The sequence below is a fragment of the Zea mays genome, chromosome 4 (genome assembly GCF_902167145.1).
Source record: "Zea mays cultivar B73 chromosome 4, Zm-B73-REFERENCE-NAM-5.0, whole genome shotgun sequence".
In the NCBI taxonomy this organism is placed as follows: domain Eukaryota; kingdom Viridiplantae; phylum Streptophyta; class Magnoliopsida; order Poales; family Poaceae; genus Zea; species Zea mays.
The window spans coordinates 144,801,484-144,873,572 of record NC_050099.1 but is presented as its reverse complement, the minus strand read 5'-3'; the positions used below and the strand labels follow the sequence as shown (position 1 = coordinate 144,873,572).

The following is a 72,089-nucleotide window of genomic DNA, read 5'->3' as shown; positions in this document are numbered from 1 at the left end:
AGACTCACCTCCACCATACCGATAGTATACACGCGTGTCAGATTCATTTACAACAAAGCCAGCTGCTGTAAGAGTATTATCAAACTTTTCATGTCATTGCTTAGGTGCTTATTTTAGGCCATACAATGATTTTATCAACCTGCACACCTTGTTCTCTTGACCATCCGCAATGAACCCTTCTGGCTGATCCATATAGATCTCCTCATCCAACTCTCCATTTAGGAAAGCTGTCTTAACATCCATCTGATGAATGATAAGACCATAAGAGGCTGCCACGGCTATTAATGTGCGAATTGTAGTCAATCGAGCCACTGGTGAGTAGGTGTCAAAGAAATCTTCACCCTCTTTTTGGGTATATCCTTTGGCCATAAGCATTGCCTTGTACCTCTCAATTGTACCATCAGGCCTAAGCTTTTTCTTGAAGATCCATTTGCAACCTATAGGTTGACAACCATAAGGATGGTCAACGACCTCCCAAGTTCCATTAGACATAATAGATTCCATCTCACTCCTTACTGCTTCCTTCCATAAGTCAGAATCAGGAGAGGAATATGCCTCACTAATGGTAGTTGGTGTGTCTTCCACAAGGTACACTATAAAGTCATTACCAAAGGATTTTGCAACCCTCTGTCTCTTGCTCTTTCGAGTGACTATAGTGTCATCCTCCTCAGGGATGTGCACGTGAGAATCCTCAGCATGATCTATAGGAATCGACAGTTTGTGCTCATGGGGAATTATAGTCTCATGACTTGTATCACTAGGTGTATTCTTCATGGGAAACTCATTCTCAAAAAATGTTGCGTCTCTTGATTCCATGATAGTATCAACATACATATCAGGAACATCAGATTTTATAATTAAGAACCTATACCCAGTGCTGTGAAAAGAGTACCCAAGGAATACACAATCAACAGTTTTAGGCCCAAGTTTACACTTTTTGTTGATTGGCACATTCACTTTAGCCAAGCAACCCCAAGTGCGCAAATATGAGAGATTTAATCTTCTCTTTTCCCATTCCTCAAATGGAGTGATCTCTTTGTTCTTTGTTGGAACTCTATTCAGGACATGACATGCTGTCAAAATCGCCTCACCCCACCATGCCTTGGATAATCCTGCTGTACTCAACATGGCATTAACCAAATCTGTTAGAGTGCGGTTTTTCCTTTCAGCAATCCCATTGGATTGTGGTGAGAATGGCGGTGTCCTCTCATGAATAATACCATGTTCCACGCAGAACTCATCGAACACATTAGAGAAATATTCTCCACCTCGATCAGACCTTAAATGTTTTATTTTCCTCTCAAGTTGGTTCTCAACTTCAGCTTTATAGGCCTTAAAATAATTGAACGCTTCATCTTTTGTTTTTAAGAGATACACATAGCAAAATCTAGTGGAGTCATCTATAAAAGTGAGAAAGTATCTTTTACCACCTTTGGTCAAAATTCCATTCATCTCGCACAGATCAGAATGAACAAGTTCTAGAGGTGCCAAACTTCTCGCCTCAGCAGCCTTATGAGGTTTGCGGGGTTGTTTTGATTCAACACACACATGGCACTTAGACTTTTTGACCAAGTTAAATTTAGGAATTAAATTTATATTTGCTAACCGCATAAGACAGCCAAAACTTGCATGACAAAAACATGAATGCCATAAATCTGTCTCATCAGAAAAATGAACAGAATTCACTAGTTTATTACACATATCATGCAGTGATAAGCGGAACAAGCCTCCGCAGTCATATCCTTTACCAACAAAAGTACCATGTTTCGACACAACACATTTATTAGACTCAAGAACAACTTTATATCCATCTCGACATAGCATAGAAGCGCTAACGAGATTCTTCTTGATAGAGGGCACATGCTGCACGCTCTTCAATGGCACCGTCTTTCCCGAAGTAAACTTCAGAATGACCGTACCAACACCAAGAACATGAGCACGCGACCCATTTCCCATTAACAAGGCGCCAGACCTCCCGACCTGATAGGAATTGAACATAGAGGCATCAGCACACACATGAATGTTTGCACCACTGTCCATCCACCACTCAGGTGAATTACAGACTGAAAGAACAAATGGTAAAGAATTACCATACCCAGATGTTCCACCTTCAGTTTCAGTGGTTACAACATTAGCTGATTTCTTGTCTTGAGTGAACTTGCGATCAGGGCACTCTCTTGCCCAATGTTGATCACTGCCACAGACAAAACATCCTCCCTTTCTCTTGTTATTGTTGTTCTTCTTTTTAAACTGTGCTGTTTGAATGGGTTTATTCGCATTCTCTTGTTTGTTCTGGTTTTTCTTCTTGTTAAACTTGCGGAAGTTTCTCTTCTGCACCACATTAGCAGTAGAGGTCTCAACACCTTTTCCATTGTCCTTTGTTCTAGCTCTTTCCTCAATATCAAGAGTACCAATGAGCTCTTCCACATTGAACTCTTGTCTCTTATGTTTGAGAGAGGTAGCAAAGTCCTTCCAAGAAGGTGGCAACTTGGCGATTATACCGCCAGCCACAAACTTGTCAGGCAAAGGACAAGGAAAAAGTTCCAGTTCTTTAGCTAGTGCCTGAAACTCATGAGCCTGTTCCACTACAGATCGGTTCTCAACCATCTTGTAGTCATACAGCTGCTCCATGAGATACAGCTCGCTACCAGCGTCAGTAACTCCAAACTTTCCAACAAGTGCATCCCACAGCTCTTTCCCTGTAGGAAGGATGATATAGCTTTTCTGGAATTTTGTGTCAAGTGCGCTAATCACTGCTCCTCGAAAGAGGTTGTCATCTGCCTTAAACTTAGCCTCATCCTCAGGAGGTAAGTTGGCAGGCTTGCCCTCAGCGGCATAATAACATGACATTGCTGTTAGCCACAACTCCATCTTAGCTTTCCATATCAAGAAGTTTTTACCATCAAAAGGATCAGGCTTTAGCACAACAGCAAAACCTCTGACAGAAAAATGCCTAACATTAGGTTTTTGGATTGTTAGAATTATAGGCATTTTCCGTATTATTTTAATTCCATAAATTAACATTATGATGATGACATATAATAAATAATTAACCATAGAAATCGTGATCTTAAATTGATCCATACCAATATGAATCAAGAGAACATAGAACATGTGAATTATATAAATCATATAAATACGATAAACATGTAAACTGACTGAACAATTGAGAATAAACAGATAGAAACATAAACAACATGACTGTAAAATTAAAACAGACAGATCTATCATATTATAATAAGACAGAACAGATAAGATAAAATCATTCGTACATATGGAACAACATAGATGAATATATGAAACAAATATAATCTCCAGAACACAAAACAGTAAGTAAATAAACTGATCATACCCTCCCATGCGCTCTGATGATCCAGATCCTTGGCCAGCTTCCTTTGTCATGTTGGAGATGTTTTGGGCAGTCGCGTAGACGCTCCCCAAAAACTTAATTGCCGATCCCTCGTGCAAGGTCTCGAACGGCACCGGCTTCGGAGGCACCTGCCCTCTCGCTTCTCTGTGCGCGCAGAGTCACGAGATGGAAATACCCTCACTCGGCGGCTATACTGTGAGTCTGAAAGTGTTTTCTCTCGTGTACCGAGTGACAGGGGTGCTCCTCTATTTAACCTCTCGCAGAGGGAAGCTGAAGGAGAAAGGTCGCCGAGTCACGCCAAGAGTCGGTCAGCTCTCGCCGAGTCATGCCATGAGTCGGCCAGCACTCGCCGAGACAGGCAACTGAAAGGTTAACGCGGTTAACGCGGTTAGTGAGTGCTAAAAATTAACACAACCACGCCCGCTCGCCTGCCTGCCTGTCTGCCACGCCACGCCACGCCACGCCCGGCCGGCGGCGCGCGCGCGTGGCACGCCCTTGTCCATTTCTTGACTTCTCAAGTTAAGTGGAATAAATCCCACCATATAAGTCAAGCCAAAAGACCCTTGGACTTCCAATGTGGTACTATTTGTATTCTCCAACATTACACACCATAGAGTTTATTCAATAAATGCACAGACACACCCATAACGCTGAACCTAGTCAGCACTTTCAGCCCAAAATATCAACTTGTCCAATTACTCAAATAGGAATAGAGCAGATAAGGTTCACTGAAGCAGATATTTTTCAGTCCAAACTTTAGATATTTCGGTGATGGCCAAGGTTCTGAATATCCCTGCAATTCCCTCATCTCTATCTCAATCTTTTACATCAGTGGAGCACGACAAGGGAAAAGATCAGTGGCAGATATTTCTGTTCATCCGGATCTACTGTACTCAACTGACCCCCCCTGTTCAGCCACCTGTTTCTCTCTATATTTGTTAAGAACAGCTTAGTCTCTGTTAACAGAACTTGTTCACTAATCAAAGATCTTCAAAGTTACTATAGGGTTCTTAGACTCAAACTTCATAAATCCAAAGTTATGGTGCCCAAAAATCAACTATATTACACTTGTGGCTTTATTTCTGGTCTGAACTTCGAATTCCAGTCAACAATCCCCATCTGATTTCTCCTTTTGACAGAGGCAGTTTGAGCACCATTATCTCCTAAATTTATGTGACAGCAAGCGAGGCCCTCATAATAAAACTTGCTCATGAATACTAGCTCTCCAACTTTGCTTACACCAATTTGGTTCCTAATCACATAGGATAGTTTCTGTAAGGCCCCAAAGTTGACTCAACAGACAGAAATTCAGAGTTAGCCACTCTGGTCGACAGTCAGAATTCACTAGTCTGACAGCACAACTTGGAACAGCCTTTTCTCCTAGGTTTATGTGGAACCAAGTCCTCATCACTATATAAAACTTGTTCAGTGTACTCTGGTATTCAGATTTACTACAGAAAATTTAGCCCACAACCAAATGGATTAGCCACAAATGAGCTCCGAACTAAGCAATCCTGCTGCAATTCAGTTCTCAGAACTGAATAAAAATTCAGTTATGGCCAGCCTGACAGTCCAAATTTGAGTAACCTTTAATCAAATATTTGTGTAGAATCAAGTCCAACCCTCTTGATAAAACTTATTCTCTGTACTATGGACTCCAACTTTTCTATATAATGCTTAGTCCAAAACCACTTGGATTGATCACAAATGAGCTCTAAATAGGGCACCATTTACTGAATTTCAGTTTTAGTTAACTGAACCAGATTCAGTCACCAGTAATCCAACAGTCCATTTACAGTCAACTTTTTCTCCACTTTTTGTGTAGGATCATATCCATCACCCTTAAATACATTTGTACACCAACTTATGGTCTTCAATTCCTCTATAGAAACTATAGTTCAAAACCTTATGGATTATGCACAAGGAAGCTCCGAAGTATGTCACAATCGCTGAAATTCAGACTTAGGCACTATTCTAAATCTAAAAATTTAGAATTCAGCCCACACCACTTTGAACCACCTTTAATCCTAGTAGCATATGGTTTTAGGGGAAAGTTGCTTATTAAACTTTATACTCCAATAGTTCCTCTACAGGTTTGATATAGTAACCATTAACCAAAACCTCTTGGATTCCAAACTACAATAGCCCAAAGTTTGCTCCAATTGCTGAAATTCATAATCTGAATTTCACTAAGTCTGAAACCTACAATTTCTGACAGCTTTACTTTGGATCAGGTTTTCTCTAAGTTCCAAACAGTTTTAGGGCTAGGTTACTTAACTAAACTTATACTCCTCATGTAGCTCTATAACTTGTTTATAATGATAATCTTCAAAATGCTTATAAATCAAAAGTTACAATGGTCCAAAGTTGGCTAGTTGATATTATTTTCAGAAATTCCAATCTAAACTCAAAACTGAATTTTTATACTTAAGTCTAAATTCTTCCACACAACTTGGGAATCTCCAAATAAGAAAGTTACTCACTTTTCCAAGCTCTACACCTTTGGTACTTTGATTTTTGCCCAATTTTCTCTAGATTTTGAATTCCTCGTTTGGGGCAAATTTAGGGTTTCAATTGTGGTTCCTTCTCATCTAGTGATTTACCAACTCAATCCATCCTTCTAAAAGCCAAGTGACTCCTTAGTCTCAAATCCAACTTTAGTACATGAAACTCATGTCCAAAGTGTCCTTGGTTTAGGAGTTGCTTTGTTTATCCACAAATCATAAGGAAGGTTTTCAAATCTCACTTAAGGTTTTTAAGGTTAATTCAGTTCATCAATTAATTCTTCCACTTAACTTACCTCCGGAAGCAAAGTTTCTCTAGGTTCTAAGTCTTGCCTTCAGCACTCTAAGACTTCAAACCAACTTGTCACTTGCTGGAGAGATGATCTACTCCTGTTTAACTTGAGCCAAGTCCTTAAACTAAACTCTAAACCCAACACACAACATCACACTTTTGAAAAAGTTTAACCTAGTGAATGCATTCTAGGTATATCAAACAAGATAATGCAAGTGCTTATGATGACATGCCAGCGTTTTAGTTATCGTAACACCAGGGGTGTTACAGCCTTCCCCCTAAAAAGAAATCTCGTCCCGAGATTTAAAACTCTAGGCTTAGTAACGGAAAAGGAAATGTGTCACTGGCTTATTTCCCCATTACTCCTACAAAGCAGGGGTGTGCCCCTATTGGTTCATACCTAAATACTCCTCTAATTCCCAAGTGGCTTTATCTTTCGGGTGTTGGTTCCTCTGTATCTAGTAAAACTTGATAGCTTTTCTTCGAGTGACCCGATCCTTTAGATCCAACACCTTTATGGGATATTCCAAGTAGGTTAAATCTGGTTCAATATTGACACCTGAAATCCCAATAACATGCGCGGGGACTCGAAGACATTTCTTTAACGGAGACACGTGGAACATGTTGTGCACTATTGACAAATTCTTTGGCAATTTTACCTTATAAACTACAGGTCCACCAAATGAACTGAGTTCAAGGCTTCACGAATAGGAAAAGGTAGTATAGAAAAGCAAAGATAGGTAGCATGAATAGGGTCGATCAAACACATACTATAATAGCTACATAGGGGGTTTAACTTAAAATTGTATGTCATGATGCATGCTCGTCCTATTCGTCCTCACAATTCTTGCCAACATATAGTGGCTTTCATGTTCTATGGCGGCGGCATACCTACTCACTCCGTCATTGAATACTAGTCAGACTTTCCTAGGGTTTAGTTAGTGTACCTGCAGAAAATTGCATTATAGTTGTGGGTTAGTGGTTAGTATCCTAAACTAAGCCACCTTTTAGTTCCTAACTTAGGGCTTAACAGAGGATATCGCTAGCATTATAGTTTTTCAAAACTGTTTTTCAAAACCAAACAATGTGTTTAGTTGAAAATAGGTTTTTTGAAATCAAAACTTTTGTTTTGAAAATAAGTATGTGACCGTATATACTTAATCCTGCTCCGATACCAGCTTTGGCAGAACCTCCCAAGTTATTGGGCCCACATGCACCTGTCCTCGTCTCAAAGACCTCAGACGGCATGCATGTGCACCAGATAACTTAACAGGATCCGTCCGATTGCCCCAAGGACATCGGATAAACCACTTACAACCAGAACCGCGGGATTAAGTAACACAAATCACACATACAACAATTTTGCAGCGGAAATCCTATTACCAAATTTTACAGGTTACAAAAATTTTACATTATTTTATCGGAGTGATTACAAAAGTATAAGTTTGAAATATATGCTAGCTCAAGTGACCATCGTCAATAAGAAGATAAAGACGGGGTATACTTATATGAGACGGCCGAGCCCACCGGCACTTAACACCATCACAGCAGCACAAAGTTATATCCTGAAAAACAACAGGGAATAAAATCCTGAGTATGGAATTACTCAGCAAGACTTACCCGACTAAGAAAAAAGACTCTCAAGGATATGCTGGTTAAATAGGAATCAAGGAAAAGGCTTTAGCAAGAATCAACTTAGATACTTTTGCAGAAATAGCTTACTAAAGTGAGTTCTTACTTTCAATATTTTAACGCTAGATTAAATATTAATAGACTTTGGTTGCATCTAGTCTAATTTCACCATCTCATCAATACAACATCATTTTTATTCATAATGTTTACATCCTGACTTAGGTTGCAGGGCAGCGATCAAGTCTCCACTCTCCGGGGATATAACGGCGATCTGAATCGATTTACTCAGCTGAGGATCTCTAACCACACGACATATGTTTCTCATAAACCTTGCATGTCTACCATCCCCACGGATCCTCCACTGCATGAACAGGTCCGCGCCACCCGAGAGCACACCACCCTTTTTAGGCGGTCCTTTGCCAGGAGGGTACGTGCCACTCTCGCCATCTCTCCACTCCCAGTGCGCGATTGTCTTTTCATGTATGGAATAGCCGGGTTCAAGTTTACCCTGTCCCATTTCCAGGGCATGTGGCTAGTTAAGATAGTCCTTGATCAACAGGCCTACATACGCATCCAATCCTTAACTAACCTGGGTAGAACATCACATGTTCCTAGCCCAAGTCCCGATTTAAGTACTTCCATCCTTAGGATTGTTTATGTTCCTAGGATTAAAAGAGCATCAAAGGGAACTTTGCAGTAAGGTCCCACCACGCTCTCAATGAAAATATTCTTGCAGGTAGAAGCCATCTTTCCTCAGGATAACCCCTGAGCTTGGCCTTATTGCGAAAGACAATTTCTATCCACAAGATCTAAGCAGAGCTAAGCATTTTTGTAAATCATATTTTGATACTTCATCAGAAGTATCTATAAAGGTATGGATATCAAGGAAGGCAATGCATCAAAGGGTTCCAAGCAACTCCTATAAACCTAATGCACATTTCACTAGACTTAAAGTGTGCAAAAATTATTTAAAAACACAAGGAAAGGGGTTGCATGCACCGGGGTTTTACTTATTGCAGTGAAGAGGTACTCGATCCCTCTATTAAATACCCAGTTAGAGGGCTCCTCCACTTGATCAGCAGACACTGGAGTAGACTCATCCTTCAAACACCACTTTTTCTAGGTGTTCTACAAGTCAATTACAAATATATGAATGCTTATGTAGTGCTTTGAAATGCAAACTCTCACAAGGAGAGGTGGAAAACATAAATACTCCTAAATAAGTACATTACAAGTATACACATACTTCTACACAACCTAGCACTTAGTAAAAGTGACCAATTTGAATTCACTTAGGTAAACCAGGGAACTAATCCAACTTATATCTCATCCAAAGCTTAAAATTTCTTAAGCAAGTCCCTCACTTCACTAACCTACTAGGTGTCCTTATTTCGTGGGTGAAATCCTTTTGTTTTTTTTGGGCAACATGCAGTTTGCTAACCAAATCATATCCAATTAGTTCCAATCTTTGCCCAAGGGTTCAACTTCTGATAGCAAGCTTCTCCAAACAAATTTCATGATTTTTGATGCTCAATTCTTATTTCTAAAACTCTAATAGTCCTTCCCAGAGCACCTTTAATTCACTTAATATTTTATAATTGCCCTAAAAATCCTAAATCTAACTTTACCAGAGAGCTCATGAATTTAGATATCCAACAAAATTTGTCTTGCTATTTTTGGATTTTTTTTACAATTTATGGCATCATTCCAAGTTGTTGGGTAAATGAATAAAGGGAAACAATTAATTATAGGTTGAAATCAGCCCACGTGGCCCAACATCGGGCAGATCTGGCTCGTGGCTGGGGAGCCCGCGCGCCCGCGCTTTTGCACAAAAGACCTCACGCTCTAGTAAAACCAATCCAAGCTTTCCTCACTGTTCACTAGAGTCACTGACTACCACACTTAAATCCCTCGGTTTTGTTCTATTCACAAGGTCTCGGCCACGACTCCACTCTGACGGCTCGCACAGGTTGAACACCTAGCCGTGCTCACCCGATTCCATCGTCGGTGAGTTTCTCATTGAGGACCAGCACCCTAACTCCGACCCTGAGGTATAGTCAAATATACTTCAAGAATCGAACCACTACTGCACTTGACCTATGCCGCCCACGGCCATGACAGCGAGCTAAGTCCGGCGAGCCCATACTTGAGCCACTTCTACAGTAAAGTTTAACCAAACACCACGGGTAGCATCAGTGACATACCTAGATTCCTATGCTCGTGGAAAACCGGCCGAAGTCGAAGCAAGTTGGTCGGGCGACGGCGGAGCTGTTCACGGTGTCATTCTACGGCGGTGCGCTCTTGTTCCGGCCAAAACATGACTGTATCGTTAGGGATAACAGCTCGGTGAGCTTCACTGATCTAAGGGGGACATGGAACAAGCACAACACATACCAATACTTGCCTGAGCTAGGCTGGCCACGACGAGGTGACAAATTGGTAGGCGTGGTCACAACTCATAGGAGTTTGGCGCGTGCAGCCCTGGACAGAGCACAATGATGGCTGGAGAAAGGAGAAGCTACACGAACCTGAAGGCACAGGGACCACCTGCTGCAAGGAACTTAGGGAAAGAAGTTCACTAAACCATGTCTTTTATGGCAGCTAAAGTGGGGCAGGTGTCCCTGGACTTGCACAAATTCAGTTCAAATGTATTCCCAGGGTGCCAGCAGTACATGGACATCCCCTACGTGTCTTTCATGCCCAAGTTCCTCACAGATGCACAGACACACCCATAACACTGAACCTAGTCAGCACTTTCAGCCCAAAATATCAACTTGTCCAATTACTCAAATAGGAATAGAGCAGATAAGGTTCACTGAAGCAGATATTTTTCAGTCCAAACTTTAGATATTTCGGTGATGGCCAAGGTTCTGAATATCCCTGCAATTCCCTCATCTCTATCTCAATCTTTTACATCAGTGGAGCACGACAAGGGAAAAGATCAGTGGCAGATATTTCTGTTCATCCGGATCTACTGTACTCAACTGACCCCCCCCCTGTTCAGCCACCTGTTTCTCTCTATATTTGTTAAGAACAACTTAGTCTCTGTTAACAGAACTTGTTCACTAATCAAAGATCTTCAAAGTTACTATAGGGTTCTTAGACTCAAACTTCATAAATCCAAAGTTATGGTGCCCAAAAATCAACTATATTACACTGGTGGCTTTTTTTCTGGTCTGAACTTCGAATTCCAGTCAACAGTCCCCATCTGATTTCTCCTTTTGACAGAGGCAGTTTGAGCACCATTATCTCCTAAATTTATGTGACAGCAAGCGAGGCCCTCATAATAAAACTTGCTCATGAATACTAGCTCTCCAACTTTGCTTACACCAATTTGGTTCCTAATCACATATGATAGTTTCTGTAAGGCCCCAAAGTTGACTCAACAGACAGAAATTCAGAGTTAGCCACTCTGGTCGACAGTCAGAATTCACTAGTCTGACAGCACAACTTGGAACAGCCTTTTCTCCTAGGTTTATGTGGAACCAAGTCCTCATCACTATATAAAACTTGTTCAGTGTACTCTGGTATTCAGATTTACTACAGAAAATTTAGCCCACAACCAAATGGATTAGCCACAAATGAGCTCCGAACTAAGCAATCCTGCTGCAATTCAGTTCTCAGAACTGAATAAAAATTCAGTTATGGCCAGCCTGACAGTCCAAATTTGAGTAACCTTAAATCAAATATTTGTGTAGAATCAAGTCCAACCCTCTTGATAAAACTTATTCTCTGTACTATGGACTCCAACTTTGCTATATAATTCTTAGTCCAAAACCACTTGGATTGATCACAAATGAGCTCCAAATAGGGCACCATTTACTGAATTTCAGTTTTAGTTAACTGAACCAGATTCAGTCACCAGTAATCCAACAGTCCATTTTCAGTCAACTTTTTCTCCACTTTTTGTGTAGGATCATATCCATCACCCTTAATACATTTGTACACCAACTTATGGTCTTCAATTCCTCTATAGAAACTATAGTTCAAAACCTTATGGATTATGCACAAGGAAGCTCCGAAGTATGTCACAATCGCTGAAATTCAGACTTGGGCACTATTCTAAATCTAAAAATTTAGAATTCAGCCCACACCACTTTGAACCACCTTTAATCCTAGTAGCATATGGGTTTAGGGGCAAGTTGCTTATTAAACTTTATACTCCAATAGTTCCTCTACAGGTTTGATATAGTAACCATTAACCAAAACCTCTTGGATTCCAAACTACAATAGCCCAAAGTTTGCTCCAATTGCTGAAATTCATAATCTGAATTTCACTAAGTCTGAAACCTACAATTTCTGACAGCTTTACTTTGGACCAGGTTTTCTCTAAGTTCCAAACAGTTTTAGGGCTAGGTGACTTAACCAAACTTATACTCCCCATGTAGCTCTATAACTTGGTTAATGATCATCTTCAAAATGCTTATAAATCAAAAGTTACAATGGTCCAAAGTTGGCTAGTTGATATTATTTTCAGAAATTCTAATCTAAACTCAAAACTGAATTTTTATACTTAAGTCTAAATTCTTCCACACAACTTGGGAATCTCCAAATAAGAAAGTTACTCACTTTTCCAAGCTCTACACCTTTGGTACTTTGATTTTTGCCCAATTCTCTCTAGATTTTGAATTCCTCGTTTGGGGCAAATTTAGGGTTTCAATTGTGGTTCCTTCTCATCTAGTGATTTACCAACTCAATCCATCCTCCTAAAAGCCAAGTGACTCCTTAGTCTCAAATCCAACTTTAGTACATGAAACTCATGTCCAAAGTGTCCTTTGTTTAGGAGTTGCTTTGTTTATCCACAAATCATAAGGAAGGTTTTCAAATCTCACTTAAGGTTTTTAAGGTTAATTCAGTTCATCAATTAATTCTTCCACTTAACTTACCTCCGGAAGCAAAGTTTCTCTAGGTTCTAAGTCTTGCCTTCAGCACTCTAAGACTTCAAACCAACTTGTCACTTGCTGGAGAGATGATCTACTCCTGTTTAACTTGAGCTAAGTCCTTAAACTAAACTCTAAACCCAACACACAACATCACACTTTTGAAAAAGTTTAACCTAGTGAATGCATTCTAGGTATATCAAACAAGATAATGCAAGTGCTTATGATGACATGCCAGCGTTTTAGTTATCGTAACACCAGGGGTGTTACATTATGCATTTTGTTGTTTATTTATGGTGCTCAAGTTGTACAAACACTCCCCGGACCTCAAAAGTCCATGTGTGAGTGATGCACATATTTAGGGGGAGATGTGCTACAACTTGACCCTTTGAGACTAACCGTGTGCTTGAGTTTGCTTGATTTAGTCTCAAAGGTGGATTGAAAGGGAAAGGTGGACTTGGACCATGCAAGAGTTCCACTGCACTCCGATGAGAGGGTAACTTACTCCAAGTTCATCTCAATATCCTTATTGCCTTTGTAGTCTTATTTGAAGATTTTGGTGAGGCAATGGGGTTTAGTGGCCAAGATTGATCCCGTTTTGGTGCTTGATGCCAAAGGGGGAGAAAATAAGGCCAAAGCAAGAAATAGATCAGCTACCACTTGAGAATTTTGAAAATAGTAGAGTTAGAGCCTTTGTTCTGTCAAAATACTCTTGTTATCTCTTATTGTCAAAAGTTGGTCTCTTATGGGGAGAATGTTTGATTATGGGAAAAAGGGGGAGTTTTTGAATCTTTGATCAATTTATCTTGGAATACCTCTCTTTATGTCTCTACAAGTGAATTTGACTTAGAGATAGGAATTTGAGTTTGATTTGCAAAAACAAACCAAGTGGTGGCAAAGAATGATCCAAATATGCCAAATTTGAATCAAAATCATTTCTTGTTTGAAATTGCGTTCATGTTGCACTTCCTTTTAGTTGCATTATGTTGTGTTGGCATAAATCACCAAAAAGGGGGAGATTGAAAGGGAAATGTGCCCTTGGGCCATTTCTAAGTATTTTGGTGATTTAGTGTCCAACACAAGTGGTTAAAGTGTGCCAAATGGTGGACAAAGTGCAAATCAATACAAAGGTATGATTCTAGACTTAGTACATTGATTTTTGTGTACTAACATATTTGTCTAAGTGCTAGAATCAGAGAAAATACAATTGGATAAGTCTTGGCTCGAGCAGCCAAGACTCTGCTCGGTCTGGGTGCACCGGACTATCCGGTGGTGCACCGGACAGTGTCCGGTGCGCCGGGCTGGCTCTGGTGAAATGGCTGCTCTCGGGACTTCGACGGCGGTGTACGGCTATAAATCACCGGACTGTCCGGTGAGCCATTCACAGGCGAAGTCGTCGCTCTCGAGAAGCGATCAACGGCGTACGACTATAATTCACCGGACTGTCCGGTGGTGCATCGGACTGTCCGGTGAGCCAACGGTCGGCCGGGCCAACGGTCGGCCACGTAATCCACGCATGACGCGTGGCCGGGCCAACGGTCTGAAGGGGTGTCACACCAGGTTTTAGAAGGCAAACCGAATGCGAACCATGTACGTGCCAGGATCAGTAATTCACGTACACAACAGTTACATAACATGGACATCATCACACAGTGCTCAAAATAGTATTAAAAGGGAAATAATACTCGATTACATCATACGTCTGAGACGTCCATATAGTCCTTACAATAAATCAAAGTGCGAAAACGAAACGTAGATAACCGCGGCCTTCATAGGCAGCCGACTGGGGGGTTGCCGCTAACCCACGCCTAGAACTCGTCGTAGTCTTGGAACTCCTGGAAGTCTCCTTCCACGGCTTCATCTTCTCCTGAGCAGTGGTTGCAATGCTGACAACCTGGGGATGGGGGGGTTTGGTGTGTAGAGCAAGGGTGAGTACACATCAACATACTCAGCAAGTATCCTGTTTGGCTGTAGTGGACTAGCTTTATGTGGGGATAAGTCAAGCAGTTGCTTTTAGTTGGTCAGATTATTATTCACTAATAGAAAGCCAGGTTTTAGCATTAACCCAAGTTATTAGCCCGATGTACCCTTTCCAAACGGAAAGAATACCACTTACCAGAACCATAGTCACAACCAGAACCATCGATCTCATAGCCACCTGGAAACCATAATGTCTCTGATCAAGTACCACTAATCACTGGAGCTCCCTTGGCCGCTCATAACCGCGAGCACGACTGATATATCAGTTTTCAAACACTCTGCAGAGGTTGTGCACTTTACCCACAAGCAGTGATTCCCTTTCTGCCCGGAGATCATGACTCTCCATTGATCACTACCAAGGTGACCCAGCAGGGCATCACTACGTAGCCTTTACAAAGATTCCCTAGGGCTGTAGCCACCCGTTAGGTTTCCTAAATGCACCGCACTCCTCCCCAAGGGGCGAACCCAAACTTGGCAGAGCGAGCCGCATACACCGAGCCCCATTGACGGCACGACGGCTAAGTGATCTACACCCCGGATCCTCTAATTATTCAGCTAAGGGCATCCCATTCCACCCTCATGGTTGCACTGTTTTCCCGGGCGGTCATCCAAAGAACATGTAACACCCCTGGTGTTACGTAAACTAAAACTCTAACATGTCATCATAAGCATCTGCATTAATGTGCTTGATACACCTAGAATGCATTTATTAGGTTAAAACTTTGTAAAAAGTGTGATGTTGTGTGTTGAGTAGTGGACTTAGTTAAGGACTGGGTTTGAGCAAAATAAGGAAAGATCATCTCTTGAGCAAGTAATATGATGACTTGGAGTCTTAAGTATTAAAGGAAAGCTTTAAGAACCCGAAATTATTTGTTTTGGAGTGTTAGTCTAGTGGAAGTAACACTTGAGGAGATGGATCACCTCAAAACCTTCAGTAAGGTTTGAAAGCTTCGATTGAAATAGTGTGTAAGCAAAGTAAACCCTAAACCAAGCACACTTTGGACATGAGCTCTATATACCACAGTTGGATTTAAGGTTAAAGAGTAGCTTGGCTTTAGGAGGATGGAGAAGTTTGTTTTCAGTATGAGCATTAGAAATGGTGAAGCACTTAGGGTGGTTGAGTATCTCTAAACCCTAAACCTGAGCCCCAAAAGTGGATTTGGAGATTTAGCCATACTTTTGGAAAAAGTGCATATATCAAAGTGATTGGGTTTGGAGAGCCTAACATTTTTCCCATTTGGAGATTTCCTTATGTTGTGGAGCAAATTGTTGAAAAGAGCAAAAGGTTATAGGTGCTCAAATATTGGAACCCTAAGTAAAAATTTCAAGCAAGTTGTATTATTGTTTCGCAAATAAGACCCTGGAATAAGGTGCTTAGCCCTAAATAGGGATTAAAGGGGTAAAAACTTAACCCAAGTTGAGGAAACCTAAAAGCTTTAGGGAAAAGTCATAAAATGACCCCAAGAATAAACTTGAATCACATTTATACCCCTAAGCTACCAGAAACCCTAAATGAAGCCCTAGGAAAACCCTAAGTCCAAACCCTAGGGACTTATGTGCAAAATTGATGCACATTTGGACTAAAGTGCAAAAACCAAGTTAATAAAGTATTTTAAGTCATTTGATTCACTAAGGTGTGAATTTGGAAGCCAACCTTGAGATTTGAATTCATTTGCAAAAAGGCCCCTAGTGGTGATTTCATGCTAAGTCTGAATTTCAGATTGATGAGCTCAACTTTGGAGCCTTGCAACTTTTAAAATACAGGGTTTTTGCCCTAGGTAAGCACATCAATATTGTAGATCTATGGAAGGAGCACAACTTTACTATAGAACTCATGCCTTGGTACCATGAAGAATTCTGAGATATTTATGTCCAAAGTTGGACTGTCAGACTGATACAGTCTGAACTTTAAGTTGACAGTGACTTTGGTCCAAGTTTGAGAGCCATTTCGACTAGGCTCCAGTGGGAATCTACCTAGGATTGCTATAACAAAGTTGTAGAGCTTCTATACAGGAACAACTTTGCTACATAATTTGGTATGTGTTGCCATACAGGTTTGGGAGAAAATTAAGCTCAAAAACGGTCTGTCAGGATGACTGAACTCCATTCGCCATGGTACAGTAAGCCCCAAACGGAAGAAGATCACGATTCACCCCCCTGCTCGTCGCCGGTGACTTTTCGCCGGGGTTGTTGACGGATCGCCACGATTCGTGCACCGTGGGCAGCAGATAAGCTCGCGCTGGTAAATATCTGGCGCCCGGATTGAGTTGAGCCTCGTGGCGGCTAAGCCCGTCGTACTTCCTCCCCAGCTCATCGGTCGAACGGATAGCCTCGCCACCGTCGAGCTGTCGCCGTTGCACGCCACGTGCCTCAGCGCGGGACTTCATCGCGGTGACTCACCGGATGCATGTCCGGCGATCACCGGAGCCATTGCCACGATGAAAGCCACGTTTCCCCCGCACAGAGCTCGCCTCCCCTCTCCGGCCGCCAGCACCCCTCGGCCGAATTCATCACCGTCGCCCGATGCATCTATAAATTGAGTGCGCCACAATCTCCGTAGGGCAGTAATCTATCCAGCCACCACGAATCAGCCGCAACCATTCGCTAGAATCCATGAATTTTGGATTCGCCCCAAATCAGTCTCCGTCGCCGTGAAGAACAGCTCGCTGCGGCCAGCTCGATTCCGGTTAGCTCGCGTCCCTCTGTTTCTTGTTCTAGCATCCATAAGCACCCCGCAAACCCCTCGACCCGTTCAATGAAACTGGACCACCACCCATCGCCAGGAACATCTTCATCCATCCGCAACCTTCACGGTCACCGTGGTCAGCACAACCCTATTGATCATTAGTGAAATTAAGTTGGGGGAAAGGTTTGGGATGAGTCCAATTCCATGTCCGTCGCTCGGGAACCCTAGTCGTTGCCCTATCTCGCCGGTCCAGGAGCTCGCCGGACTTCGGCCGCGCTCGACGCCGTCGTGGACTCAGCACACTGAAGGATTAGAACCTGGAGGGGTTTTCTGTAGTATGTCAGAGACTCAGTGAAATAGTGATAGAACCCAGTTATGGTTAGCCAAGAAACCGAGGTCCTTTTCGCAAGACCGCCACAGCAGCGCGGACGCGCGCATGAGCGCACTTCTGCCCTAACTGGGCCGACGCAGGCCTGTTTGAGCCCAGTACTGTTTAGAGTTTTCCCTTTTCTTTTACAGTAGAACTTTGAAAACCTATAGAAAATTGTAGAAAAATCTTAAAATTGTGAAACCAATTTTCCTAGGCTTGTTATTTTCCCTAGAATTTAATAAAAATAGTTTTGTGATTTTTAGTGGAAATAAGAAATTTTAGGGCATTTAAAGTAGTTAAAAATATTGGTTATGGATTTTTAGAAAATAATTGGAAAGTCCAAAAATGCCCAAACTTTTTATGGGAACTTCAAGAAATATTTAGAAGCCTTGGGTAGGGTTTGAGTTGATTTGGACCATGTTTGATAACTAGAACCCAAAACCAACCCCCCCTGCCCTTTGAACTCCTTTACCGACTCCGAAAACCCTAAGTTCTCGGAGTTCCGTGAAGGAAAGTTGTACTCAAGACTTAGTTAATAAATATTTATTATCTTTGCACTCTCATGAGCATTACATGGCATTCATTCTTATATATATACCTATATGGTTATATTTAGAAAACGGAGAAGAGGGTGAAGTGACTGAAGAAAAGACATCACCACCTTTGGAATCTCAGGCAGAGACTTGGCTCTACTTCGACATCTGCGAGTCCGAGCCTGACTCACCTACTAACAAAGGCAAGCCCCGGTGCATGCAACCCCTTCCTTGTGTTTTTAAATACTTTTCGCACACTTTAAGTCTAGTAAAATGTGCATTAAGTTTATAGGAGTTGCTTGAAACCCTTTGATGCATTGCCTTCCTTGATATCCATACCCGTTATAGATACTTCTTTGGAAGTATCAAAATTTGATTTACAAAAATGCTTAGCCCTGCTTAGATCTTGTGGATGGAAGTTGTCTTTTGCGTTAAGGCCTTGCTCAGGGGTTATCCTGAGGAAAGATGACTTCTACCTGCAAGAATATATTTTCATTGGGAGCATGGTGGGATCTTACTGCAAAGTTCCCTGTGATGCTCTTTTCATCCTAAGGAATAGAAACAATCCTAAGGATGGAAATACTTAAATCGAGACTTGGGCTAGGAACAGGTGATGTTCTACCCAGGTTGATTAAGGATTGAATGCGTATGTAGGCTTGATAGAGCAAGGACTATCTTAGCTAGCCGCATACCCTGGAAATGGGACAGGGTAAGCTTTGCCTCGGGCAGACTAAGGCCAGAATAAGATAACACGAAATGGGCGTGGAGCGGTGGCGGGAGTAGCGTGTACCCTCCGTGGCAAGAGGCTGGACGGTGGTGTATCTGTGCTCTCGGTTTGCGTGAACCTGATCTGGTCTTAAGAACCCTGGGGTCGAGTTGACATATGCAAGGATTAAGTGCTACATATGTCGTGTGGTTAGAGATCCTCAGCTGAGTAAATCGATTCGGATCGCCGTTATATCCCCGGAGAGTGGAGACTTGATCACTGCCCTACAACCTAAGTCAGGATGTGAACTTCGTGAATAAAAATGATGTTGTATTAATGAGATGATGAAATTAGACTAGAGGCAAACAGAGTCTACTAATATTTAATCTGGCGTTAAAATGTTGAAAGTAAGGACTCACTTTAGTAAGCTATTTCTGCAAAAGTATCTAAGTTGATCCTTGCTAAAGCCTCTCCTTGATTCCTATTTATCCAGCATACCCTTGAGAGTCTTTTCCTTAGTCGGGTAAGTCTTGCTGAGTAATTCCATACTCAGGGTTTATCCCTTTGTTGTTTTTAGGTGAGGAAGCGACAAATTTTTGTTGCTTTTGCTCCAAGGTGGTATCAAATGAAGAAAAACAAGAGTGAAGATGCGGGAGGACGTGGTCCTCCATATAGGACTTTTTGTTTAAAGCTATCGGGAGGAGTTTTTGCCTCCCTTGATATGTGTACTACTCAGCACTTGTTTATAGCTCTGGTCTGTAATAAGTAACTTGATCTTACTTTCTAAATAAATGTAAGTTTATGTAATAGCTTCCGCATTTCTTTATCTCCAATGTTCTGTAATGTCTGCAAGACGGGTGAAACGTTCCTGGTAAGGTAAGGAAAGATACCGAACTTGTCAAGTGACTTAGGAACATCTACAGGGTGTCTGATGTCTGTTAGACAAGGACAACTGTAGGTGGGCCTAATTACTTGGGAGGTTCCGTCACATCTGGTATCGGAGCGTAGCCTTTCTTTGCAGATATTATGAGGCATCTTCAAAAGGATTTTCTAAAATTCTTACCTAGAAACTTTCTTCCTTTCTTACCTAAGTATTCTGAAGAGTTTATCTTAAAAGACCAGATAGGAAGAGTGCAACGTATAGAAGGATGAATCAACTAAGGTTGATTCTGTATTTACACATGCATCATGTCATACAAACTTTAAATTAAACCCCCTATGTAGCTACCTTGTTCATACATTTTTAGTAAGTAGAGTGTTCCGTTGCTCTTCTCTGAAGATGAATCAACAAGAAGCCCCTACCGGAGTTGGAGAGTTTCTACAAGATTTTGGTGTTCCAGTGGTCCTGTGGCGACTACTTCAAGAAGTCGGATATATCGAAACACCCAAGTACCAGTGGTCGTGCACTGTTCTTAGAGGACAACCATGGTATGAGGTGGTAGTGCGTATTCCAGAACGTGCTAGAAAGCCATCTTGGCCACATTGGATGTTCCATGTTGAAGGAATGACTCCTTGGGAAGGTGCTCAGGTAGCTGCCTTAGAGGCGCTAACAACCATTTGTTACCAGAAATGGGAAGAAATACAAGCCACATCTATGAGGTTGTTCCCTGTAGTTGCCTTAAGTGACCCATTGGTGTATCATCACCAGGCCCGATTATTGGAAAGCATTCCTATTGGGCAGGATTCTGTAGAATCGGCATCTGCTCGAGTATTGATGGCCGTGCTAGAGTTGCAGCTTGCTCGAGGGCACAGTCGTCAAAAGTGGCAGCAGTTGTACACTGGGAGTTATGCAGCATTTAAGATGATGGAAATGGCCAAGAATAGGGCTTGTACCCAACACAAGAACGACTTGAGGAAACAAAGGTTCAAGCGAAATAGATTATTGGACTAGAGCATCAGGTGACAGGACTTCAGACACAACACCAAGCTGATCAGAATCGCATTAAGGAGCTTGAGCATCAGCTAGCTAATGCTCATTCTAAATCAAAAGTTCTGAGTCAGCAACAAGAAGAAATTCGCTTGGGTGCTATTGCTGTTAGCGAAGACCTTAAGGAAACCCTAAGCTTCATAAGCCATCAGGATCAGGCGATCCAGGAATTGAATCGTGCTCATCCAATGGAATTTCAAGTAGCACAACGGCTTGTCAACCATCTGCTGCAAACAGTGCATAGGCTCAATGTTGCCTTTTATCCTACTCCTGCATCAGCGGACTGAGGGTTCCTTGGAAGGATGGCAACAAGCATCTGGCAGGTGGTGTAGCTAGAGAAGATGTAGTAGGTAACTGGGAGTTTAGCGAAATAGATCAATGTAAGAAAGGTAGGTGTAAGATAGACCAGCTTGGTAATAAAAACAGGTTAGACTTTGTTGGAAAGAGTTTTCCTGTTTCACCTGGATCATGTAACATGTGAGCTTTTCTATGACTATGGTGTAAGAAACGACTGCCTGTTTTAGAGGCAACTTTTAATATCTATAGTAGTTTGTCAAACTTCAAGAGTTATGATGGCTATTCCTTTGGATATTCCATGCGAATGCGCGTGTGCGGATAAATGACTTAGCACACGCTGAGACCATAATTTTTAATTATGTTTCGTGATGAAATGGTATCACCTGATTTCCCATGTGATTTTGGACAAATGGATAGACTTTATCCAAATTAGATGCAACATCTTGGATAAAACACAGAAAGATATCAAGTTTTATGGAGTACAGTGGAACTACCCCACAGAAGATGAAACCATGTAGATGGTCAGAGGGATATTTAGAAGACAAAGTCCTTGCCCTAAGTTTTGAGTTTTTGGAAAACCTTAGGGTTTGTGAATTTTAAACCAATAGTGGCACACCCCTGTTTGGTAGGAGAAATTGGGAAATAAGTTTGTGACACATTTCCTTTTCCGTTACTGAGCCTAGACTTTTAAATCTCAGGATGAGATTTCTTTTAGGGGGGAAGGCTGTAACACCCCTGGTGTTACGTAAACTAAAACTCTAACATGTCATCATAAGCATCTGCATTAATGTGCTTGATACACCTAGAATGCATTTATTAGGTTAAAACTTTGTAAAAAGTGTGATGTTGTGTGTTGAGTAGTGGACTTAGTTAAGGACTGGGTTTGAGCAAAATAAGGAAAGATCATCTCTTGAGCAAGTAATATGATGACTTGGAGTCTTAAGTATTAAAGGAAAGCTTTAAGAACCCGGAATTATTTGTTTTGGAGTGTTAGTCTAGTGGAAGTAACACTTGAGGAGATGGATCACCTCAAAGCCTTCAGTAAGGTTTGAAAGCTTCGATTGAAATAGTGTGTAAGCGAAGTAAACCCTAAACCAAGCACACTTTGGACATGAGCTCTATATACCACAGTTGGATTTAAGGTTAAAGAGTAGCTTGGCTTTAGGAGGATGGATAAGTTTGTTTTCAGTATGAGCATTAGAAGTGGTGAAGCACTTAGGGTGGTTGAGTATCTCTAAACCCTAAACCTGAGCCCCAAAAGTGGATTTGGAGATTTAGCCATACTTTTGGAAAAAGTGCATATATCAAAGTGATTGGGTTTGGAGAGCCTAACATTTTCCCATTTGGAGATTTCCTTATGTTGTGGAGCAAATTGGAGAAAAGAGCAAAAGGTTATAGGTGCTCAAATATTGGAACCCTAAGTAAAAATTTCAAGCAAGTTGTATTAGTGTTTCGCAAATAAGACCCTGGAATAAGGTGCTTAGCCCTAAATAGGGATTAAAGGGGTAAAAACTTAACCCAAGTTGAGGAAACCTAAAAGCTTTAGGGAAAAGTCATAAAATGACCCCAAGAATAAACTTGAATCACATTTATACCCCTAAGCTACCAGAAACCCTAAATGAAGCCCTAGGAAAACCCTAAGTCCAAACCCTAGGGACTTATGTGCAAAATTGATGCACATTTGGACTAAAGTGCAAAAACCAAGTTAATAAAGTATTTTAAGTCACTTGATTCACTAAGGTGTGAATTTGGAAGCCAAACCTTGAGATTTGAATTCATTTGCAAAAAGGCCCCTAGTGGTGATTTCATGCTAAGTCTGAATTTCAGATTGATGAGCTCAACTTTGGAGCCTTGCAACTTTTAAAATACAGGGTTTTTGCACTAGGTAAGCACATCAATATTGTAGATCTATGGAAGGAGCACAACTTTACTATAGAACTCATGCCTTGGTACCATGAAGAATTCTGAGATATTTATGTCCAAAGTTGGACTGTCAGACTGATACAGTCTGAACTTTAAGTTGACAGTGACTTTGGTCCAAGTTTGAGAGCCATTTCGACTAAGCTCCAGTGGGAATCTACCTAGGATTGCTATAACAAAGTTGTAGAGCTTCTATACAGGAACAACTTTGCTGCATAATTTGGTATGTGTTGCCATACAGGTTTGGGAGAAAATTAAGCTCAAAAACGGTCTGTCAGGATGACTGAACTCCATTCGCCATGGTACAGTAAGCCCCAAACTGAAGAAGATCACGATTCACCCCCCTGCTCGTCGCCGGTGACTTTTCGCCGGGGTTGTTGACGGATCGCCACGATTCGTGCACCGTAGGCAGCAGATAAGCTCGCGCTGGTAAATATCTGGCGCCCGGATTGAGTTGAGCCTCGTGGCGGCTAAGCCCGTCGTACTTCCTCCCCAGCTCATCGGTCGAACGGATAGCCTCGCCGCCGTCGAGCTGTCGCCGTTGCACGCCGCGTGCCTCAGCGTGGGACTTCATCGCGGTGACTCACCGGATGCATGTCCGGCGATCACCGGAGCCATTGCCACGATGAAAGCCACGTTTCCCCCGCATAGAGCTCGCCTCCCCTCTCCGGCCGCCAGCACCCCTCGGCCGAATTCATCACCGTCGCCCGATGCATCTATAAATTGAGTGCGCCACAATCTCCGTAGGGCAGTAATCTATCCAGCCACCACGAATCAGCCGCAACCATTCGCTAGAATCCATGAATTTTGGATTCGCCCCAAATCAGTCTCCGCCGCCGTGAAGAACAGCTCGCTGCGGCCAGCTCGATTCCGGTTAGCTCGCGTCCCTCTGTTTCTTGTTCTAGCATCCATAAGCACCCCGCAAAACCCTCGACCCGTTCAATGCAACTGGACCACCACCCATCGCCAGGAACATCTTCATCCATCCACAACCTTCGCGGTCACCATGGTCAGCACAACCCTATTGATCATTAGTGAAATTAAGTTGGGGGAAAGGTTTGGGATGAGTCCAATTCCGTGTCCGTCGCTCGGGAACCCTAGTCGTTGCCCTATCCCGCCGGTCCAGGAGCTCGCCGGACTTCGGCCGCGCTCGACGCCGTCGTGGACTCAACACAGTGAAGGATTAGAACCTGGAGGGGTTTTCTGTAGTATGTCAGAGACTCAGTGAAATAGTGATAGAACCCAGTTATGGTTAGCCAAGAAACCGAGGTCCTTTTCACAAGACCGCCAGAGCAGCGCGGACGCGCGCATGAGCGCACTTTTGCCCTAACTGGGCCGACGCAGGCCTGTTTGAGCCCAGTACTGTTTAGAGTTTTCCCTTTTCTTTTACAGTATAACTTTGAAAACCTATAGAAAATTGTAGAAAAATCTTAAAATTGTGAAACCAATTTTCCTAGGCTTGTTATTTTCCCTAGAATTTAATAAAAATAGTTTTGTGATTTTTAGTGGAAATAAGAAATTTTAGGGCATTTAAAGTAGTTAAAAATATTGGTTATGGATTTTTAGAAAATAATTGGAAAGTCCAAAAATGCCCAAACTTTTTATGGGAACTTAAAGAAATATTTAGAAGCCTTGGGTAGGGTTTGAGTTGATTTGGACCATGTTTGATAACTAGAACCCAAAACCAACCCCCCTGCCCTTTGAACTCCTTTACCGACTCCGAAAACCCTAAGTTCTCGGAGTTCCGTGAAGGGAAGTTGTACTCAAGACTTAGTTAATAAATATTTATTATCTTTGCACTCTCATGAGCATTACATGGCATTCATTCTTATATATATACCTATATGGTTATATTTAGAAAACGGAGAAGAGGGTGAAGTGACTGAAGAAAAGACATCACCACCTTTGGAATCTCAGGCAGAGACTTGGCTCTACTTCGACATCTGCGAGTCCGAGCCTGACTCACCTACTAACAAAGGCAAGCCCCGGTGCATGCAACCCCTTCCTTGTGTTTTTAAATACTTTTCGCACACTTTAAGTCTAGTAAAATGTGCATTAAGTTTATAGGAGTTGCTTGAAACCCTTTGATGCATTGCCTTCCTTGATATCCATACCCGTTATAGATACTTCTTTGGAAGTATCAAAATTTGATTTACAAAAATGCTTAGCCCTGCTTAGATCTTGTGGATGGAAGTTGTCTTTTGCGTTAAGGCCTTGCTCAGGGGTTATCCTGAGGAAAGATGACTTCTACCTGCAAGAATATATTTTCATTGGGAGCATGGTGGGATCTTACTGCAAAGTTCCCTGTGATGCTCTTTTCATCCTAAGGAATAGAAACAATCCTAAGGATGGAAATACTTAAATCGAGACTTGGGCTAGGAACAGGTGATGTTCTACCCAGGTTGATTAAGGATTGAATGCGTATGTAGGCTTGATAGAGCAAGGACTATCTTAGCTAGCCGCATACCCTGGAAATGGGACAGGGTAAGCTTTGCCTCGGGCAGACTAAGGCCAGAATAAGATAACACGAAATGGGCGTGGAGCGGTGGCGGGAGTAGCGTGTACCCTCCGTGGCAAGAGGCTGGACGGTGGTGTATCTGTGCTCTCGGTTTGCGTGAACCTGATCTGGTCTTAAGAACCCTGGGGTCGAGTTGACATATGCAAGGATTAAGTGCTACATATGTCGTGTGGTTAGAGATCCTCAGCTGAGTAAATCGATTCGGATCGCCGTTATATCCCCGGAGAGTGGAGACTTGATCACTGCCCTACAACCTAAGTCAGGATGTGAACTTCGTGAATAAAAATGATGTTGTATTAATGAGATGATGAAATTAGACTAGAGGCAAACAGAGTCTACTAATATTTAATCTGGCGTTAAAATGTTGAAAGTAAGGACTCACTTTAGTAAGCTATTTCTGCAAAAGTATCTAAGTTGATCCTTGCTAAAGCCTCTCCTTGATTCCTATTTATCCAGCATACCCTTGAGAGTCTTTTCCTTAGTCGGGTAAGTCTTGCTGAGTAATTCCATACTCAGGGTTTATCCCTTTGTTGTTTTTAGGTGAGGAAGCGACAAATTTTTGTTGCTTTTGCTCCAAGGTGGTATCAAATGAAGAAAAACAAGAGTGAAGATGCGGGAGGACGTGGTCCTCCATATAGGACTTTTTGTTTAAAGCTATCGGGAGGAGTTTTTGCCTCCCTTGATATGTGTACTACTCAGCACTCGTTTATAGCTCTGGTCTGTAATAAGTAACTTGATCTTACTTTCTAAATAAATGTAAGTTTATGTAATAGCTTCCGCATTTCTTTATCTCCAATGTTCTGTAATGTCTGCAAGACGGGTGAAACGTTCCTGGTAAGGTAAGGAAAGATACCGAACTTGTCAAGTGACTTAGGAACATCTACAGGGTGTCTGATGTCTGTTAGACAAGGACAACTGTAGGTGGGCCTAATTACTTGGGAGGTTCCGTCACAGAACAGGTCCTTACGGAGAGGCACTCGAGAAACCGCTCGAGCCCCCTTAAAGGCCAGAAGTACAACATCATAATAAGAGAAGGGAAAAACAGCGTATCATAGATAATCTCATCATGTTCATTGATTAGAGTTTGAGCAATAGCATAGAGCTAAACAATAATAATCCAACCCAAATAGGTAAACAAGGACATGGATAACAAAAGCTAGTCAATCCTTAGGTATACATGTGTAAAGCGGGAGGTGAATTAAAGAATGAATAGGACAAAGATAGGTCAAGGGACACTTGCCTCCACCAACCGACTGCTGCTCAGGGGCTTCTCCAGCGAGTTCCTCGGGCTCTTCAACCGGATCGTTCTCTATGCGATTGCAAGCATACATACATCCATCCATTCAAATTAGGAAACAAACAGTACACCATACAAGAGAACAAATAAAGTATATATGCATAGAATATCACATACGATAATGAATTTATCTTGGTTAGAAAGAAACGAGGGAAGGTCTCGCAGGGGTTAAGGCTTATGCTCGAGGTGCACTACGGGTAAACGAATAACTAGACGTCACGTGCTCTAGTTCCAATTGGTTCTAACAAAAGAATTAGCTACATGCACTAATGTAAACGTGACCACTTTTAGTAGATTAACATTGAATGAGTTAGACGATTAGCTATACAAATTAACTAACGTAACCAATTTCCAAATTGAGACTCGTATCTTATTAATATGAACAACGGGATTAGCGCGCATAGGGTAGGGGGGGTAGACGGGGACACGACGGGTCGTGCCAAGGCACGCGCACTACGCGAGCACGCGCGCGAGGCCGCACACACACGCTACGAACTAGCCGTGCGCACGTCGGGGCCGTGCGCTAGCCGAGCTCAAAGCCGCGTGCCATAGGCACGTTGGGCCGAGCTCGAGGCCACGCCGGGGCCGTCACGACGCGAGCAAGGCACGGCGGGGCGAGCGGGCAAGCACACCGGGGCAAGCGAGCACGGGCGAGCGAGGACGCGACCGGGCGAGGACACGGCCGGGCGAGGCCGGGCGCGGGGGCGGGCGGCCGAGCCGGGGCATGGGACGGGCGGCCGAGCCGGGGCACGGGGCGGCGCGGCCGGGGACGGCGGACGGGGCCGGCGAGCACCGGGGCGGGCGCGGCCGGGGCTGGCGAGCCGAGGCCGGGGGCGGCGCGGGCAGGGCTGGCGAGCCAAGGCCGGGGACGGCGCGGCCGGGGGCGAGGGCGGCGCGGCCGGGCGCGGGCGAGGCCGGGGTCGTGGGCTCGCCGGAGCGGCCGAGGCGAGGGCGGGGCGGGGCGGCCGAGGGCGGCCGAGCCGGGGGCGGTCGGGCGCGGGGCGGCCGAGCCGAGGGCTGGGGCCGAGCTTGCCGGGGCCGGGCGAGCGCGCCCATGGCGCGGGGGAGGGTGTCGACGGGAGGGAAGGAGGAGGGAGGGGGAGGAGAGGAGGGAGGAGGGGGGGAGAAGCCTCACCGGAGGGGGAGGACGGCGCGGCGGTGGCGCCGGGGAGGGGCGGTGGCGGCGCTAGGGCAGGGAGAGGGCGGCGGCGGTTAGGGTTAGGGAGAGGGAGAGAGAGAGGGGATGACGGGCGGGGCCTGCGGGGAGGGGATTTTTGGAAAAAAGAAAAAAAGGGGAGGGGGCGGTTGGGCCGGCTGGGCCCAAAGAGGGGAGGGGGGTGTGGGGGATAGATATCCCCCGGGTCCACTAAAAGAGTAAAAGACCCCACGAAAGGCCCAAGGGCCCAATAAATCGTGAGGTCATTCTTTCGTGGGCCTGGGGAGAAGCAACCAGCAAAGTAGATCAACATGAGGCCGGTTTGGTGCAAACCCGAACGGCCCACAACGTCGAGCGAATGACCAAAACAGAAATCCGACTTTCCCGCGCCGGAGCCCCCATACAACGGAGCCATGCAAGGATAAGTCGGCGAGGGTTACGCAGGGATAAACTCAAGAGGTTCACTATCTTTTAGCTACTTGTTGTTATCATATCCACATGTATTGCCCCATGGTCGAGTATATAAGGCCTAGGGGGCACCCCTTCAGAACGATCGACCTATTACTTAGCCACCCACGCCAACTCTCTGTACTCTCAATCCAGAGAAGTTCTCTTGTAACCACATTCACCAAGCATACTCACCAGGACGTAGGGTGTTACGCATCTCTAAGCGGCCCGAACCTGTAAACCTTGTCCACTGTTCCTCGTGCAATCGGCACGAACCATTTTGCTACAGTCGTCGACACCGTCCTACTCCTAAAAACACCTCGAGGGGCAACCCTGGGTGTGCGGTCGGACCCAAAACACCGACAGGGGGCGCGGCTTGGGCCGCCAGGACGGCCCACGGCGGGGGAGGGGCGGCTGGGCCGCTTGGGCCAAGGGGAAGGGGCGGCTGGGCCAAAAGGGGAGAAGGGGGGGAGAGAGAAAGAAAAGGCTTTTCTTTTTCTAATTTCCACATTTTCTTATATGCCTAATTCTCCACTTCACTCAACCGCAAACAAAAGAGTGCATAATCCGGCATGATGCAACAAACAAAAATAGTTCTAGGTTTTGGTTACACAAGATGTCGAGCTAATTCTCGCTATAACTTTTAGAAAAGATCAAGGCTTAGCGAGAAGAAAAGGGAAAAAGGAAAGAGTAACACCTGAATTTGGTGAGAGAAAAGAAGAAAAAATTCTACCCCCAAATTCAGGGCGTTACAAACCTATCCCCCTTAAAAGAATCTCGCCCTCGAGATTCAGGGTTGGCTAGCAAAGAGCTCAGGGTATTTAGCCATTAGATCATCTTCACGCTCCCAGGTTGCTTCTTCCTCTGAATGGTGATTCCATCTAACTTTGCACATTCTGATGGTCTTCCTTCGGGTGACTCTGTCTGCAACCTCAAGGATTTGCACTGGCTTCTCAACGTAGGTCAAGTCCTCTTGGACTTCAAGACCTTCCACTGGCAACTGCTCTTCTGGCACACGCAAGCACTTCTTCAACTGAGACACATGAAAAACATCATGCTCTGCGGACAGATTCTCTGGTAGGCTGAGCTGATAGGACACTTCTCCACGCCTTGAGAGAATTTGGTACGGACCAATGTAGCGGGGTGCTAGCTTGCCTTTGACTCCGAACCTTCTGACTCCTCTGATCGGTGACACTTTCAGATAGACAAAGTCTCCAACTTCGAAACTCAGCTCTCTTCTTCTTGTGTCTGCCTAGCTTCGCTGCCTCGATTGCGCTATCTTTAGATTCTCTCGGACCATCTTGATGTTCTCTTCAGCTTCAAGTAGAATGTCTGGCCCAAACACTTGCTTCTCTCCAGGCTGATCCCATTGCAACGGAGTTCTACAACTCCTCCCATAGAGCGCCTGAAATGGTGACATCTTCAAACTGGCCTGGTAACTGTTGTTATAGGAAAACTCTGCATAAGGCAATCTCTTGTCCCATCCGGACTGAACTTGCAATGCACAGGCCCTCAACATGTCTTCAAGAATTTGATTGGTTCTTTCGGTCTGGCCATCTGTCTACGGATGATAAGCTGAACTGAAATTCAGATGTGTGCCCAAGGCTTCATGCAACTGCTGCCAGAAATGAGAGGTGAACTGTGTTCCTCTGTCTGACACTATCTTCTTTGGCACACCATGAAGACAAACGATCCGAGACATATACAACTCTGCCAATACTGCACTGCTATAGTTGGTCTTGACAGGTATGAAGTGGGCTGACTTGGTCAAGCGGTCCACTACTACCCAAATGGAATCGTAGCTGGCTCTAGTGCGAGGCAATCCGACTATGAAATCCATACCGATTTCATCCCATTTCCACTGAGGGATCTGCAATGGTTGCAACAATTCAGCTGGTCTCTGGTGCTCTGCCTTAATTCTTCGACAACTATCGCACATAGCCACATGCTCTGCGATTTCCCTCTTCATTCCGTACCACCAGAATTTCTTCTTCAGATCTTGATACATCTTCTCACTGCCAGGGTGAATCGAATAGGCTGTCTCATGAGCTTCCTTGAGAATCAACTCCCGAATGGATTGGACATTGGGAACACACAAGTGGTCTTTGAACCATATCACACCCTTTGCATCTTCTCGAAAATCTTTGCCTCTGCCGTCTAGAATCAGTCGCCGGATCTCACTGATCTTCTCATCATTCTTCTGCGCTTCTTTGATTTGACGCTCCAAGGTAGGTTCCAACTCGACTGTGACTCCTCGCGAATTGTTCAGAAACCCGAGACTCAACCTGTCAAACTCCTTGGCCAACTCATAAGGCATCAGATGAGCGACCATCAGATTGACTTGACTCTTCCTGCTCAAAGCATCTGCCACTACGTTTGCTTTGCCTGGATGGTAATGGATCTCCAACTCATAGTCTTTGATCAACTCTAACCATCTTCGCTGCCTCATATTCAACTCTGACTGAGTGAATATGTACTTCAGACTCTTGTGGTATGTGTAAACATCACATTTCTATGCATACAGGTAGTGCCTCCATGTCTTCAGTGCGTGAACCACTGTTGCCAACTCTAGATCATGGATTGGGTAATTCTTCTCATGAACCTTCAATTGTCGGGACGAGTAAGCCACAACTCTTCCCTCTTGCATCAACACACATCCCAAACCTGTGTAACAAGCATCACAATACACCGAGAAGGGCTTGTACACATCAGGCAAGACTAAAACAGGCGTTGTAGTCAACTTCTCTTTCAGCGCTTCAAAGGCCTCTTGACATTTCTGGGTCCACTTGAACTCAACTTTGTTGCCTAGCAACGCTGTCATTGGTTTCGCAATCTTCGAAAACCCTTCAATGAATCGCCGATAATATCCGGCCATTCCAATGAAACTCTTGATTCCTCGAGTATCTGTTGGCGCTTTCCAGTTCAGAATGTCTGCCACTTTCTTCGGATCCACAGCCAATCCTTCTTTGTTGATTATGTGACCCAAGAACAGGACTTCACTAATCCAGAACTCACACTTGCTCAACTTTGCATACAACTGGTGCTCTCGCAATCTCTGCAATACCATCCTCAAATGATCTGCATGCTCTTCTTCGCTATGAGAGTAAATCAGAATGTCATCGATGAATACCACCACAAACTTGTCGAGATAGTCCATGAATACACTGTTCATCAAGTTCATGAAAAAGGCCGGTGCATTGGTCAAACCAAAAGACATCACAGTGAACTCATACAAACCATACTTGGAAATGAATACCGTCTTCGGAATGTCCGAAGGTCGGATCCTGAGCTGATGATAACCTGACCTCAGATCAATCTTGGAGAACACACTGGCTCCTCTCAACTGGTCGAACAGATCTTCTATTCTGGGCAAGGGGTACTTGTTCTTGATCGTGACTTCATTCAGAGCTCGATAATCGATACACATCCTTTTGGTGCCATCTTTCTTCTCCACAAATAGGACAGGGGCGGCCCAAGGCGAGGTGCTTGGCCGAATGTAACCTTTCTCTGACAGCTCATCAATTTGCTTCTTAAGCTCAACCAACTCTGGTCCAGATATTCTGTAATCCCTCTTAAAGATAGGGGCGGTTCCAGGAAGAAGCTCTATGGCAAATTCAACTTTTCGCTCTGGTGGCATACCCGGTAAGTCCTTTGGAAACACATCTGGGAATTCGGTCACAACCTTGATACTCTCGATTGGGTCTGCTTCACTGCTATCGACAGCCATCTGATAACAACTTCCTTTCTTCGGCTCAGGCGGGACTAACTCGGTCGCCACTTCCTCTCCTAGTGGGGACACCAACTTGATTGTCCTCTTATCACAACTGATAACTGCCTGATACTTATCTAGCCAATTCATCCCTAGGATGACATCTATTCCCTGAGTACCCATTACTATAAGGTTGGCGGGAAACGCTATCCCCCTTATTTCCACACATACATTCAAACAAATGCTATCGGCTCGAATTCTACCACCGGCTGAGTCAATTTGAATGGGGGTTGACATGGTAGTAATTGGAAGATTATGTGCTTCTACCCATGATGCAGTAATGAAAGAATGCGTTGCTCCAGTATCAAATAACACTTCTTCAATATGGGAGTCGACTGGGAACATACCTACTATCATGTCGGGGGTCTCCTGAACTGCTTCAGCCTCCAAGTGGTTCAGTCTCCCATGGTTGTAACGTGGCTGAGAGCGGTTGCCTGCTCCAGGCTGAGACACGTTCTGCTTTGCTGGGGCATTGGGGCCTGACTGCTGCTGGGCTGCCTTCTTCGGACATTGCATCACCCAATGGCCTTGCTCTCCACAATGGAAACATGCTCTTTTTCCAACCTGAGCTGGTGCTGCCTGACTGTTCTGCTGGTTTGCTGGGGCAGGAAGACGAGGTGCCTGCTGATTCTGCCTCTGAAACTGACCTCCTCCTGACTGATTGCTTTGACGGTTCTGATACTGGTGCTGAGGATACTGCCTTTGGAACTGCTGATGTTGCTGAGGTGGACGCTGGTTCTGCCTGAACTGCTGAGGTTGATTGCCTGAGAAACGAGGACGATTCCTGCTTCAAGGCTGGGGTCCACTGATCTTGCGCTTACGATCCTCCATCTCCTTATGCTTCCTCTCTGTCATGATTGCTCTGTCAATCAGGTGCTGGAATGTCGGGAAGGTATGATTCATCAGCTGATACTGAAGAGGGTCAACCAAGCCTCTCAGGAAACAGTACTGTCGCTTGGCGTCGATGTTGACATCTTCAGGAGCATAGAAAGACAACTGTAGAAACTTGTCCCGGAACTCGCTAACAGACGATGACCCTTGCTTGAGGGCCAGGAACTCCTCCTTCTTCACTGTCATCAGACCTGCAGGAACATGGTACTGACAAAAGCTTCCTCTGAACTCTTCCCAGGTGATGGTGTCGGGGTGGGCATGGGTGGCGAGGTAAGACTCCCACCATGACTGAGCTCCTCCTCTCAACAGACGGGGACCATACAAGACTTTCTCCCTATCATCACACTGAGCGGTATGCAACTCCCGCTCCACAGTGCGCAGCCAGTATTCAGCATCCATGGGGTTAGAAGAATGAGCAAACGTTGGTGGATGACCTCTCATGAATTCAGCACGCTTGTCTCTGGGCATCTGAGGCTGAGGTGGGGCCTGCTGCTGCTGCTGCTGCTGCTGCTGAATGGCGGCCAAAGTCTGACCGATGGCTTGGACTGCCTGAGTCTGCATCAGAAACATCTGCTCGATGGACATCGGGGGCGGGGGCGGCAGGTGCTGTTGCTGGGGCACCTCCTCCTGCTGAGTGGCTCGCTCCTACTAAGCACGCCTTCCTCCTCTGCGCCTGTTCTCTGACATCTGCAGAATGCAACCACACATCAGAACTGATCTTGCAAATCTTGCAGCATAAGAAAAGAGTATAGAATTCTTCAACAGCACTGAACAGATGAGCATCTTCACTGATCTCCAACACAGACCACACAGCTTCTCAGATAAAGAGGAAAGTGGAATAAAAGGTTTCCCAACTATATAGCTAACTCCATTAACATATAACAGGTAAACCAAAATGCAGGGGATACCCACACTCTGGTGACAGTCATTACAAAGATCCAAACCAAACATAGTTCATCATGACAAACATTAATGCACAGGATATAGCAAACTACCCTGTCTAACTAAGACTAACTAAGAGCGAGACTAACGCTAAGACTGTAGCTTCTATGTATGTATTAATTACAAGATCCAACTCTAATGATCTATGGTTCTAGATTTATCTTGGTCTTGCAGTCAGGGTTGCCATAAGGCTGGTGTCCACGCCGAGGTGAGCGGTACAGGTGCTGAGTCCCGACGGGAGCGGGGGAACCGTCATCCAGGTGACGACGCTCCACGCGCTCAGCCCACAGCAGGGCGACCTCAACACGAGCCCTACTCAGCTCGTCTAATGCATGGTCCAGCTCCATGTTTAGCACGGCGGCTAGGTTGACTGTGCTGCTCAACCTAGGATTGCCCTCACCGACAGGTGAAACAATCACGCCTCCTGTGCTGCCAGATGGACGACGGGGGTAATACTTCAGGTCGAGACCGTCAGCTACCCCACCGAGAACCGAGCAGTAGTGCGAAAGCGCACGCCGTGCAACATCTTGCATGGCCGCCTCAGCTGAGTCCCGCTCAGAGATAGAATAGTGCTCTGAGCAGGCCTCCGCACCCTGGAGACTATTCTCCGGACGGCGCACCAAGCAGGTCGCCTCCCAGCGGTCCGGGTAGACCCCGCGACTATGCTGGTAGACCACACAGCGATACTCGATGGACCAAGTACGCCGGTTAAGTGCCCGACGTAGTAGGGTGTCGAGCGCATCGTGGAAGTGACACCCGCGAGCAGCGTCGCGAGTGATGGGTCGAGCAACCCATCCTTCCGGCTCCTGGTCAGCAGAGAAGTCGGTGTCGTGGCTCGAGCTGTCGCCGCCACCTCCGTCGTCTGGGTCTCCTCCAGCAGCTACTCCGGAGGCTGGGGCGCCCAGTGGTGGTGCAGGGGGCGCCTCCAGGGGAAGCACAGGGGAGCAGCTCCTCACGGACTCTATCTCCTGCTGGAGCAAGAAAGAAGAGACCTGCTGCTCCTGCTCCTGTCGTCGACGTTCCTGCTCCTCATGCAGGCGGTGGTGCAGTCTCTCCAAGTGGCTGGACTGTCCTGCCACGGGACGACGAAGCGGACGCTCAGCAAGGCGGGAGGGTAAGAAGGGGATGACAGACTTTCGTGCAGTGTGTCTAAGTCGAGCCATCTACAAAAGACACCGCAAGCAAAAGAGAGAGAACAAAATTAATATGACCGGCAAGTAATGAATCATAAATAAATGAAGGATTAGAATAAAACATAATTTTCAGCAAGGTATAATATATAGTAGAACATAGGTTTGGTCGGTATGACCAACTTTTGAAGGGATATCAAAGTCAAGGCAGGGACAGAGGTCTATAGTCCTTAGAACGACCATTCTATTCTAGGTTAGCGGTCCTACAGTCAGCACGACTTTGATACCACTTATGTCACACCCGGTTTTAGAAGGCAAACTGAATGCGAACCATGTACGTGCCAGGATTAGTAATTCACGTACACAGCAGTTACATAACATGGACATCATCACACAGTGCTCAAAATAGTATTAAAAGGGAAATAATAGTCGATTACATCATACGTCTGAGACGTCCATATAGTCCTTACAATAAATCAAAGTGCGAAAACGAAACGTAGATAACTGCGGCCTTCACAGGCAGCCGACTGGGGGGTTGCCGCTAACCCACGCCTAGAACTCGTCGTAGTCTTGGAACTCCTGGAAGTCTCCTTCCACGGCTTCATCTTCTCCTGAGCAGTGGTTGCAATGCTGACAACCTGGGGATGGGGGGGGGTTTGGTGTGTAGGGCAAGGGTGAGTACACATCAACATACTCAGCAAGTATCTTGTTTGGCTGTAGTGGACTAGCTTTATGTGGGGATAAGTCAAGCAGTTGCTTTTAGTTGGTCAGATTATTATTCACTAATAGAAAGCCAGGTTTTAGCATTAACCCAAGTTATTAGCCCGATGTACCCTTTCCAAACGGAAAGAATACCACTTACCAGAACCATAGTCACAACCAGAACCATCGATCTCATAGCCACCTGGAAACCATAATGTCTCTGATCAAGTACCACTAATCACTGGAGCTCCCTTGGCCGCTCATAACCGCGAGCACGGCTGATATATCAGTTTTCAAACACTCTGCAGAGGTTGTGCACTTTACCCACAAGCCGTGATTCCCTTTCTGCCCGGAGATCATGACTCTCCATTGATCACTACCAAGGTGACCCAGCAGGGCATCACTACGTAGCCTTTACAAAGATTCCCCAGGGCTGTAGCCACCCATTAGGTTTCCTAAATGCACCGCACTCCTCCCCAAGGGGCGAACCCAAACTTGGCAGAGCGAGCCACATACACCGAGCCCCATTGATGGCACGATGGCTAAGTGATCTACACCCCGGATCCTCTAATTATTCAGCTAAGGGCATCCCATTCCACCCTCATGGTTGCACTGTTTTCCCGGGCGGTCATCCAAAGAATAGGTCCTTACGGAGAGGCACTCGAGAAACCGCTCGAGCCCCCTTAAAGGCCACAAGTACAACATCATAATAAGAGACGGGAAAAACAGCGTATCATAGATAATCTCATCATGTTCATTGATTAGAGTTTGAGCAATAGCATAGAGCTAAACAATAATAATCCAACCCAAATAGGTAAACAAGGACATGGATAACAAAAGCTAGTCAATCCTTAGGTATACATGTGTAAAGCGGGAGGTGAATTAAAGAATGAATAGGACAAAGATAGGTCAAGGGACACTTGCCTCCACCAACCGACTGCTGCTCAGGGGCTTCTCCAGCGAGTTCCTCGGGCTCTTCAACCGGATCGTTCTCTATGCGATTGCAAGCATACATACATCCATCCATTCAAATTAGGAAACAAACAGTACACCATACAAGAGAACAAATAAAGTATATATGCATAGAATATCACATACGATAATGAATTTACCTTGGTTAGAAAGAAACGAGGGAAGGTCTCGCAGGGATTAAGGCTTATGCTCGAGGTGCACTACGGGTAAACGAATAACTAGACGTCACGTGCTCTAGTTCCAATTGGTTCTAACAAAAGAATTAGCTACATGCACTAATGTAAACGTGACCACTTTTAGTAGATTAACATTGAATGAGTTAGACGATTAGCTATACAAATTAACTAACGTAACCAATTTCCAAATTGAGACTCGTATCTTATTAATATGAACAACGGGATTAGCGCGCATAGGGTATGGGGGGGGGGGTAGACAGGGCGTCTGGGGTAGACGGGGACACGATGGGTCGTGCCAAGGCATGCGCACTACGCGAGCACGCGCGCGAGGCCGCACACACACGCCACGAACTAGTCGTGCGCACGTCGGGGCCGTGCGCTAGCCGAGCTCAAAGTCGCGCGCCATAGGCACGCTGGGCCGAGCTCGAGGCCACGCCGGGGCCGTCACGACGCGAGCAAGGCACGGCGGGGCGAGCGGGCAAGCACGCCGGGAGGCGGGCGGGCCGGGCACAGAGGCGGCGCGGCCGGGGGCGGGGGCGGCGCGGCCAGGGACGGCGGACGGGGCCGGCGAGCACCGGGGCGGGCGCGGATGGGGCTGGCGAGCCGAGGCCGGGGCGGGGCGGCCGGGCACGGGACTGCCGAGGGCGGTCGGGCGCGGGGCGGCCGGGGTCGGGGCCGAGCTCGCCGGGGGCGGCCGAGCTCGCCGGGGCCGGGCGAGCTCGCCCATGGCGCGGGGGAGGGCGCCGACGGGAGGGAAGGAGGAGGGAGGGGGAGAAGCCTCACCGGAGGGGGAGGACGGCGCGGCGGCGGCGCCGGGGAGGGGCGGCGGTGGCGCTAGGGCAGGGAGAGAGCGGCGGCGGTTAGGGTTAGGGAGAGGGAGAGAGAGAGGGGATGACGAGCGGGGCCCGCGGGGAGGGGATTTTTGGAAAATAGAAAAAAGGGGAGGGGGCGGTTGGGCCGGCTGGGCCCAAAGGGGGGAGGGGGGGCGCGGCTTGGGCCGCCAGGATGGCCCACGGCGGGGGAGGGGCGGCTGGGCCGCCGCGGGGCCCACGCGGGAAGGGGAGGGGGGCGGCTGGGCCGCTTGGGCCAAGGGGAAGGGGCGGCTGGGCCAAAAGGGGAGAAGGGGGGAGAGAGAAAAAGAAAAGGCTTTTCTTTTTCTAATTTCCACATTTTCTTATATGCCTAATTCTCCACTTCACTCAACCGTAAACAAAAGAGTGCATAATCCGGCATGATGCAACAAACAAAAATAGTTCTAGGTTTTGGTTACACAAGATGTCGAGCTAATTCTCGCTATAACTTTTAGAAAAGATCAAGGGAAAAAGGAAAGAGTAACGCCTGAATTTGGTGAGAGAAAAGAATAAAAAATTCTACCCCCAAATTCAGGGCGTTACAAGGGGGCACCGGACTGTCCGGTGTGCACCGGACAGTGTCTGGTGCGCCAACGGCTTCAAATCGCCAGCGGTCAGCTGCGCCAAAATAGGAAAGAAATCCACACCGGACAGTGTCCGGTGGTGCACCGGACTGTCCGGTGCGCCAGGCGACTGAAGGCAAGAATTGCCTTCCTGGAATGCTCTCAACGGCTCCTAGCTGCCATGGGGCTATAAAAGGGACCCCTAGGCGCATGGAGGAGTACACCAAGCATTCTTTAAGCATTCCTAAGCACCAAGACTCCAATTCCGCGCATTCGATTCTTTGTGATAGCAACTAGAGCTCCATTTGAGTAGATAACTTGTCGAGTTGTGTTGAGAGCTCAAGTTGTGACTTGTGTGCGTGTTGTTGCTCTGATTTTGTGTCTTGTGTGCGTTGCTCATCCCATCCTTACTTCTGTGCTTCTTTGTGATAATCAAATTGTAAGGGCGAGAGGCTCCAAAGTGTGGAGATTCCTCGCAAGTGGGATATAGTAAAGTAAAAGCAAAACACCGTGGTATTCAAGTGGGTCTTTGGACCGCTTGAAAGGGGTTGAGTGTAACCCTCGTCCGTTGGGACGCCACAACGTGGAGTAGGCAAGTGTTGGACTTGGCCGAACCACGAGATAAACCACTGTGCCATCTCTGTGTTGATCTCTTTGTGGTTATTGTGTTTTGCAAGAACTCCTCTCTAGCCACTTGGCTTTATTGTGCTAACGCCTAATCAAGTTTTGTGGGATTAAGGTTCAAGTTTTTACAGGATCACCTATTCACCCCCCCTCTAGGTGCTCTCAAGGACCTAGATCATCTTCAGTCTCGAAGCCTACGTACTCCAAGGTTCCTTAGAGTTCCTCGTACATGCTGGTGTAGGTGCTTGTCATATAAGGGTAGCATGGAGTATCGAAGCTAAACCAGAAGGGGATGGGATTTAATATCGATGGTTCCCCTAGTCTATTGGGGAGCCTGTGAAGCTGGCATCTCCCGATCTGCAGGGGGAGGAGCTAGTGAGGCTGGCGTCCTGACCCACAAGGGGAGGAGCTGGTGAGGTTGACTTCCCCCCAACCCGCAAGGGGAGTTGGTGAGGCCGGCGTCTCCTGACTTGCAGGAGGGGGAGCAAGCGAAGTCGGCATCACCCGACCCGTGAGAGGGGGAGCCTGTAACACCCCTAGTGTTACTGGCACTAAAACTTGAGCATGACATCATATGCATTGACATTTCATTTTGTTTGTCACACCTAGAATGCATTCACTAGGTACAATTTCAAAACAAGTTGTGATGTGGTGACTTGAAGTGTGCTTAACTCTAGGGTAGGGTACTTAAACCTAGGATCAGGGCATATGGGTAGTAGTGAGCCAAAATGAGTAAAATCTCAAAAGTCATTGGAAATGTTCACAAGATATCAAATTTGGTGAACTTAAGTGGCACAAAAACCCTAAAAGAAACCCTAGAAAACCCTAATTTGTACCCTAGGGGGGTAAATGCAAATTCTATGCACTTTTGGACCAAAGTGCAGATATCAAAGTGATAGAACCTTAAAAACCAAGTAACTTTCACATTGGAGGATTTTTAAGTAGTATGGAGAAATTGGGACTTATTTGCAAAAGACCCAAGAACCCCTAAGTGGCTAAGTCTAAATTTCAGTGGAATGGGGTCACCTTTGGAGCCTTGTATCTCTAAAATCATGGGGATTTTGCCCTAGGTCAATACATCAAATTTGTAGAGCTATGATAGGAGTACAACTTTGATTAAGTGATTAAGCATTGGTGCTATACAAAAATAGGAGATAATTGGACTTGAAGTTGGGTTGTCAGTCAGCCCTAGGATTGAATTATGACCACCAGTGAAGCCAAAGGAACTTTGAGATCGAATTTTGAGTAGGATCCAGTGATTAATTGGGCATGGTTGCTATAAAAAATTTAAATTTGGATTATAGGACAACAACTTTGTTATAGACGGATTAAGTAGTTGCCATATGAAAATTAAAGATCAAGGCCCTGCAAATTGCTCTGTCAAGCGCCCTGAATGGAGCTCCCATGGTACAGTACTGAAGAAGATCCTAGGTGCACTGAACCTCACCGCCGGTGGCCTCCGCGCTCGGATTCGCGCTGGCCGCCACGATTCGTGCCCTCTGATGTGTGGATCATGATCGGCAGTGAAAAGATCTTCACTGTGGATGAGTTTGGGGCACTGAATTGCTCAGTCGTCGTACCCACTTGCACCGACGACGTGTCTACGCGACCGCCGTCATCGTGCCGCCGCTTCCCTTGGTTATGCCATGCCATCAGTCGTTTCACCATGTTGTTGCTAGCCGTAAGAACGCAGTTGTGACCGCCGTAGCTCATTAGCCAATGACCGCCATGGTAGCTCGCGCTAGTGACTCCCTCTCTCTCCGGGCGCCCGCGTGTCTTCCCCAAATTGAGCGCTGATGATCACTATAATTTGAGCGTTCAGCTAGCTCCGCTAGGTTGTTACGCGCCCAGTGAACCAGCCCTCGCCTCCGATTAGCCATCGTAGCGCCCCAATTCCCTCCTTCCACCAAATCGGTTCTCCGCGTCACCGTGAACGTCTCGCTGTGGCCATCCCTCTACAGGTTAGTTCAAGCTTCTCTGCTTGATGTTCTAGTAATCATGAAGCCTCCTATTGCTTGTAGACCCGTTTGATTGAGCTAGACCACCCTGAATCACCAAGAACACCTCGATTTCCCCTCAGGTTTCGCCGTCGTCGTGGGCAGAAAGGCTCCGGGCTGGAATTGTGCAATTGAGGGTCAGATTAGAGTCGCCTGGGGTAGGATTTGGTGTTAGCCAAGTTAGGGCACCGGCCATTGCGTGTTCTAGCCAGTACAAGTTCGCCGGAGGCATGCTCGTCGCTGTTCACCGTCGTGGACTTGGCGCAGTAAAGAAACAGAAATACAAGGGCCTAAGTGAGAATGTCAGCGAGATAATGAATAGTGGCTAGGGATTCTTTACTAGTTTTTCAAATCATCGGGGTCCTCTGTGCAAGACCGCCAGCGTGGGCGCGTGCGGGCACGTTTTGCCTGGACGTGGGCCGGTTTGGGCTGGTTTGAGCCCATTACTATTCATTCCTTTCCTTTTTCTTTTTTTGCCAGGCTTTAGAAATTTATAGAAATTTCTAGAAAATGATAAAAATATGGGACCAATTTTACTAGGCTTCTAAATTCCTCTAATATTTAATAAAAATAGTTCCAAAGATTTTTAGTCCTAGCCATGGATTATTTAGCATTTAAAGAGGCCTAAACTTAGTCCTTTGGAATTTTAGAATTAAATTGATAACTCCAAAAATCATAAAACTTTTTGGGTAAGATTAATAGGATAACCAAAACCCTTGGGTAAAATTTGACATGTTTTGGGCATTGTTTGATCCCAAACCCAAAACCCTAGCTTCCTAAGGAAGAATTTGTCTAACCCTAATAGGGTACTAACTCAAGAAACCCTAGTGATTCCGATGTACCGTGAAGGAAAGTTATATTCAAGATATAACTTAATGTGTTTTAGCATAACTGAATATTCATAGCATCACATGGGCATTTATGTATGTATATTGTTATGTTTAGAAAATGAAGAAGAAGTAGTTGTTGAAGAGGAAGTTGCACCACCAGCTGAAATTCCACCTGTCGGGGACAATTTCTACTTTGACATTTGTGGAACAGATCCCGAATCCCCTACGACACAAGGCAAGCCCCGGTGCATTTACCCTTTCCTTGTGTTTTTAAACTCTTTATCACTTGAGTTGATGCATTAGGTGATAGGAGTTGGGTGATAAATAATTGTTGCATTTCCTTCCTTAGAACTGTTCACCATTCCTTGATACCTGTTTTACTTAAAAGTTTTCTAGTGCTTAGTCTTGCCTTAAAAACAAAATGGTTTGTTTTTAAAGCAAAGATGATGCTTCAGATGGGATGGGAAGTTTTCAAAAGAAAAGTATTGGATGGAGAATCCATTATGGCTGTGATGGGTTCAACATCGGAAAAGATGTACCTCTGCTGGGTACCAAACTTTGGGTTGTAAATGATAAAGACGAGACCGGGCGGGTGACTTGCACGAGAAGGAAGTCTCGGTGTAGTGTCTCCGTCAGAATCAATTAAGGACCGTACCGATGTAGGCTTGCTGATTGAGGACCTTTTAACTGGTCACATGCCTCATCATGGGTAAGCTTTGCCTTGGGCAAACCAATACCAGAAAGGCCAAAACGCAATGGGAGTGGAGAGATGGCGAGAGTAGCGTGTACCCTCCATGGCAAGAGGCTGGACGGTGGTGTAGCTGTGCTCTCGGTTGGCATGAACCCGGTCTGGTCTTGAAAAACACGGTGGTGAGTTGACATATGCAAGGGTTAAGTGCTACATATGTCGTGTGGTTGGAGATCCCCAGCTGGGTATTAATCGATTCGGATCACCGTTACTTCTCGAACATGAAGACTTGGTCACTGCCCTACACATAGCAATCTAGTAAAGAAAAAGGGTGATAAAAGACGGCTAGTGCAGGCCAAGTGCTTGAACTAGGATAGAAAGAACTCTAGATGCAGGTAACTTTACTTAACCTAACAATAAAACTGGATTTTTAAGGATCCACTATTAGTAAGCATTTCTGCAAACAGAGTCTTTGATGCTTGATCAGCCTTACCTTGACTCCCTCAAACTAGCATATCCTTGAGAGTCTTTCTCTTTTGTCGGGTAAGACTTGCGAAAGTACACTCCATACTCAGGGTTTTCGAACCCATGTTGTTGTAGGTGAGGAAACAGCAGAGTTTTGTTGTTTCTGTTCCAAGGTGGTACCAAAAGAGGAGCCAAAGCAGTGATCGTGTGCGTGGGAGGATGTTTGCCTCCCGGTTTGGAAACAATAAACTTTTGTGTGGGAGGGTGTTTTGCCTCCCTGGTTTGTAATAATACTTTATGCACTCTCAACACCGGTATTGTAATAATACTCTTTCGCTATATTGTATGAATGTAAATTAATTATGGTAATTTGCTTTCGCTTATTCTTTCCTCTGATGTGATGTAATGTCTGCGTGATGGGTGAAGCGCTCTTGGGTGGTATGATGTTGATACAGAAACCGAACTTGTCGTGTGATTATGTGCATCTGCATGGTTGTCTGAGGTCCTTAGGACAAGGACATCTGTAGGTGGGCCTAATACCTTGGGAGGTTGAAAGGGAAATGTGCCTTTGGGCCATTTCTAAGTATTTTGGTGATTGAGTGTCAACACGAGTGCTTAAATGTGAATCTATGCTCATGGATGAACAAAGTGCAAATCACAAGTAAAGGTATGTTTCTAAGCCTTAGTACATTGGTTTTGTGTACTAATATATTTGTCTAAGTGTTAGAAACAGAGAGAAGAAGAAAAGGAGAACGTTGGCTGTGTACAACCAACAGGCTGTTTCGGTCTGGGGCACCGGACTGTCCGGTGGTGCACCGGACAGTGTCCGGTGCGCCAGGCTGCCTCGGGCGAAGAAGCCGCTCTCGGGAATTTTGCCGACGGCGTACGGCTAAAATTCACCGGACTGTCCGGTGTGCACCGGACTGTCCGGTGAGCCAACGGTCGGCCGAGCCAACGGTCGGCCGTGGAATCTGCGCGCGACACGTGGCCTGGCCAACGGTCGGGAGGGGGCACCAGACTGTCCGGTGTGCACCGGACTGTCCGGTGCGCCAGATCTACAACGGTCGGCAGCGGTCGACTGGACTATTTAAGGAAAGAAATCGGGCACCGGACAGTGTCCGGTGTGCACCGGACTGTCCGGTGCGCCCGACGACAGAAGGCAAGGATGGCCTTCTAGATTTGTTCTCAACGGCTCCTAGCTGCCTTGGGGCTATAAAAGGGACCCCTAGGCGCATGGAGGATAACACCAAGCTTCCTACAACACTTCTAAGCACCAAGACATCGACCTCACGCATTCGTTTCATTGTGATAGCATATAGAGCTCTTGTGGAGTTGTGTACTCTTTGAGTTGAGTTGCGAGCTCTTGTTGCGACTTGTGTGCGTGTTGTTGCTCTGATTTTGAGTCTTGTGTGCGTTGCTAGTTCCCTCCTTACTCCATATTTATTTGTGAATCTCAAGTGTAAGGGCGAGAGGCTCCAAAGTTGTGGAGATTCCTCGCAAACGGGATATTGAGAAGGAAAGCATAACACTGTGGTATTCAAGTTGATCATTGGATCACTTGAGAGGAGTTGAGTGCAACTCTCGTCCGTTGGGACGCCACAACGTGGAGTAGGCAAGTTTTTGTACTTGGCCGAACCACGGGATAAATCACTGTGTCTTCTCTGTGTTGAACTTCTTGTGATTATCGTTGTGTGCAAGATCTTCACTCTAGCCACTTGGCATTAACTGTGCTAACAATTAATCAAGTCTTTGTGGCTATAAGTTTAAGTTTTACAGGATCACCTATTCACCCCCCCTCTAGGTGCTCTCAGTTGGTATCAGAGCCATTCTCTTCAAGAAAGGGACTAACCGCCCGAAGAGATGGATCCTAAGGGGAAGGGAATCGTGATCAACGATAAGGAGAAGGAGTCCTTCGTCAACGAGCCCAAAGATGACAAGCCTACCGACTCCGGCTCGGGCCATAGACGGAAGGAAGGGAAGAAGAAGAAGACAAGACGCATCAAGGAGATCGTCTACTACGACGACAGCGACGAATCTTCCTCCTCCCAAAAGGACAACAACGACAACGACTATGACAAACAAAAGACGGTTAACTCAAACTTTTCTTTTGATTATTCGCGCATTCCGCATAGCTCAAATACTCATTTGCTCCCCATTCCACTTGGCAAGCCTCCTCACTTTGATGGAGAGGACTACGGATTTTGGAGTCACAAAATGCGTACTCACCTATTCTCTCTCCATCCAAGCATTTGGGAGATTGTGGAAAGTGGAATGAAATTTGATAGCTCGGATAGCCCTTCGTTTATTAATGAACAGATCCATAAAAATGCACAAGCTACTACTGTGTTGCTAGCCTCTTTGTGCAGGGACGAGTATCACAAGGTGAGCGGCTTGGACAATGCCAAGCAGATTTGGGACACCCTCAAGATCTCTCATGAGGGGAATGATGTCACCTTACTCACCAAGATGGAGTTGGTGGAGGGCGAGCTCGGACGATTCGCGATGATAAGGGGCGAGGAGCCGACACAAACATACAACCGGCTCAAGATCCTTATCAACAAAATAAGGAGCTACGGAAGCACGCGATGGACGGATCACGACGTCGTCCGCCTAATGCTAAGGTCATTTACCGTTCTTGATCCTCACTTGGTGAACAATATTCGTGAAAATCCTAGGTACATCAAGATGTCGCCCGAAGAAATTCTTGGAAAATTTGTAAGCGGGCGAATGATGATCAAGGAGGCGAGGTACGTGGACGACGCGTTGAATGGCCCAATCCATGAGCCTCAACCCATTGCTCTCAAGGCAACAAGGAGCAAGGAGGCGCTGCCCAGCAAGGTGGCGCAAATTGAGGCGGCCGGTCTTAATGATGAAGAGATGGCCCTCATCATCAAAAGATTCAAGACGGCACTAAAGGGTCGCAAGGGACAGCCAAGCAAGACTAAGACCAAGGGAAAGCGATCATGCTTCAAATGCGGTAAGCTTGGTCATTTTATTGCTAACTGTCCCGACAATGATAGTGACCAGGATCACGGGAGCAAGAGGGAAAAGAAGAAGCATTACAAGAAGGCCAAGGGCGAGGCACATATCGGAAAGGAGTGGGATTCGGATTGCTCCTCCTCCGACTCCGACAATGAAGGACTCGCCGCCACTGCCTTCAACAAGTCATCTCTCTTCCCCAACGAGCGTCACACATGCCTTATGGCAAGGGAGAAGAAGGTATGCAATCAAAACAATGTCACTTATGATTCTTCCAGTGATGATGAGTCTAGTGATGATGAAATAGATTACTCTAGTTTGTTCAAGGGATTGGATAGAACTAAAGTAGATAAAATTAATGAATTGATTGATGCCTTGAATGAAAAAGACAGACTCTTAGAAAAACAAGAGGACATTTTGTATGAAGAGCATGACAAATTTGTAGAGGCACAAAAATCTCATGCTTTAGAAGTTAAAAGAAATGAAGTGCTTTCTAGTGAACTATCTTCTTGTCATGAAACCATTGCTACTTTAAAGAGTATTAATGATGACTTAAATGCTAAAGTAGCTAGTAAATCTAATTCTTGTGTAGAACATGTTGAGATTTGCACTAGGTGTAAAGATTTCGATGTTGATGCTTGTAGTGATCATTTAGTTTCAATTTCTAAATTAACTGAGGAATTGGCTAGTCTTAATACCCAACTTAAGACTAGCAAGAATGAATTTGATAAACTAAAATTTGCAAGGGATGCCTACACGATCGGTAGACACCCCTCAATTAAGGATGGACTTGGCTTCAAGAGAGAAGCCAAGAACTTAACAAGCCACAAGGCTCCCATTCCCGCTAAGGAGAAAGGGAAGGCCCCTATGGCTACTAGTGCTAAAAAGAACCATGCCTTTTTGTACCATGATAGGAGACAAACTAGAAATGCTTATAGGAGTTATAACGCGTACGATGATTTTTCTCATGCTATGTTTGCCTCTAGTTCTTCATATGTGCATGATAGAAATGTTGGTAGAAGGGATGTTGTTCATAATATGCCTAGGAGAAATGTTGTTAATATTTCTAGGAAAGTTAATGAGCCTTCTACAATATATCATGCTTTGAGTGCTTCCTTTGCAATTTGTAGAAAGGATAGAAAGGTAATTGCTAGGAAGTTAGGGGCAAAATGCAAGGGTGATAAAACTTGCATTTGGGTCCCTAAGGAAATTGTGACTAACCTTATAGGACCCAACAAGAGTTGGGTACCTAAGTCCCAAGCCTAAATTTGCCTTGCAGGTTTATGCATCCGGGGGTTCAAGCTGGATTATTGATAGCGGATGCACAAACCATATGACGGGGGAGAAGAAGATGTTCACCTCCTACGTCAAGAATAAGGATTCCCAAGATTCAATTATATTCGGTGATGGGAATCAAGGCAAGGTAAAAGGGTTAGGCAAAATTCCAATTTCTAATGAGCACTCTATCTCTAATGTGTTTTTAGTAGAGTCTCTTGGTTATAATTTGCTATCTGTTAGTCAACTATGCAACATGGGGTATAACTGTCTATTTACAAATGTAGATGTGTCTGTCTTTAGAAGAAGTGATGGTTCACTAGCTTTTAAGGGTGTATTAGACGGCAAACTTTATTTAGTTGATTTTGCGAAAGAAGAGGCCGGTCTAGATGCATGCTTAATAGCTAAGACTAGCATGGGCTGGCTGTGGCATCGCCGCTTAGCACATGTGGGGATGAAGAACCTTCACAAGCTTCTAAAGGGAGAACACGTGATAGGTTTGACTAACGTTCAATTCGAAAAAGATAGACCTTGTGCAGCTTGTCAAGCAGGTAAACAAGTGGGAGGAGCGCATCACAGCAAGAATGTGATGACCACTTCAAGACCCCTGGAGCTGCTGCATATGGACCTCTTCGGACCCGTCGCCTATCTGAGCATAGGAGGGAGTAAGTATGGTCTAGTTATTGTAGATGACTTTTCCCGCTTCACTTGGGTGTTCTTTTTGCAGGATAAGTCTGAAACCCAAGGGACCCTCAAGCGCTTCCTCAGGAGAGCTCAAAATGAGTTTGAGCTCAAGGTGAAGAAGATAAGGAGCGACAACGGGTCCGAGTTCAAGAACCTTCAAGTGGAGGAGTTCCTTGAGGAGGAAGGGATCAAGCACGAGTTCTCCGCTCCCTACACACCACAGCAAAACGGTGTGGTAGAGAGGAAGAACAGGACGCTAATCGATATGGCAAGGACGATGCTTGGAGAATTCAAGACCCCCGAGCGTTTTTGGTCGGAAGCCGTGAACACGGCCTGCCATGCCATCAACAGGGTCTACCTTCACCGCCTCCTCAAGAAGACTTCGTATGAGCTGCTAACCGGTAACAAACCCAATGTGTCTTACTTTCGTGTATTTGGGAGCAAGTGCTACATTCTAGTGAAGAAAGGTAGAAATTCTAAGTTTGCTCCCAAAGCAGTAGAAGGGTTTTTATTAGGTTATGACTCAAATACAAAGGCGTATAGAGTCTTCAACAAATCATCGGGTTTGGTTGAAGTCTCTAGCGACGTTGTATTTGATGAGACTAATGGCTCTCCAAGAGAGCAAGTTGTTGATCTTGATGATGTAGATGAAGAAGATGTTCCAACGGCCGCTATGCGCACCATGGCGATTGGTGATGTGCGACCACAGGAACACTTGGAGCGAGATCAACCTTCTTCCTCAACTATGGTGCATCCCCCAACTCAAGACGATGAACAGGTTCATCAACAGGAGGCGTGTGATCAAGGGGGAGCACAAGTTGATCATGTGATGGAGGAAGAAGCGCAACCGGCACCTCCAACCCAAGTTCGAGCGATGATTCAAAGGGATCATCCCGTCGACCAAATTCTGGGTGACATTAGCAAGGGAGTAACTACTCGATCTCGATTAGTTAATTTTTGTGAGCATTACTCTTTTGTCTCTTCTATTGAGCCTTTCAGGGTAGAGGAGGCCTTGCTAGATCCGGACTGGGTGTTGGCCATGCAGGAAGAGCTCAACAACTTCAAGAGGAATGAAGTTTGGACGCTGGTGCCTCGTCCGAAGCAAAATGTTGTGGGAACCAAGTGGGTGTTCCGCAACAAACAGGACGAGCATGGGGTGGTGACGAGAAACAAGGCTCGACTTGTGGCAAAAGGTTATGCCCAAGTCGCAGGTTTGGATTTCGAGGAGACTTTTGCTCCTGTGGCTAGGCTAGAATCAATTCGTATCTTGCTAGCATATGCCGCTCATCACTCTTTCAGGTTGTACCAAATGGACGTGAAGAGCGCTTTCCTCAACGGGCCAATCAAGGAGGAGGTGTACGTGGAGCAACCCCCTGGCTTCGAGGATGATCGGTACCCCGACCATGTGTGTAAGCTCTCTAAGGCGCTCTATGGACTTAAGCAAGCCCCAAGAGCATGGTATGAATGCCTTAGAGACTTTCTAATTGTTAATGCTTTCAAAGTTGGGAAAGCCGATCCAACTCTTTTTACAAAGACATGTGATGGTGATTTGTTTGTGTGCCAAATTTATGTCGATGACATAATATTTGGTTCTACTAACCAAAAGTCTTGTGAAGAGTTTAGCAGGGTGATGACGCAGAAATTCGAGATGTCGATGATGGGCGAGTTGAACTACTTCCTTGGGTTCCAAGTGAAGCAACTCAAGGAAGGCACCTTCATCTCCCAAACGAAGTACACGCAAGATCTGCTGAAGCGGTTTGGGATGAAGGACGCCAAGCCCGCAAAGACTCCGATGGGGACCGACGGACACACCGACCTCAACAAAGGAGGTAAGTCCGTTGATCAAAAAGCATACCGGTCAATGATAGGGTCATTACTTTACTTATGTGCTAGTAGACCGGATATTATGCTTAGCGTATGCATGTGTGCTAGATTTCAATCCGATCCTAAGGAGTGTCACTTAGTGGCGGTGAAGCGAATCCTTAGATATTTAGTTGCTACGCCTTGCTTCGGGCTCTGGTATCCAAAGGGGTCTACCTTTGACTTAGTTGGATACTCAGATTCCGACTATGCTGGATGCAAGGTCGATAGGAAGAGTACATCGGGGACGTGCCAATTCTTAGGAAGGTCCCTGGTGTCATGGAACTCTAAGAAACAAACCTCCGTTGCCCTATCCACCGCTGAGGCCGAGTATGTTGCCGCAGGACAGTGTTGCGCGCAACTACTTTGGATGAGGCAAACCCTCCGGGACTTTGGCTACAATCTGAGCAAAGTCCCACTCCTATGTGATAATGAGAGTGCTATCCGCATGGCGGAAAATCCTGTTGAGCACAGCCGCACAAAGCACATAGACATCCGGCATCACTTTTTGAGAGACCACCAGCAAAAGGGAGATATCGAAGTGTTTCATGTAAGCACCGAGAACCAGCTAGCCGATATCTTTACCAAGCCTCTAGATGAGAAGACCTTTTGCAGGCTGCGTAGTGAGCTAAATGTCTTAGATTCGCGGAACTTGGATTGAATTGTAGCATACATGTGTTGATGCCTTTGATCATGTTCATTCTGTATTTTGTTGCTTATTGTGGTGCTCAAGTTGTACAAACACTCCCTGGACCTCACAAGTCCGTTGCAAAGTGATGCACATGTTTAGGGGGAGATGTGTTACAACTTGACCCTTTGAGACTAACTATGTCGTTGAGTTTGCTTGATTTAGTCTCGAAGGAGAATTGAAAGGGAAAAGGTGGACTTGGACCATGAAAGACTTCCACTGCACTCCGATGAGAGGGTAACTTATTCCAAGTCCATCTCATGAACTCTTATTGCCATTTGCTCTTAATTGGAGATTTTGGTGAGGCAATGGGGTTAAAGGGCCAAGATTGATCCCGTTTTGGTGCTTGATGCTAAAGGGGGAGAAAATAAAGGCCAAAGCAATAAATGGATCAGCTACCACTTGAGAAATTTTGAAAATAGTGAAATAGAGCTTTTTGTTTTGTCAAGACTCTCTTATTGTCTCTTTTGTCAAAAGTTGGCTTCTTGTGGGGAGAAGTAGTGATTATGGGAAAAAGGGGGAGTTTTTGAAATCTTTGATCAATCTCTTTTGGAATGACTCTCTTTATGCTTCAACATGTGTGTTTGACTTAGAGATAGAGATTTGAGTTTGATTTGCAAAAACAAACCAAGTGGTGGCAAAGGATGATCCATATATGCCAAAATTGAATAAAACTCAAAGTTATTTTATTTGAAGTGATTTTGCACTTGTTCTAGTTGCTTTATGTTGTGTTGGCATAAATCACCAAAAAGGGGGAGATTGAAAGGGAAATGTGCCTTTGGGCCATTTCTAAGTATTTTGGTGATTGAGTGTCAACACGAGTGCTTAAATGTGAATCTATGCTCATGGATGAACAAAGTGCAAATCACAAGTAAAGGTATGTTTCTAAGCCTTAGTACATTGGTTTTGTGTACTAATATATTTGTCTAAGTGTTAGAAACAGAGAGAAGAAGAAAAGGAGAACGTTGGCTGTGTACAACCAACAGGCTGTTTCGGTCTGGGGCACCGGACTGTCCGGTATGGTGCACCGGACAGTGTCCGGTGCGCCAGGCTGCCTCGGGCGAAGAAGCCGCTCTCGGGAATTTTGCCGACGGCGTACGGCTAAAATTCACCGGACTGTCCGGTGTGCACCGGACTGTCCGGTGAGCCAACGGTCGGCCGAGCCAACGGTCGGCCGCGGAATCTGCGCGCGACACGTGGCCTGGCCAACGGTCGGGAGGGGGCACCGGACTGTCCGGTGTGCACCGGACTGTCCGGTGCGCCAGATCTACAACGGTCGGCAGCGGTCGACTGGACTGTTTAAGGAAAGAAATCGGGCACCGGACAGTGTCCGGTGTGCACCGGACTGTCCGGTGCGCCCGACGACAGAAGGCAAGGATGGCCTTCTAGATTTGTTCTCAACGGCTCCTAGCTGCCTTGGGGCTATAAAAGGGACCCCTAGGCGCATGGAGGATAACACCAAGCATTCCTACAACACTTCTAAGCACCAAGACATCGATCTCACGCATTCGTTTCATTGTGATAGCATATAGAGCTCTTGTGGAGTTGTGTACTCTTTGAGTTGAGTTGCGAGCTCTTGTTGCGACTTGTGTGCGTGTTGTTGCTCTGATTTTGAGTCTTGTGTGCGTTGCTAGTTCCCTCCTTACTCCATATTTATTTGTGAATCTCAAGTGTAAGGGCGAGAGGCTCCAAAGTTGTGGAGATTCCTCGCAAACAGGATATTGAGAAGGAAAGCATAACACTGTGGTATTCAAGTTGATCATTGGATCACTTGAGAGGAGTTGAGTGCAACTCTCGTCCGTTGGGACGCCACAACGTGGAGTAGGCAAGTTTTTGTACTTGGCCGAACCACGGGATAAATCACTGTGTCTTCTCTGTGTTGAACTTCTTGTGATTATCGTTGTGTGCAAGATCTTCACTCTAGCCACTTGGCATTAACTGTGCTAACAATTAATCAAGTCTTTGTGGCTATAAGTTTAAGTTTTACAGGATCACCTATTCACCCCCCCCCCCTCTAGGTGCTCTCAGAGGTTCCGTCACAGCTGGTATCGGAGCGAAGCTCATCTCTTCAGATATTACATAGTACTTCAAAAAGGATTTTCAAACACTTACCTAGAAATATTCTTTCACTCTTACCTTATCACTTTTTGGTAGTCCCTTATCTTGTAAAGTCGGGTAACATAGTGCAATATATGTAGGAAGTAGGGGATCAACAAAGGTTGATTCCATAATTATTAGATTATGCATGCATCATGTTTAAAACTATACTAATAAATCTTCACCTCTTATGGAGATATGGCGCGCATTAAGACTATCCAGCGCAAATCGACTGGACCTCATGGTGTGCCACGACATCAGCTAGCCTCTAGGCACGAAGGGAGTAGTAGTGGCAGTAATGACCCAATTGGAGACCTGGAAGCTAGGATGGAGCAACTCTGGTCAGAACTACGCCACAGGAATAGGGCACGTGAGCGGGATAGCCACCGTATTGCGGAGCTATCAGCCGAAGTGAGTCGCCTGCAGTATGAAATTTTAGAATGTGATACAGCCATCGATAGTGCCGTCAACTCACGCTCCTTCGCTTGGGACTATGAAGCGAAAGGTCTAGCCCGCGTGGCAGAACTTAGCGCGTCTCTTGAAAACCTGCAAGCGTACTGTAATACCTTACATGAAGAAGTGCATGTAGTGTATAATTGGCTGCACCCAGACGTGCCACCAGACGTTGCTGCCATGGGAGCCGGACCGTCAGGAACAACTTATGAAGGACTTGATGGGGAGATGGACCTCTTTAGGCCCCCTCCTTCCATGAACCTTGCTGACGAACGGTCTCCTGTAGTAGGCAATGGCGCAACGAAGGATGAAGAAGACTAGAGTAGTATAGTCTAAGTATTGTACTTATGTAAAATAAGTAAGAAAGGTTGAGTTGTTTAAAGGAGTCTGTATAATTATTAAATTTCGGCAATGTAATATGATGGTGTATGTTGGCATGTTATATTTTTCAAATGTTTCTTTGCCTCAGATGCCGTCACGGACTAGCGCACATGATGGTGCGGGGACATCCCGCGGTGGGGAAGATACTCCTAATCCACCACCCGTACCACCGACTTTGGCCGAGGCTATTGCTGCCCTGGTCAACGCCACCGTAGATAATACACGCTTCTTGCGCGAAATGGCGGGCAACCAATTCCAACAGCATGGAGGCAGTGTTCCCCCTTAAGGACCGCAGGATACTACTTATTTGGAATTCTCTGAGACTCGACCGCTGCTCTTCGTCAAAGCAGAGGAACCTTTAGAAGCCGATGAATGGGTGAGAGTATGGAACAGAAGTTTGGGTTAATTCGATGCACGGAGACGCAAAAGCCCCTATTCGTAGCTCAGTAGCTAAGAGGGCCTGCCAGTACCTGGTGGGCAAATTTTTCAGCAATTCAGCCTGTTGGACATCAGATTACCTAGGAGGAGTTCAAGTTAGCATTCCGGGAGCATTATGTTCTGGAGGGAGTGCTTCAGATGAAACTAGAAGAGTTTATCTGGTTGAGGCAAGGAGGAGATACGGTTATGCAGTATCTCAACAAGTTCAACCACCTCTCTCAGTATGCCATTGACCAGGTGGATACCGACTTGAAGAAAAAGAATTGTTTTATGAGGGGGCTCAATGATAGGCTTCAGCAGAAAATGGCAACATGCTTAGACCTCACCTACAGTAAGGCTGTCAATACATCACTGGCAGTGGAAGCCAAAAATGCTGGGCATGGAAAATCAAAGGGATTTGGAGGTGAAAGGTCAAATCAAGGACCTGAGAAGAGAACCAGGTTGGTGATCCGACCTCTTAATCAAAATCGTTCTTCGCCTCGCCCACCTTCAGATCCATTCAAGCAGCTCGTCTTTATTCGTCCCACCACTGCCCCTGCTCCTACCAATCAGCTGAGTGCCCCTGGTACTCGTTTCCCTGCCCTTCCTAGTACTTCCAGTGGGTGCTTCAACTTTGGAAAGTCAGACATTTCATCAAGGACTGCCCATATCTGAAGCAAAATAAATCCAACTTTCAGTAGCCCTCTGGGAACTCAAATCAAGGAAAGGGGAACACGACCAACACTTCAACGGGCAAGAATTTCAAGAAAACTGGATGGGTCTATTATACCCAGGTGGCTACTAAACCGGAGGGCGAACCGGTGATGATGGGTACGTTCCTTGTTGCCAATCACCCAACAGTTATCCTCTTCGATTCTAGTGCATTCCATACCTTCATAAGCAAGAATTTTGTGGAGAAATATTGTATACATTGCACTGAATCAAGGGAGGGATTTGTTATCCACTCACCTAGGGGTCGGATATTTACTAAGGAAGTAGCCTTCCGTATACAAGTAACATTGGCCGGATGGGAATTTTCTACAAATATGATTGTTATAAAGGGGCAAGACATAGATGTAATTCTAGGCATGAACTGGTTAGCCCAGCATAAGGCCATCATCAATACAGACTTAAGGACCATTAAATTAAGCCATGGTCATGAAGAGATCCAGTTGTCCATCCCTGAAACTGTCCTAGCTAAAGCATCTGGACGAGTTTATGAGGCTATCATACCAGAAATCCAGGATATTCCAGTGGTATGTGAATTTCCGGATGTCTTTCCTAAAGACTTGCCTGGGTTGCCTCCAGAAAGGGATGTGGAATTTGTGATTGAACTAAAGCCCGGTATGGCTCCTATTTCTAGAAGGTTGTACCGAATGCCGCTTAATGAACTGGCAGAACTCAAGACTCAACTACAAGACTTGCTTGAGAAAGGGTTCATTAGACCCAATTCATCACCATGTGGATGTCCAGCAATTTTTGTCAAGAAGAAGGATCAAACACTAAGAATGTGTGTGGACTATAGACCCCTCAACGAGGTTACCATCAAGAACAAGTACCGTCTTCCTCGGATCGATATCTTATTCGATCAACTTACTGGAGCTCGGGTATTCTCCAAGATCGACCTCAGGTCAGGCTATCATCAGATCCGTATTCAACCCGAGTATATTCCTAAGACCGCATTCACCACGCGGTATGGATTATTTGAGTATCTGGTCATGTCTTTTGGGTTAACAAATGCTCTAGCCCACTTCACATACTTAATGAACTCGGTATTTATGCCCGAGTTGGATAAATTTGTGGTGGTCTTCATTGACGACATTCTAATCTATTCCCAAAATGAAGAGGAGCATGCCAAGCACTTGCGGATCGTGCTAACGTGCTTAAGGGAACATCAGTTGTATGCCAAATTCAGCAAATGCGCGTTTTGGTTGGAGGAAATCCAGTTTCTTGGACATGTATTGTCCGCAAAAGGGATTGCGGTGGATCCTAGCAAAGTCAAGGATATTTTAGAATGGAAACCGCCAACTACAGTACATCAAGTTCGAAGCTTCCTTAGTGTGACACCCCAGGTGTCAGTTTCATGTTATGACGGGAGATTAATCCTAATCTCGAATGCTCAGTAAAAATTTCTCTTTCTCGCTCGCGTATGTCTCTGATTATCCAGATTATTCATTCACATTTCGCCGAATTCGGAATTATTCAATCTCACAGAAGGCCAATTTTGGAGCTTGTTAAAACTTTTAATTCTCGGCACGAATACGAACTCGATAATCCATCTCGAATTATAAATCTCATCTGAAGCTCATTTAATCAAACTCTCGATGACTGTTATTTGATCTGAGCCCTAGTCTAATTCCTCAAACTTAGATCGATGTCTGACTATTTTAATCCGACTCCGTACTCTCAAACGGAATGCTCCATATGTCGTCCTCTAATTAATTCTTACTCGACTCAGAAAAATATCTCATGTCCGAACAGAATTCAAAACCCCGTATCGACGGCGATTTTAAAATATCACGATTCGCCTTCTCCGACTAAAAATCCAAAACCGATCAAATCTTAGGACGATTTATTTTCGAATCACGCGTAGGGAATTATTTCCGAGCAAATTCAAAACAGACTCCCGGCCGAGTTAATCGCGTAACCGTCCGTTCGTCGGAACTCTAGTTCACGCTGTTCTGCGTACAAACGAATTCCGCGGGAGCATTTGTATTCCGGGAAATAATTAGCGTTACGATAATCCGTGTTTAATCAAAACGCCATAAAATAAAATGGAAATAAATTATCGTGGCCCAGTTTAGTGTTTGGGCCAGCCCAATCCAGCCCAATAGGCCCACTAAGAAACCCTAACCCTACCACATGCCTATAAATAGGAGCTATCTCCCTTGCAAGTTGGAGAAAATTACCACTCCCTACCCCTAGCTGCCACTCTCTCTTCTCCTTTTCTCTCCCACGCACGCACTCTCTCCTGTCTCCTCCCTCACGGCGGCAACAGCCACCAGGAAGCTCCCTCTCCTCCCATGGCGTCCTCCCCTTCTCCCCCTCTCTCCTCTCCCCAACCGAGGCCTAAGCTCCTCCACGCCATGGTTGTGGGCTCCCATGGCGAGCAGCTTTCCTGCCCATGGCGCGACTCCGTTGCTCTCTTTTTTCCCCCATCTCGCTGTGCTCTCTTGGCCGCCAGCAGCCATGGCCGACCTCCACTTCCCTGGAGCAGGCGCTCAGCAGCCATGGCATGGGCTCCATTTTTCCAGGGCCGCCAGAGCTCCTCCCATGGCGCCCCTGCGACTTCCATGGCTGCCAGCCCCCCCTGCGAGCTCAAGTTTCTCCCTGGCGCCCAGCAGAAGCAGCCCTGGCCGAGCTCCTTGGGAGCACGCCGACGCCCCAGCTGGCTCCCCTTCCTCCTCCCCCTTCTTTCCCCATGGCCGTCCAGCCCTGCACAGCAGCGCCCCTGCTCCATTTTCTTTTCCCTCTGCTCCCTGTGCGGCATGCTCTGCTCGCCGGCGAGTTCATGTGCTCACGACACCTCTCCCAGCCTTCCCTCGGACCTGTGGGCACTAGCGCAGGCTCCCTTTTTTTCCACCATCTCCCTCAGCCAGTAGCCGTCGACCTCCTCCCCCTGCTGTTCTTGCAGTCCAAGTTCTCCCCACGCCGACCTTCTTCTCCGGCAAGTCTAGCCGCTGCCATCCCTCGGCACCGGGCTGGAGCACATGCCGAGCTCCTCCTCACGTGCTCCTCCACCGGTCTGCGTCCCCGCTCGAGCAGCAGCAGCGGCGACGCCCTCCGCTGCGTCGCGCTCGCCAGGACGGGCCACCCGCCGTCGATCTCGCAGTCCCCGTCGCGATGTCGTCAGTCCGCGGTGAGCTCTTCGCTGTCCCGCGCTTCTCTTGCTCGATGAAAAGACTAAATCAGTAAATCGACGTTGTTGTGTGCAGCTAGCTATCGGTGTCGCGCCACGTGCTCTGCCTATGCAACGAAATGCTAGCCGGTGGACAGCACATGCGACTCACCGATCCGGCTAGGTTGCTTTTGTTTCATTTACGATTTAGTCGATGACGTGAATATGTGCGTGAAAATATAATTGTATGAATGGACGCGAGTAGAAAGAAAATGAAGTAGAAAAGAACTCGGATGTTTTTATATTTTTATTTTGATTGGAAAATATGTGATGCGTTGTTTAATACGAAAACTAAGTTACAAAATGCGGATTATGTTTTGGGAAATGCATCGATATGTGTTTATGTGAAAAGTGTATTTGTTTTATGCAATGTGATGGGATTCATGATTATATAGGCGGTATATTTATTAATGTGACGAGTAGTTTAGAAAATGCTAATTTGCGTGGAGGATGAATTATTAATACATGAGTGTCGGAGTTCGTATATTAGTGGTCGCGCCACGTTGATTGAAGTGTCTCGAGTGCGCGCCACCATATGGTTGTATGCGAGACACGGTAAAATAAAGTGTGCTCGACATGAATGTTTGGTCGTTGTAGATAGAAATTACTTTGGCTTATATAGAGAGGTGGTGACATGCCAATGTAGCCGTCGCTTTCTCTATATTTATAAGTCGAGTCGAGACGATGCGTATTGTGTGTTCGATAAATTAGGCTTCGCATATAGTGTATGACTGTGCTTACAATTTCGAGTAGACGCTTCAAGTAAGTCAAATAGGTTTGTGATACAAGTGTGTAATGGAGTTAGTTGTTTTAGGATAGTTATTGAAGTACTCGGTTCATATGATAAACATGTATGCGTTCATGATTGGAGAAGTAAATGCATGGTGATTGCGATTTGGAGATTAGTGGTTTACGATTCATATAAATTGGTCGATGTGCGAATATACTTGTGAATCTGTGTGTTTATAAAATGTTGTAGTATATGTGTTGTCTCGGATTGCGATAATAATATGCAAGCCGACGTGTAGGATATATAGCGGCCTAGATCGTTACTCTGGCTAGCCGACTTGTTAGATGGCTTTGGTTAAGTTTGTAGTCGCGATGAATTACTTGTTGTGGTCTAAATGTGTATGGTTATGGTTGCGAATGAAAAGTAGTAGTGCTCAGGTGATGTCTAAATTAAAATGCAAACTATTGGTGAAAAGCGCTTCGACATTGATTGTTATAGGTAATGCATTGTTAATTGAGTATGGTACTTTTAGTGCGCAAAATAACTTGTATAAAAATTAGTAAGTCTACATGTTAGTTCTCACTTAGTTATTTTAACTCTAACAATTGTCAAAGTGTTAGAATGATTTAAGTCTCTAGAACATGGCAATTCTTGAATTGTATAGGAGCTGAAATTTATTAATCGCTGTTTTGGACTGCACGCACTGTTTTAGTTGTGTTGTATGTTTGATGAACTAAATGGTGTTTTCTGTAGATATGTGCTATAGAAAAGTGGTAGATAACTTTATTAGCTTGCTGGTGTTAAAATTTGACAGCCATAGGTCTGACGGTTTAGGAGTTAGGATTTTTACAAATTCAGTAACTGAATCTGTCCAAATTCTGTACAGATTTCAGAAACTGCATTGTTTGCCTAATTTAATGATACAATCTGTTCATAGTCATTATACGAAAGTTGTAGATGCTTTTCTGATCTTGCTTGTGTTAAAATTTCATAAACACAGGCCTGATAGTTTAAGAGTTATGAATTTTACAACTTGGTTGCTGTGTTCTGTCCACTGACAGAACAGATTTCGAAAACTGAATTGTTTGATTCAGTTCAACCAGGAATCACTTCTTGGTGATTATAAAGGTTATGTAGTGCTTTTACCAAGCTTTCCAAAAAGTCTTGGATCACTCTTTTTGGTGGTCTGAAGCTTAAGTTATGAATGTTTCAAATATGAAGACTGAATCTGTCCAGTTCTGGACAGCAAAGTCTTTTAGTGATGTTTATCCTTAGTTAAATATTGAATCACCTTGGGACGTTTATAAATCATTTGTAGAACATTTAATTATCTTTCTAGAAAGTCTAGGATCAACTTGTTTGGATGTCTGAATCTCTAGTTGTGTATTTTTGAAGTTGCAAGTCTGAATCTGTCCAAATCTGGACAGAGCTGCTGTGATTGCACTTTTTGACTTTGCTATGTGTTGAATCAGGTTGAGGTGAAAGTACCAAAGTTATAGTTCACTTTTTAAGCTTTTCAGAAAGTCCTAGTTTAATATTTTTGGACTAATAATTGAAGAGTTATGATTAAAACGAGTGACTGTTGTGCTGCTGTCCTAAAAATCTGCATGTGCGCATTTGATTGTTAGTTCACCCTGTTTGCTAAAAATGTTTGGTTAACACTTAAGTAATGTAGACTTGCCATGACTAAGCTTAATAATACACGTGTGTCATGTTTTGTATGTTTCTTGCTGTAGTTGATGGTGATATAGGAGTCTATCGACATTGATACATAGGTCCTCTATTAAACTTGTGTTGGGATGCTTTTTGTGTACTTAATAGAAGAACTAATAAAAAGCCGTAACTAATTAAATAAATGCGCATACTTGTGATATCGTGTTGCATTGGTTAATTGTAGGTAGTGATCGTTGTCTTTCCAGTGGTAGTGTTTACGTGTGCCCAATGACACATAAATAACTAGTGTTTGCGTATAGTTGTTGCAGTGTCTTACTAATTAATGTTTAGTTCGCCACTGTGACTTGGTATATCTTGTGCTATTTTTGTGCTACTTTCATTATATTCATACATATACATCTTGCACCTCATATAGGACCGAGAGATGATGATCGAGCCAGTGATGTGGTGCCAACCACAAGATGTCGTGGTGGACGACCTGAAGGATGGACATAACCAGTGGATGCTCGCCAAGCGAGTACCCCCAGCAAACACTATCTAAGTGTTAAAATAAAGGCAAGCCCCGGTTTTATGCATAACCGTTATATATGCTATTTTACTGCACTTAATGTTTGTAGGCTTGTAATGTGCACTTAAGTGTAGGAGTTGTTTGAAACCCTAGTTGCATGATCTCAGGAATCCTGTTGAGATGAATACTAGTATGCTAGGTCGAGGTAGCTGCTTTATTAACTAGAATCTCGGTAGAAGTCGAGTGATTTTTCTAGCACTCGCGCGAGGTCAGGAATTGGCTGTATCCACTTTCTTATCATATTGATGTTGGTTTGTGGGCAATAATCCATGGGGATTGGTTGTCTACAGGATAAAAATTGGAATAAGGATTAAGGTGTGGTACCGTGAGTCAAGCGTTTGAACGTACTAAACACATACCGAGAAATATGGTAAATCGGTAAGCCTAGTACCTGAGTGAACCTGCCCGCAGACATATCCCCTCACGCGACCTGAGACGAGGTCTCCCATTCCGGTTATGGAGGGTACAAGTGCGGTCACTGCACGACGACAGTCGGGGTCAGTGAGGCATTGTACGCCAAGGCGGTGAGCCCTGATCTGTTGCCAGGGAATCGATGGGGACGGTTGATGTGTGTGGGGACGGAGTGCCCCTACATGTCGTGTGTTTAGGTTTACCTTGCAAGGTTTAAAAACTCGATTCGAATCGTCTGCTTCTCGCAGCTAATGAGACTGCTTGATCCATGCTGCTACATTGAGTAATAAGTGGAAATGAGATGACTGGCAAAAAGATGTTGATTGATAAAATGTTTGATACCATGTATGAATAGCTAGGTACTTATCTAGTTTAAAAAGGATCTTACTAAAACTTGAAAAGCTAAAACTTGATTTTAGACTCAGCTAGTGCTTTTGGCAAACCAAACCCCTCAGCCAAACAGCTGCATGTCTAGAGGTAGAGGAGTAGACTCCTCACACCGGGTAAGTCTAGCTGAGTATTAGTATACTCAGCCTTGCTTGTGGCATAATTTTTGCAGGTACTCCATAGGATGATTGGGTGATGGTGTGACTTGGCCTTCATCCCAGCCACCGGGATAGACGGTCGAGTGGGTTATTGCTTCCGCAGGAGAGGACCAGGAGGAGTAGCGTGGCCAGGCTTCGCCATGTTACTCGGGTTTTCTCCGTTAGTTATTTCCGCTGCATTAAAATTTATGGTTATTATTTCTGAAACTCCGATAATGTAATCACTAATGATACTTATTAAATTTGTGGTATTATGTTTTATTGTATTTCTCTGTGTCTCACCTTCGTGTGAGCTAGTGGTATTCGATCCTGGTAAGTGGCTTTATCAGACTAGATCCGAGGGACTGACGGGTTATTCCTGTTAAGTGTGTTGCTGCCCTTAAGGGTGCGACTTGGACACTTAAGCTGGAATAATTCGGGCGGTTCTGCCACAACTGGTATCGGAGCGAATACCATTACAGAGAAGTCAATAAGTCATGATTTCCAACCTTTTCTAAAGTAAAACTTGCTTAGAAACCATTGTTGGATAGATATCAGTATGATAAGGATAGACCTAGGACGTGAAGCCTTAGGAAATAGATGGGTAGCTAGGTGGCTATGTATATAGGCCATAAAGGCTACTACTACTATTAATAAGGATGTTGTAGAAGCATCCGAACAATTAGTTAGGTCTGAGAAGACGACTAGAATGAGCATGCATCATGATTGTTGCATTATAATTGTGTCTTGTGCATAAACATGCTTCTCTCACCTTTATTCCAATAATAAGAAATTTTGAATAATGTGTTGTATTGCTATGTTATGAAATATAAGAAATGCCTTATCTCTTGCCTAATTAGTAAGTCTTGCTAGGTTGTGTTATGTATTTCTCTTGCCTTGCTATCTAGGTGGTATTGTAAATGTTCAACCTTTTTTGGCAAATTTTTTTTTTGCTTGTTCTGTTCATAAAAAGACCCCCACCCAAACAACCTTGAGTTTAGCAAGTGAAACCTCTTAAAAAAATTTCATTCTTGTGTTGGTGTTTTCTAACCCTTGTGTGTTTTACCCTGAAGTTGCACCTACACAACTTGTAGACCCCCATTGCTTAACCGCTAGCCAAACCGAAACATCCTTGTGCACGTGGTTATGTCAAAAAAAATGTTGTTTGGTGTCTAGTTGCGCAAACCCTATCAAGGCCATGTTTCTTTCCATAGATCCAGTCCCTAAAACTTCATAGCATTCCTGTTGATCATCCAACTGATCTTGTTGCCTACCTCTCATTTCACCTCGATCTAGTAAATCTTTACCTTTGAGAATCGTGTGGTGACTTTATCATCCGAATCTCTGGATCCTTCATTGATTCTGCCTCGTTCTCTGGTTATCTTCTATAACCCACTCTCAAGTATTAAATGTGGATCAATCTAATATCTCATTATGATCGTTCTCATACCCCTTCTCTAAGGATCATGACGTCAATTTATCAACTTATCTCTGAACGACATATCCATGTGGATTAATGGAGGTTGATGTTATCTTTGGATCCCTCATGTCTCTACAAATTCATCAACCTGGCCTCGTGGATGCTTCGTTCTCATATCAAAATCTCGTATGAATCTCCGTCATGATAATCTCTATGTTGATCACAAAATAGTTCCCTGAGTTAAATAAAAATTCTCATGTGATGCTCTTTTGCCAACAATCTTTGCTTCAACTTTAGTCACATTTTCTGAGCCATACTCTCATGGGCTCCATCTAATTATGCTATGTGGAATTCTCATTGGTTACGTTTGGTAATGGTGTTATGACTAACGACCGATGGTGTCGCGACGAGACTGAGAGCCTACTATGGTGCACACATGGTTGAGCTTCTCAGCACGCGCTGGTATCGCGGTTAATAGTCGTGATGCATTACGAGACTATACTGATGTGCTATCTTTTGTGGACACTATCAGAATGATCGCTGCATTTTGTCTCGATATATCGCGATATTCTAATCAAATCTGTCTTCAGTATCTTGTCAGATACCCTCTCATGAATTTGCATCTATCTTCAGTCTGGGAGTTACATGCTTCTCCACCCTTAAATATCCTCATTCGAATCTCGGGACGAGATTCTTTTTAAGGGGGAAGGCTGTGACACCCCAGGTGTCAGTTTCATGTTATGACGGGAGATTAATCCTAATCTCGAATGTTCAGTAAAAATTTCTCTTTCTCGCTCGCGTATGTCTCTGATTATCCAGATTATTCATTCACATTTCGCCGAATTCGGAATTATTCAATCTCACAGAAGGCCAATTTTGGAGCTTGTTAAAACTTTTAATTCTCGGCACGAATACGAACTCGATAATCCATCTCGAATTATAAATCTCATCTGAAGCTCATTTAATCAAACTCTCGACGACTGTTATTTGATCTGAGCCCTAGTCTAATTCCTCAAACTTAGATCGATGTCTGACTATTTTAATCCGACTCCGTACTCTCAAACGGGATGCTCCATATGTCGTCCTCTAATTAATTCTTACTCGACTCAGCCAAATATCTCATGTCCGAACCGAATTCAAAACCCCGTATCGACGGCGATTTTAAAATATCACGATTCGCCTTCTCCGACTAAAAATCCAAAACCAATCAAATCTTAGGACGATTTATTTTCGAATCACGCGTAGGGAATTATTTCCGAGCAAATTCAAAACAGACTCCCGGCCGAGTTAATCGCGTAACCGTCCGTTCGTCCGAACTCTAGTTCACGCTGTTCTGCGTACAAACAAATTCCGTGGGAGCATTTGTATTCCGGGAAATAATTAGTGTTACGATAATCCATGTTTAATCAAAACGCCATAAAATAAAATGGAAATAAATTATCGCGGCCCGGTTTAGTGTTTGGGCCAGCCCTATCCGGCCCAATAGGCCCACTAAGAAACCCTAACCCTACCACATGCCTATAAATAGGAGCTATCTCCCTTGCAAGTTGGAGAAAATTACCACTCCCTACCCCTAGCCGCCACTCTCTCTTCTCCTTTTCTCTCCCACGCACGCACTCTCTCCTGTCTCCTCCCTCACGGCGGCAACAGCCACCAGGAAGCTCCCTCTCCTCCCATGGCGTCCTCCCCTTCTCCCCCTCGTCTCCTCTCCCCAACCGAGGCCTAAGCTCCTCCACGCCATGGTTGTGGGCTCCCATGGCGAGCAGCTTTCCTTCCCATGGCGCGACGCCGCTGCTCTCTTTTTTTCCCCATCTCGCTGTGCTCTCTTGGGCGCCAGCAGCCATGGCCGACCTCCACTTCCCGGGAGCAGGCGCTCAGCAGCCATGGCATGGGCTCCATTTTTCCAGGGCCGCCAGAGCTCCTCCCATGGCGCCCCTGCGACTTCCATGGCCGCCAGCCCCCCTGCGAGCCCAAGTTTCTCCCTGGCGCCCAGCAGAAGCAGCCCTGGCCGAGCTCCTTGGGAGCACGCCTACGCCCCAGCTGGCTCCCCTTCCTCCTCCCCCTTCTTTCCCCATGGCCGTCCAGCCCTGCACAGCAGCGCCCCTGCTCCATTTTCTTTTCCCTCTGCTCCCTGTGCGGCATGCTCTGCTCGCCGGCGAGTTCATGTGCTCACGACACCTCTCCCTGCCTTCCCTCGGACCTGTGGGCACTAGCGCAGGCTCCCTTTTTTCCCACCGTCTCCCTCAGCCAGTAGCCGTCGACCTCCTCCCCCTGCTGTTCTTGCAGTCCAAGTTCTCCCCACGCAGACCTTCTTCTTCGGCAAGTCTGGCCGCTGCCATCCCTCGGCACCGGGCTGGAGCACACGCCGAGCTCCTCCTCACGTGCTCCTCCACCGGTCTGCGTCCCCGCTCGAGCAGCAGCAGCGGCGACGCCCTCCGCTGCGTCGCGCTCGCCAGGACGGGCCACCCGCCGTCGATCTCGCAGTCCCCGTCGCGATGTCGTCAGTCCGCGGTGAGCTCTTCGCTGTCCTGCGCTTCTCTTGCTCGATGAAATGACTAAATCAGTAAATCGACGTTGTTGTGTGCAGCTAGCTATCGGTGTCGCGCCACGTGCTCTGCCTATGCAACGAAATGCTAGCCGGTGGACAGCACATGCGACTCACCGATCCGGCCAGGTTTCTTTTGTTTCATTTACGATTTAGTCGATGACGTGAATATGTGCGTGAAAATATAATTGTATGAATGGACGCGAGTAGAAAGAAAATGAAGTAGAAAAGAACTCGGATGTTTTTATATTTTTATTTTGATTGGAAAATATGCGATGCGTTGTTTAATACGAAAACTAAGTTACAAAATGCGGATTATGTTTTGGGAAATGCATCGATATGTGTTTATGTGAAAAGTGTATTTGTTTTATGCAATGTGATGGTATTCATGATTATATAGGCGGTATATTTATTAATGTGACGAGTAGTTTAGAAAATGCTAATTTGCGTGGAGGATGAATTATTAATACATGAGTGTCGGAGTTCGTATATTAGTGGTCGCGCCACGTTGATTGAAGTGTCTCGAGTGCGCGCCACCATATGGTTGTATGCGAGACACGGTAAAATAAAGTGTGCTCGACATGAATGTTTGGTCGTTGTAGATAGAAATTACTTTGGCTTATATAGAGAGGTGGTGACATGCCAATGTAGTCATCGCTTTCTCTATATTTATAAGTCGAGTCGAGACGATGCGTATTGTGCGTTCGATAAATTAGGCTTCGCATATAGTGTATGACTGTGCTTACGATTTCGAGTAGACGCTTCAAGTAAGTCAAATAGGTTTGTGATACAAGTGTGTAATGGAGTTAGTTGTTTTAGGATAGTTATTGAAGTACTCGGTTCATATGATAAACATGTATGCGTTCATGATTGGAGAAGTAAATGCATGGTGATTGCGATTTGGAGATTAGTGGTTTACGATTCATATAAATTGGTCGATGTGCGAATATACTTGTGAATCTGTGTGTTTATAAAATGTTGTAGTATATGTGTTGTCTCGGATTGCGATAATAATATGCAAGCCGACGTGTAGGATATATAGCGGCCTAGATTGTTACTCTGGCTAGCCGACTTGTTAGATGGCTTTGGTTAAGTTTGTAGTCGCGATGAATTACTTGTTGTGGTCTAAATGTGTATGGTTATGATTGCGAATGAAAAGTAGTAGTGCTCAGGTGATGTCTAAATTAAAATGCAAACTATTGGTGAAAAGCGCTTCGATATTGATTGTTATAGGTAATGCATTGTTAATTGAGTATGGTACTTTTAGTGCGCAAAATAACTTGTATAAAAATTAGTAAGTCTACATGTTAGTTCTCACTTAGTTATTTTAACTCTAACAATTGTCAAAGTGTTAGAATGATATAAGTCTCTAGAACATGGCAATTCTTGAATTGTATAGGAGCTGAAATTTATTAATCGCTGTTTTGGACTGCACACACTGTTTTAGTTGTGCTATATGTTTGATGAACTAAATGGTGTTTTCTGTAGATATGTCCTATATAAAAGTGGTAGATAACTTTATTATCTTGCTGGTGTTAAAATTTGACAACCATAGGTATGACGGTTTAGGAGTTAGGATTTTTACAAATTCAGTAACTGAATCTGTCCAAATTCTGTACAGATTTCAGAAACTGCATTGTTTGCCTAATTTAATGATACAATCTGTTCATAGTCATTATAAGAAAGTTGTAGATGCTTTTCTGATCTTGCTTGTGTTAAAATTTCATAAACACAGGCCTGGTAGTTTAAGAGTTATGAATTTTACAACTTGGTTGCTGTGTTCTGTCCACTGACAGAACAGATTTCGAAAACTGAATTGTTTGATTCAGTTCAACCTGGAATCACTTCTTGGTGATTATAAAGGTTATGTATTGCTTTTACCAAGCTTTCCAAAAGTCTTGGATCACTCTTTTTGGTGGTCTGAAGCTTAAGTTATGAATGTTTCAAATATGAAGACTGAATCTGTCCAGTTCTGGACAGCAAAGTCTTTTAGTGATGTTTATCCTTAGTTAAATATTGAATCACCTTGGGACGTTTATAAATCATTTGTAGAACATTTAATTAGCTTTCTAGAAAGTCTAGGATCAACTTGTTTGGATGTCTGAATCTCTAGTTGTGAATTTTTGAAGTTGCAAGTCTGAATCTGTCCAAATCTGGACAGAGCTGCTGTGATTGCACTTTTTGACTTTGCTATGTGTTGAATCAGGTTGAGGTGAAAGTACCAAAGTTATAGTTCACTTTTTAAGCTTTCTAGAAAGTCCTAGTTTAATATTTTTGGACTAATAATTGAAGAGTTATGATTAAAACGAGTGACTGCTGTGCTGCTGTCCTAAAAATCTGCATGTGCGCATTTGATTGTTAGTTCACCCTGTTTGCTAAAAATGTTTGGTTAACACTTAAGTAATGTAGACTTGCCATGACTAAGCTTAATAATGCACGTGTGTCATGTTTTGTATGTTTCTTGCTGTAGTTGATGGTGATATAGGAGTCTATCGACATTGATACATAGGTCCTCTATTAAACTTGTGTTGGGATGCTTTTGTGTACTTAATAGAAGAACTAATAAAAAGCCGTAACTAATTAAATAAATGCGCATACTTGTGATATCGTGTTGCATTGGTTAATTGTAGGTAGTGATCGTTGTCTTTCCAGTGGTAGTGTTTACGTGTGCCCAATGACACATAAATAACTAGTGTTTGCGTATAGTTGTTGCAGTGTCTTACTAATTAATGTTTAGTTCGCCACTGTGACTTGGTATATCTTGTGCTATTTTTGTGCTACTTTCATTATATTCATACATATGCATCTTGCACCTCATATAGGACCGAGAGATGATGATCGAGCCAGTGATGTGGTGCCAACCACAAGATGTCATGGTGGACGACCTGAAGGATGGACATAACCAGTGGATGCTCGCCAAGCGAGTACCCCCAGCAAACACTATCTAAGTGTTAAAATAAAGGCAAGCCCCGGTTTTATGCATAACCGTTATATATGCTATTTTACTGCACTTAATGTTTGTAGGCTTGTAATGTGCACTTAAGTGTAGGAGTTGTTTGAAACCCTAGTTGCATGATCTCAGGAATCCTGTTGAGATGAATACTAGTATGCTAGGTCGAGGTAGCTGCTTTATTAATTAGAATCTCGGTAGAAGTCGAGTGATTTTTCTAGCACTCGCGCGAGGTCAGGAATTGGCTGTATCCACTTTCTTATCATATTGATGTTGGTTTGTGGGCAACAATCCATGAGGATTGGTTGTCTACGGGATAAAAATTGGAATAAGGATTAAGGTGTGGTACCGTGAGTCAAGCGTTTGAACGTACTAAACACATACCGAGAAATATGGTAAATCGGTAAGCCTAGTACCTGAGTGAACCTGCCCGCAGACATATCCCCTCACGCGACCTGAGACGAGGTCTCCCATTCCGGTTATGGTGGGTACAAGTGCGGTCACTGCACGACGACAGTCGGGGTCAGTGAGGCATTGTACGCCAAGGCGGTGAGCCCTGATCTGTTGCCAGGGAATCGATGGGGACGGTTGATGTGTGTGGGGACGGAGTGCCCCTACATGTCGTGTGTTTAGGTTTACCTTGCAAGGTTTAAAAACTCGATTCGAATCGTCTGCTTCTCGCAGCTAATGAGACTGCTTGATCCATGCTGCTACATTGAGTAATAAGTGGAAATGAGATGACTGGCAAAAAGATGTTGATTGATAAAATGTTTGATACCATGTATGAATAGCTAGGTACTCATCTAGTTTAAAAAGGATCTTACTAAAACTTGAAAAGCTAAAACTTGATTTTAGACTCAGCTAGTGCTTTTGGCAAACCAAACCCCTCAGCCAAACAGCTGCATGTCTAGAGGTAGAGGAGTAGACTCCTCACACCGGGTAAGTCTAGCTGAGTATTAGTATACTCAGCCTTGCTTGTGGCATAATTTTTGCAGGTACTCCATAGGATGATTGGGTGATGGTGTGACTTGGCCTTCATCCCAGCCACCGGGATAGACGGCCGAGTGGGTTATTGCTTCAGTAGGAGAGGACCAGGAGGAGTAGCGTGGCCAGGCTTCGCCATGTTACTCGGGTTTTCTCCGTTAGTTATTTCCGCTGCATTAAAATTTATGGTTATTATTTCTGAAACTCCGATAATGTAATCACTAATGATACTTATTAAATTTGTGGTATTATGTTTTATTGTATTTCTCTGTGTCTCACCTTTGTGTGAGCTAGTGGTATTCGATCCTGGTAAGTGGCTTTATCGGACTAGATCCGAGGGACTGACGGGTTATTCCTGTTAAGTGTGTTGCTGCCCTTAAGGGTGCGACTTGGACACTTAAGCTGGAATAATTCGGGCGGTTCCGCCACACTTAGATTGGCTGGATATTACCGCAGGTTCATTCTGGTTTCTTCAAGATTGTTAAACCTATTACAGGTTTATTGAAGAATGATACAAAGTTTGACTGGTCCTCAAAATGCAATGAAGCCTTTGAGCAGTTGAAGGTGTTATTAACCACTGCTCCAGTGTTGGCTCAACCAGATATTGAAAAGCCTTTCGATGTGTATTGTGACGCATCAGACAGTGGTCTCGGATGTGTTCTAATGCAAGAGGGTTGAGTCATAGCTTATGCTTCACGGCAACTACACCGGCATGAGGAGCACTAACCAACTCATGATTTGGAATTAGCTGCTGTCGTTCATGCCCTCAAAATATGGCGTCATTATCTGCTAGGAAATACTTGTCATTTATATATAGATCACAAAAGTTTGAAATATATCTTTACCCAGTCAGAACTGAATATGAGGCAACGAAGATGGCTTGAGCTAATTAAAGATTATGATTTGGAAATCCATTATCACCCATGAAAATCCAATGTGGTGGCAGATGCATTGAGTCACAAATCTTTCTATCATTGTCTTGCAGTAAGGACACCTGACACCACCTTATGTCAAGAAATGGAAAAGTTGAACCTGGGTATGATACAACATGGAGCTTTAACACAGTTGAAGCTTGAGTCAGTTCTTCGACAGAGAATTATTGATGCCCAAAGAACTGACAAGGGTATGAAGTGCATTCGTAAGAAAATGGAAGCCGGCAAAGCAAATTGCTTCAGAAAGGATGACCAAGGAATAATCTGGTTTAAAGACTGCATAGTTGTGCCAAAGAATGCCGATGTCCGCCAACAAATTCTGGACGAAGCTCATCTTAGTCGATATTCCATTCATCCGGGGAGTACTAAGATATATCAAGACTTAAAACAACACTATTGGTGGACAAAAATGAAGATTGAAATTGCACGCTATGTCGCAAGATGTGACACCTGTAGACATATCAAGGCAGTGCATATGAAGACCGCTGGACCATTACAATCCTTGCCCATCCCAACTTGGAAATGGGAAGATATTAGTATGGATTTCTTTGTGGGATTGCCCCAGACAGCCAAAGGCTTTGACTCTATTTGGGTAATAATTGACCAGCTTACAAAGATTGCCCACTTTCTTCCCGTTAAAGTAAAGTATACAGTGGCCACATACGCGGAACTTTATATTGCTCATATTCTCAGTTTGCACGGGTTTCCAAAAACAATAGTGTCAGACCGCGGACCGCAATTTGTATCCAACTTTTGGGAAGAGCACCACAAGTCTTTGGATACCAAGTTGCTCCATAGTTCGGCTTATCATCCTCAAACAAGTGGACAAACTGAGAGAGTAAATCAAATACTTGAAGATATGCTGCGGGCATGTGTTCTGGAGTTTCCGCAGAAATGGGATGATTGTCTACCATTGGCAGAGTTTTCTTATAATAACAACTATCAAGAAAGCATTAAATGGCACCATTTGAAGCACTGTACGGGCGGCGGTGCCGTACACCCTTAAATTGGTCTGAACCAGGAGAACGATTGTTTTTCAGGCCTGACATGGTCAAGGAGATAGAAGAAAAAGTTCAACGGATAATACACAACTTGAAAGAAGCACAAGCTCAACAGAAGAATTATGCAAATAAGCGACGCTAGCCTTTGGTCTTTCAAGTTAATGATCATGTATACCTGAAAGTATCACCAATGAAGGGTGTTAACCGATTCGGGGTAAAAGGGAAATTGGCACCCCGGTATATTGGCTTGTTTCTTATTCTTGAACGATACGAACCAGTGGCATACCGACTTCAACTACCAGAAACATTGTCTGCAGTACATAATGTGTTCCATGTATCTCAATTAAAGAAGTGCCTTCAGATTCCTGATCGAACCATCGATGTGGCGAATGTTGCCTTGGAACCAGATTTGACTTATTCAGAACATCCCATTCGAGTTTTGGATCAGAAGGACAGGATCACTCAAAAAAGGACCCTCAATTTCTATAAGGTACAATGGAACC

At 44.8% G+C, this 72,089-nt stretch overlaps 1 protein-coding gene and 1 long non-coding RNA gene across 2 annotated transcripts; both read left to right on the top strand.

Moving 5' to 3' along the window:
• The first annotated feature begins 57,669 nt into the window (after positions 1 to 57,669).
• Positions 57,670 to 58,151, top strand: LOC103653775 (uncharacterized). Its single transcript, XR_565700.2, has 2 exons — positions 57,670 to 57,808; positions 57,885 to 58,151. It is a non-coding gene; the product is annotated as an uncharacterized lncRNA (long non-coding RNA).
• A 6,575-nt stretch (positions 58,152 to 64,726) lies between these two features.
• On the top strand, positions 64,727 to 68,681 carry LOC118476956 (uncharacterized). The gene is made up of 3 exons (XM_035967353.1): positions 64,727 to 65,685; positions 65,762 to 65,848; positions 68,542 to 68,681. The coding sequence occupies exons 1-3, from the start codon at positions 64,930 to 64,932 to the stop codon at positions 68,665 to 68,667; spliced, it is 969 nt and encodes a 322-aa protein (XP_035823246.1). The 5' UTR covers positions 64,727 to 64,929; the 3' UTR covers positions 68,668 to 68,681.
• Positions 68,682 to 72,089: the final 3,408 nt, after the last annotated feature.

Bases quoted from the DNA above. Each gene is read 5' to 3' on its own strand.
- LOC118476956 (XM_035967353.1), top strand. From the start codon at position 64,930: ATGGCGAGCAGCTTTCCTTCCCATGGCGCGACGCCGCTGCTCTCTTTT. The intron at 65,686-65,761 runs GTGAGCTCTTCG...TGTTGTGTGCAG, and splicing joins CGCGATGTCGTCAGTCCGCG to CTAGCTATCGGTGTCGCGCC. The intron at 65,849-68,541 runs GTTTCTTTTGTT...CACCTCATATAG, and splicing joins CGACTCACCGATCCGGCCAG to GACCGAGAGATGATGATCGA.